The sequence below is a fragment of the Martes martes genome, assembly GCF_963455335.1.
Source record: "Martes martes genome assembly, chromosome: 10".
Classification (NCBI taxonomy): Eukaryota; Metazoa; Chordata; class Mammalia; order Carnivora; family Mustelidae; genus Martes; species Martes martes.
Genome location: NC_137898.1, coordinates 8,562,613 through 8,634,701, shown reverse-complemented (window position 1 = coordinate 8,634,701; position 72,089 = coordinate 8,562,613). Strand labels below are relative to the sequence as shown.

Below are 72,089 nucleotides of genomic sequence, written 5' to 3'. Positions count from 1 at the left end.
AAGGGCCCCCAGCTCTAGGAACACCTCCTCTAACAGGCTCCATGTGTCACTGCCCGGAACTGCGTACTTGCTTGCGTCGACCTCTCCTGCCCCCCCAACCAGGAGGCCGTGAGGGCAGGGCCTGGCTCTGACCTGTTCGCTGCCAGAGTGGGCTTATGGTAGGAGCTCGCTCAGTTCAAGCACAGCAGGTCCCGGTCTGTCCACAAGCACCTCCTCTCGCCATCTCTTTTCAGGAAGCAGTGTCCGCGGGGGCAGTTCTTAGCCCTGGACCCCGTCCGCCTGGCCCTACTGCCTTCACTTGCAAAATGGGCAGAAGGAGACTAGTTCTAATGTTATGGGGCTGGGAGGAGGGCAGGTGTGCGTGGTCCAGTGAGGTTGTAGGTCTGAACCCTGTGTGTGTGGGGGGGTGTGTGTGTGTCCCCGGGTCCTGGCTGGGAGCTTAGAGCCCATCTCACAACTCCCCCTCCCCCAGCAGCGCATTTTTCCACTTGCCTTGTTTCCTGCCACAGGCCTGCTCTGCCGTTGACCTCCCTGCACTTGGCAGAGACGCTGAGGGAAAAAGATGGGCTGAGGCTCCCGGAGCAGACAGTGCGGAGAGAAGAAGCCACAGATGCAAGGGTGGGGGGGATGTTCGGAGCCTGAGAAATCCCAAAGCCACTGCCTACTCTTGGTCCCTGGGCTTCCAGTCTCCCCCTGGGGAGATGAATCTTCACCGTGGTGTGGGCGAGGGCTCCTGCCCGTAGAGGGAGTGGTCTTGGGGACTGGTTTGTCGGTCAGAGATGCCAACAAGCAGACATGTAGCCGCCTGGACAGGGGAGGCAGCCTGGAGCTGGAGGCTGCACAGGGGTGCGGGGAGAATGGTCCTGTGGTTTCCAGTCAGGAGCCTTGTATCTGCTGAATGTACAGGGCGTGGGACCATAGACGGCTGTCTGTCTGGGGTACGGGGACAGTGGTGGCCTACCCCGGGGTTGGTAGGGTGGTGTCACCAGTGCTGTTGACGAAATGCAGCTGGTTAAGTTTCTCAGACTCGTAGAGAACTCAAAGCTGAGATTTAAGGTATCTAAGTAGGAGAACGGAATCAGAATCCAAAGGGATTGGAGGGGTGAGTGCTGGGCCTGCCGCTTTCTAGGTATGCCCCTTCAGTCACGTCGCATCAACTTTTGGAACACTGGCTTCCCCATCTGCAAAATGGGGGCAACGTCACCTCTCCGCCGGTGCCGTGAGGGTCGGTGAGACGACCTGTACGCGGCAGCCAGCTCGCGCTGGGGTACGGGATGGCTGCGGCTTTGTCTAATGACAGTGGGAGCTCCTTGGGGCCAGGGGACTCGTCTTTCAGTGCTGTGTCCCCAGTGCCTGGTACGGCGTGGGCACCGAACAAATGTTTGTCAGATGAACGAACAAGATGAAATTTGACAGGGATAAATGTCAGTTCCTGGACTCGGATCCAAAGACCCAGCTGCACAGAGATGCGGTGGGGGGCGGGGGGCGGGGAGCATTGGCTCAGCCATCAACAGCACATGCGAGAAAAGTCAAAGGATTTAAGCGGGCAGAGATATTGGTCAGCATGAGGTGGGCTGCCAAAAAACCAGGCAGGGCAAACTCGGGCGGCATCACAAGAGGCCCAGGGCTCAGAAGGAGGGAGGCCGTCGTGGTCGGACCAGCTTCCAGAGCCCCAGACCGTTCTGCGTTCCCCCTGTGTGTGCTTGCAGGAATCAGGGCACCGAGCTTGGACAAGGGAAGTGCCCAGGGTCACAGGGTGACGCTCAGAGCTTGCCTGTTCCACCCGTGGGCGATCAGCAGGTGGCTCCAAGCCTCAGTTTCCTTGTTGGGAACGTGTGCCCGCCACAGGCTGGAGCTCACTCGGCTGCTGGGGAAGAGCAGGAATGGGGGTCCGAGTCTCGCTGGACTCACAACCCCACGCCTGCCTTGCTGATCTCCTCAACACCAGGGTTGTTCACAGAGGACAACGCGCGGGCAAGCTGTGGGCGCCGGCACCTGTCTCTTGTGCCCTTGGAGAGGATTACAGGGCGGCCCCTCCCACCCTGACCTCCTCACTTTCCTCCTTTTGAGGCTGATCCTGGAGTCCAGCCACTTCACCCGCAGCCAGCTTCCTTCTCGTCAGCCTGTTTTGGGTGTAGGACGGTGTGTGCAAAAAGCCTGGGCTCCGCGTTCCTCTTCCGCCCACCAACCGCGCTGTGCGCCTGCCGTCAGCCTGCCTGGGGGCCCGGTGCGCCCTCTGGTGGCCGCAGGGGGCACTGCGCGGGGCTCTGCGGGAGGTCTTGGAGCGGAGCCCACCAGAACCACGCTGCAACTCAGACAACCTGGTAAAAATCCTGGACGCCATCAACAGATGAATGGATAAATACAATGTGGTATATACACACAACGGAACATTATTCAGCTTAAAAAGGAATGGAATTCTGATACATTATGGAACATGAGTGAGCCCTGAAAACATGCTTAGTGAAAATCAGACACAAAACGACAAATATTGTATGAGTCCACGTATAGGAGATATCTAGAACAGGCAGATTCATACGTATAAAAAGCAGAGTAGAGGTAACCAGGGACTGGGTGGGGGGAATGGGGAGCTATTGTTAATGGGTCCAGAGCTTCTGTGTGCAATTACGAGAAAATTTTGGAAATGAATGGTGGTGATGGTCACACAACATTGGGAAGGTACTTAATGCCACTGAATTGTATACCTAAAAATGGTTAGAATGGTAAATTTATGTTATATCTATTTTTTTAAAAGATATTCTTTATTTATTTGACAGAGAGAGAGAGAGAGGTCACAAGTAGGCAGAGAGGGAGGGGGAAGCAGGCTCCCCGCCGAGCAGAGAGCCCGATGCGGGGCTCGATCCCAGGACTCTGGGATCACGACCCGAGCCGAAGGCAGAGGCTTTAACCCACTGAGCCACCCAGGTGCCCCTGTTATATCTATTTTATCACAATTTAAAAAGTACTGAGAAAAACCCTGGACCTGCCACTTAAAAGCTGCATGACCTTGGTTAAGTCACTTCACTTCTCTGAGCCTCCGTGTCCCCATCAATACTACCTACGTCATGGCCACCACCCTGGTGCAAGCCAGCCCTTCCCTTGCCTGGAGGATTGCGAACAGCCTTCGTGATGGTTTCCAGGTTTCCCTCTTGGGCTTCTTACCCAAGTCTTTTTCTTTTTCTCTTTTTAAAAAGATTTTATTTATTTATTTGACACAGAGAGAGACACAGCGAGAGAGGGATCACAAGCAGGAGGAGTGGGAGAGGGAGAAGCAGGCTTCCTGCTGAGCAGGGAGCCCGATGCAGGGCTCCATCCCAGGATCCTGGGATCATGACCCAGCTGAAGGCAGATGCTTAATGACTGTGTCACCCAGGTGCTCGTACCCAAGTCTTTTCCAACTAAGCTGCAGAATATCTAAAACTATAAACCAGATCAAATCACTTGCCTGCTTAAAATTCTCCCCAGACTCCTCCCGTTAGCTGACAGATCTGGGTGGCGACCCTTCTCCTCTCTCAGCACTTCCTGTCCCCCCTTGTTCCAGAGCTGTCACTCCATGCTCCTTCCTGCCCCCAGGCCTCTGGCCTTGCTGGTTACTCTGCCTTGAACACGGATCTCCAGATTGTCTTGTTTTGCTGACTGCTTGTCACTGGGGTCTCAGCTCATATGTAGCATCGCTCTGTACCACCCACTCCAGTGTTGCCTCGCCTCCCAGTCTTATCGCGTGTATCCTGCTTTATTTCCTTTCTCTGTAACAGCAGCCATTATCTGAAATTGTCTTATCTTCTTTATGGAGCTTGTTTATTCAACTGGCTGGATTTCGTAGGGTGCAAGCGGGAAATAGTTCAATTTTTCTCACCCCACTGCCCTAGCACATGGTTTGTCTCTTTGCTCTTCCCCCTCCTTGAAAATATTTCAGGGGCGCCTGGCTGGCTTGGTCTACCAAAGAGCGTAGGACTCCTGATCTTGGGGTTGTGAGTTCGAGCCCTACGTTGGGTAGAGAGATTACTTAAAACTAAAATCTGTAAAAAAAAAAAAAAAAAATAGAGAAAAAACATTTCAGCTAAGTGTGGCTTTATCCATTTCCTTCTGATATTAGAACAACTTCAATTTCTGGCATCAAAAATTCTGATTCTTTCAGGAGATGTACATTGAAGGATTTAGGAGTGTGCTGTGATGGCTGAAGCTTGCTTTCAAATGGTTCAGCCAAACCATGAACGTGTGCGTGCGCGCGCGCGCACACACACACACACACACCCGTCAACAATTTTTGGGTGAGCATATGGGTGTTTATTGCACTATTCTTTCAACTTTTCTGTGTGTTTGAAAATTCTTGTAAAAAGTTGGGCAAAAAAGAAACTATTTTTGCCAAGTTAAAAAATAAGGCTCGTCCTATCTCAATAGATATATTTATCCTCCATTCAATATCAGCTTCTCCAATGCAAGCCGACCGTGTTCTCAGCAGCTGGGAAGGTGGGCGGTGGGTGTGTGGTCACAGAGGGTCGGCTCTCTGAGATTCACCTCCTTCCTCCAGGGAAGGCAGCTGCATTCTGGCTCCTGCAGAGGGGTCCGGAAGGGAGGAAGGACTCCAGGAAAAGGGTAGTGCTCCTTGATGACACTGTTGTCACACAAGGAATGTGGATTGGTGGGCTTACCCCTTGGAGGGCCCGGCCTGCGCTGATCCCCATGCAGGGAACGTCTGATCCTGCGGAGTGCTCAGACCCTGCCCAGTGCTCCTGACAAAGCCTCTTTCTGTGCCCACAGGCAGCCCTCTTGGGTGAGGTCCCTTTCAGAACACTCCAGTCCAGCTCTCTTCTGGATGTCCACTCTGGCCATGGTGGGGAGCAGATCTCCCCACTGCAGCCCTCTCTTCCCTCTCTTCTGCCAGGCTGGAGACTGTTCCAGATTTCTGGTCTCCATTTCCTCCCACCTTCTCTCCCTGAACTCTGCACTGGAGACTGCAAGGCTCATAGGGTCAGCGGCTCAGCCAGCGACCTGGATGACAGTGTGGGGATGACATACCATGGTCCTCTCTGGCAGCCTCCGCCCCGCCACGGTGGCGCTCCTGAGTCCCCCTCACCTGACTTGAGGGTTGGCGTGTTTTGGGGGGGATGTATGTCAACACTCTCTCCCTCCTCCTGGGCTGACCACGTCCTTTGGAGAAAGTTCCAGCTCAGAACTGTCTTTCTTGAACTTCTCAACGTCGTGGGCGTAGATTGGGGGTGGGGGGCGGATAGGCTTTGCTTTTGTTACCTCTCAGTGAGCCAGCCGAGGTGGCCCTCTGGGCTCTGGGGTCTCAGCAGAGAGCCCTGAGGGCAGGAAAGTCCCAACTGGAGGTGCTGTCCCCTCTCGTTACTTCTTGTAGTCTCTGCAGAAGACCAGCACAGACCAGAGAGCTTCATCATTACCCACTACCGGCTGACGGTGAAAGCAGACAGAGACCAGGCTGCGGTAGGTTGGGAGGCAGGATGCACAGACCAGGAGTTCACAGCAGAGAAGCCAGGTGGACCCGGATCCCTGGCCCCACCCCAGGCTCAGCCTCATCCCCACCCCTGCTGAATCAGCCAGACCCAGGCTTTATTACGATTATTATTTAAAGTACTTGGTAGAGGGGAATGCCATGCAATCCTAGTTCATTCCAAGCCCACATCTGAGATGCTAGTGTTGGTTAGTTCCCTGCGACATTAAACTTCACGGGCCAGCCCCTCCTCTCAGCTCCTGCTTTGGAGGACATCCCCGCTGAGATGCCACATTGCTTTCTGCATTGGTTTCCTTGCCCTCTTCGCTGGTACAGGGGTGTCCTCTGGCTGGGGGCATGCTCGGCCACTCATTGGCCTTCCTTCTTGCGCACTCACAGTCCCCCCCTCCCAGTTTGGTGCCAGTCTGTGTGATGGAGATGTCCATGTTGCTGTTTGCCCTGACCCCACGGGACCCATTTATCTGGCAGCCTCCTGGGGGTGCTGAGACGTCCCAGATGGGGGCTGCGTCTGGCATTGATTTACTGGCGGCCGCCCAGCCTCAGTACCCAGACATTTGGCTTTACACACACACACACACACACACACACACACACACTTTAAAGATTTATTTATTTTTATTTTATTTTGAAGATTTTATTTATTTATTTGACAGAAAGAGAGACAATGAGAGAGGGAACGCAAGCAGGGGGATTGGGAGAGGGAGAAGCAGGCTTCCCGCTGAGCAGGGAGCCCAACATGGGGCTCGATCCCAGGACCCTGGTATCATGACCTGAACTGAAGGCAGACGCTGAATGACTGAGCCACCCAGGTGCCCAAGATTTATTTATTTTTAGAGGGAAAGAGGAGGGGCAGAGGCAGAGGGGGAAGGAGAGAATCTCAAGCAGACTCACCGCCGAGCACAGACCCTGACAGGGGGCTCGATCTCACAACACTGAGATCATGACCTGAGCGGAAATCCAGAGTTAGACTCTGAACCCATTGAGCCACCCAGGTGCCCCTGGCTTCTGACTTATAGATGATAGAAGGCCTTTGGTTACATTATAGTTCTAGACACCTCCTCTACTCCTCACCTTGTCCTGGCCGAGTGCCTACAGCCCCTGGGCTCATGGCCAATGACGTGAGCCAGAGAGGTGCCAGGGGGGTTGAGGGCAGAAGCTGGGTTTGCAAAGCCAACCATGGAGTGGTGTCGGGCATGTCATTAGCCGCACCAGCTCTACACGGAGTAGGGACCGAATGGTCAAGCAATTTCTCCTGGCTGTGCTGTGTCTATGTGTGTGTGTGCACACGCACGTACACACGCAGGTGCACAAATATGTGTGTGCACACACGCACATCGGGAGGGGTGGATTTCCATGTTGCTGGATCCTGAACTACAAATCAGGTGCTAAAAAAGAACTAAAGGTTTATGATACTGATCAGTTATCTCCTAAAACTCAGCGGCTGACAACAGCAATGATTTATTTTGGCTTCCGCCTCTGTAGTTTGCCTGGGGGTCAACTAGACCCCGTCTTAACTCTTGCTGGGTTTAGTCAGCTCAACCTGGAAAAGAAAATGGTCCCGATAACAAAGGACGAACAGAGAGCAGAGAGAGGACATGCGCACACACTGTTGTGCGCTTGTGCGTGTGTGCGCGTGTGTGTGCGCACGGTGTTGGTGTGCGCATGCGTCTATGTGTGATGGGCATGCGTGCTTGCGCGTGTCCGGTGGCTAGGTTGCAGGGTCTGGGGAGGGATCAGGCAGAAGCGGTGGTGGCTTTGAGGGGGAACGTGTGTTTGCACGGGGGTGGGGGTGGGGTGGGGTCAGAGCAAATACAAATTAAAAGTAACAAAACAAGGAGCACCTGGGTGGCTTGGTGGAGCATCTGTTTGCCTTTAGCTCAGGTCATGATCTCAGGGTCCTGGGGTCAAGGCCTGGGGAGGGCTTGAGCCTGCTTCTCCCTCTTCCTTTGCCTGCTACTCCCCCTGCTTGTGTTCTCTCTCGCTGTCAAACAAAGAAACAAACAAGAAATAAATAATATCTTTTAAAAAATCCTCTCAAAAATAACAAAACAAGTTTAATTCTCCCTATTGGGAAATAAAAAGGGAAGACACTTTCTCCCTCTCTTAGAGCATTCAGCTTAGAAACCTTGCAATTTTAAGTTCTGCCTCTTTGAAATATATGTTTTCATAAGCGAAGACTCTTGCCAGCTCTACATCCCAGGAATGTTTCCTGAAGGACCTGGAATCCATCTCCTTGAAATGGAATCATGGAGGAAGAAAGCGCCGGTCTCCCCCTTTCCGTGGGGGAGTATCGGCCTGACTTCACCGGTGCCTGGTTCCAAGTTGCAAACCTACCTCCTGTCATAGAGATGGGAGGAAGGTATTTTTCTTCTGCGTGAAGGCAATTAGCAAACACAGGTGACTACCGTAATTGCTAGGTATGTTTAGCATGAACTGTGTGTGACTTGCTGTCAAGTCCTCTTGGTGGGGGATAGGTTGTGTCTGGAGCACATGCCATGTGTGTACCGGGCCATCTACCTGGCCTTAGAAAAGGAGCGAAGTCTTCCTTTGCCGTCTCTTTGCCGGTCGCCGGTGATGTGCAGCGCATTCCGGCTGAACCCTTACTTAATAATAAACCTGCGTTCCTTCCCTTCTACTTTTGCAGAGAGGTGTTCTGGGTTGGCAGGAGATTTTTTCTAATTTGTATTTTCCCAGTCAATGTCTAGGCGCCCTCCAGCGATTTTTTGGTGCACGAACGTGCATCTTTTCCAGAGAGAGAGAGAGAGAGAGAGAGAGAGAGAGAGAGAGAGAGGAAGCGGCGAGCAAGTCTCCCAGCCTCCCGGACCTCCTGGACCACCGGGGCCTCCTCCGCCAGCCTCCCTCTGGAGGCAGCCTCTCCCAGGGAAGGGGGGCGCCTCCTGAATGAACGGTCACAGCGGCGGCTGCGCACCTCGGCGTGCCTCGGCCCACCAAGCGGCAGAAGCCAGCCGGGCCCAGGCCCAGGACAAGAGCCCGGGGTGGGATCGCGGCTGCCGAGCGGTGGGAGGCGCCCACGCCTCGCCCGCGGAGACCCACCGCCCCGCGGCCCCGTAGCCCCGCCCGCCTCCGCATCGGCCCGGGACGGCTCGACAGCGACGCCGTGTGGCCGCGAGGGGCGCCAGCGGCGGGACTGCCGCTTCTCTCCGTGTCCAGACTGACCACCACCCTGTGGACAGCTTCAGCTGGGGTCAAAGGTCAATAATAAGGCAGCTGGGGCCCTGATCAACCGACTGGGAAAAACGGTCGCTATCATCTAACATTTCCTGACCACCAAAGAGTTATAACGCGACAGGCATCCCTCATCCCCACCTGGGTCGGGGGATGGGACAGGGAGGGGCTTGGGTTTGGCATCAAGGTGTCTGTTTCCCACATTGCTTGATAGAACGCATGGGCTGTTCAGTGCTGTGTGTCGTAGGCCGTGTCAGGATGTCCCTGAAACAAAACGGCAGCACCAAAGCAGCCTCAGCAAGGCGTCTCGCACGCCAGCTGCTACATCCCTTAGGTCAGGCACGGGAGAGGTCCCAGGGCCACTGGACTGCGTTCCTGGAGCTTTCCGTGTTGTGCTCCAGGGAACGTCTTTCACACATAGAGTCAGTGAAGTGGTGCCTCCCATCGGCAATGTGGCTGCGAACACAGGCCAGTGAGGGCTGCGCCCTCACTGGGTGTGAGAAGGGAATGGATGGCTCTGATGTGTCCCAAGGATCTGGATCTAGAGGGCAGGTGCTCCTGGCACAGGAGTGGTACATGGATAATTCCTTGTGTTCTAATTCCTGCCCATGGGCATATGTTGGGAAACATTCTGTGCTTGGGTTGGGTGGGAAAGAGTGGTTGGTTGGTTACTGTATGAGTTTGCTATGGCCGCTGTAATGAATTTCCATAAATGTAGTGACTTAAAGCAACACAAATGTACTGTTACAGTTCTAGAGGTTAGAAGTCCGAGGGAGTCTCACTGGGCTTAAATCAAGGTGTCAGCAGGGCTGTGTTCCTTCTAGAGGCTCTAGAAGAGACTGTTTCCTTGCCTTTTCCAGCTTCTAGAAGCTGCCCACATTCCGTGGCTTGTGCCCCTTCCAGCAACCACATCGCTCCAACTTCTGCTCCCATGATCACATCTTCTCTGACTCAACCATTGATCCCATCCAGATAATCCAGAATGCCTTTGGTCCTGCAATTTTCTTGCAATCTCAACACTGGCAAAATCCCTTTTGCCCTGTAAAGTAACATATTCAGAGATTTGGGGGATTAAGATGTGGATACTACTGGGGGCCCATTATTCTGTCTACCACAATTTCTGATGTCTGTTTCTTACTTTGGGCTCTCTTATAAGCATACTGAGCCTGATACATGAGCAAGTGGTTTATTTAGGAGGTGGTCCCAGGACACACAAAAGGGCAGTGGGGAAGTGGGATGGGGAAGGGAGGGGGACCAATAGAAGGTGTATCATCAAGCCAGATATCCCTGTGGGCCCCTGGAACTGAATCCCACTGGGGAACTGCAGGAGACAGCATGGAGCTGGTGTCTCTGAGTTATTCCTGCATCCAGGCTAAGGGAGCTGGGGTATTTTGCCATGAACTCTGGGCAGCCACAGGTCATGGAATGTTGTGCAAATAATTAATTCCTCTGCACTTGGAGGCTGCCCTGTTTGCAGAGAGCAGGCTCCAGGGGCCAGAGAAAGCCTGTTGGTAAGGCAATAGGGAGTCAGGCCATCAATGACTAAAATGGCCAAGACCAATGGGCTGTGGTCAGGGTGTCGACAGTCTCTGCCGGTCAGCTGTGGGTAACGGAGGAGGGTGTGGTGGCAGCATAGCAAGGCTCTGTGCACCTCTATATTCACAGGACTCATAGGAAGGGCGCGTGGCCAGGCCCAGGAGTCAGTCCACATGGTTTGCTCCACGGGTGGGAAGGGAAGCAGGTATAGTCACCATCCCCTCTCACAGCCTGTTCACAGACACCATCTCATCTGACCTTCCATGAAATAAAGACCCCTGATAGGACCTTTGCTTACTTGGAAGGCAGGGTGTGAAGTTTCTGGCACCCAGTGGAGAAGGAAGGAGTGGGGGGATATTGCAGGAAAGGTGTGAAGTGGGGGGGGGCAGAGGGGTACTCACCCAGTGCCTCCTACCGCAACTAAGCCCTGTCTGCACTCACCGACTTTTCCCAGCGACCGTTCTTCCTCGTCTTCTCCTTCTCCTCCCCCTCCTTTTCCTCCTTCTCTAGTGTGCATTTTTAGAATTATCATTTTTTGTCATGTTATAATTAGACTACATACCAAACACATGTCCAAACACCAGCTCTGACTTGTACCATCATTTACTATAACCCTTCCTTATGGAATTATTCAAACATATATTAAGATCACTCAGCTTCAACATTTATCAACATTTGGTAAATTTTGTTTCACCTATATCCTCCCCTGCTCCATTTTATTTTCATTATTTAAAAGGACAATTTAGGGATGCCTGGGTGGCTCAGTCAGTGAAGTGTCTGCCTTCGGCTCAGGTTATGATCCCAGGGGTCCTGGGATCGAGTCCTGCATTGGGAATCTCTGCTCAGCAGGGAGTCTGCTTCTCCCTCTCCTACTCCCCCTGCTTGTGCTCATACTCCTTCTCTCTGACAAATAAATAAAAAAAATAGAAGGACAATTTAACATTACATCATAGGGAGGAGATGATCTGAAACTAAACAAGGGTTCTTTAAATGGAAGAATTTTAGATGAAGTAGGAATATTTACTATCTTATTTTTTTCTCATTTTACTGCACACAGATGCAAACTTTGTCATAGGTCGGTGTTTGAGAACCACTTATCAAATCCTTTGTCCTAAGCGTATAGATAAAAGGACCAAGACCCAGAGAAAGAGAGAGCGATATGGCCAAGGTCACTCAGAGAGGATTGGCAGAGCAGACCAGAAGTCTTCTTGGAGCCAAGGCCCACCTGAAGCAAGATTGTGCAAATTATTTTTTTCCCCCAGGAAATAAGAACGATCAGGAAGTGGCCCATGATATTATCCCCTCCCTAAATGCAGAGTTTGACCCTCTCTGGACATGAACATTTATTACCGGATTGAGGTGGCCTTGAGGAGTTATACCAACTGTCTACTGCTGGGTAACAAACCAGTCCAAAATGTAGTTGTTTAGGGGCGCCTGGGTGGCTCAGTCAGTATAAGCATCTGCCTTTGGCTCAGGTCATGATCCAAGAGTCCTGGGATGGAGCCCAGAGTCAGGCTCCCTGCTCCGCAGAGAGGCTGCTTCTCCTTCTGCCTGTTTCTCCTCATGCTTGTGCTCTCTCTCTCTCACTCTCGTTCTATCTCAAATAAATAAATAAAATCTTTTAAAAAAAAAAGATGGAATCCATAGCCTTTTAATTATTTATTTATTTATAAATATTTTACTTATCTATTTGAGAGAGAGAGCATGAGTGGGGGCAGAGGGAGAGAGAGAGAGAGAAACAGACTCCCCATTGAACCTGACACAGGGCTCGATCCAGGACCCTGAGAACATGACCTGAGCCAAAGTCAGACGCTTAACTGACTAAACCACCCGGGTGCCCTCCGTAGCCTTTTTATAACTTAATCTCAGAAATGACAGCTTATCACTTTTTTTTAAAGATTTTATATATTTATTTGACAGACAGAGATCACAAGTAGGCAAAGAGGCAGGCAGAGACAGAGAGAGAGGAGGAAGCAGGCTCCCCGCTGAGCAGAGAGCCCGATGCAGGACTCGATCCCAGGACCCTGGGATCATGACCTGAGCCGAAAGCAGAGGCTTTAACCCACTGAGCCACCCAGGTTCCCCACAGCTTATCACTTTTGCTGCTTTCTGTTTCACCCAAACATTTAAAAACGAACGTTTATGCTCCTGAATCACCAGTTACACTGACATCAAAGGCCTCAGCAGGCTCTTGGGTCGGATTGACTTGCCCTCTCCTCCCTTCGTATTTGTCCATGAGGAAGGGCTTCGAGAAGTTAAAACCGTTTCTCAAGTAAATGTAGCCTGTAAGGCAGAGTTCAAACCGGATCTGCTCAGTTCCGTACCCGAGTCGTGCCCTTTCTGTTGGGCCACGACGCTTCTTGAGGGGCGAGTGGATTCTCTGAGGGACCCTCAACAGCCTGTTGGTGGTCGGCTTCTTTTCCACTCAGTTGACTGGCATCAGTCTCCTGGGGCTGTTGTAACAAAATACCACAAGTCGTATGGCTTGAAGCAACAGAAATTGTCTCGCCGTGCTGGAAGCCACGAGTCCAAAATGGAGGTGTCAGCAGGGTGGGCTCCTTCTGGTCTCTTAGAAGAGTCTGCTCGATGGGCCTCTCTTAGCTGGTGGCGGCCCCAGGCATTCCTTGGTCTTCAGACGCGTCACCCCAATCCTTTATCCTCATGTGACATCTGCCGTGTGTGTGTGTGTGTGTGTGTGTGTGTCTTCTTGTGAGCACGTCTCTGGGGCGGGGTGAGGCGCCCTCCCCTCATTCCAGTATGACCTCATCTTCACTAAATACATCCGCAATAATCTCTTTCCAAATAAAGTCACATTCTGAGGTAATGGAGGCTGGGACTTCCACATATCGTTTTTGGGGAGACACGATTCAACCCGTAAGAGACTCTGAATGGAACCGAAAAGAGTAGAATTTTAGGACATTTGAACGAGTTGGGGGAAATTACAGGCTGGAGGGGTAGTTCCCTCAGCAAGTGCTCCTGTCACAGAATCCCGAGCTGTTGACCAGAGAAGATGTCCTTAGGACACCTGGGAAGGGCTTATTCCAAGACATATCTTTGTGTGTGTGTGTGTGTGTGTGTGTGATTTTAAAAAATTTTATTTTATTTAAATTCAATTAATTGACATACAGTGTATTATTAGTTTCAGAGGTAGAGTTCAGGGACTCATCAGTTGCCTATAACACCCAGTGCTCATTCCATCGAGTGCCCTCCTTAATGCCCATCACCCAGTAACCCCATCACCCCACTCACTTGTGATTTTTTTTAAATTTATTTTTTATTATTAACATATACAGTATTATTTGTTTCAAGGGTACAGGTCTGTGAATCATCAGTCTTACACAATTCACAGCACTCACCACAGCACATACCGTCCCAATGTCCATCCCCCAGCCACCCTCTCCCTCCCACTTCCTTCCATTACAGCAACCCTTTGTTTGTTTCCTGAAATTAAGAGTCTCTTATGGTTTGTCTCCCCCTCCGGTTTCATCTTGTTTCATTTTTTCCTCTCTCCCCCTATGATCATCTTCTGCCTTGTTTCTCAAATTCCACGTATCAGTGAGATCATATGATAATTGTCTTTCTCTGACTGACTTATTTCACTTAGCATAATACCCTCTACTTCCATCCATGTCATTGCAAACGGCAAGATTTCATTTTTTTATGGCTGCATAATATTCCCATACATACATACAGACGGACATACCACATCTTTATCCATTCATCTGTCAATAGACATCTTTCCATAGTTTGGCTATTGTGGACATTGCTGCCATAATGTCCAGGTGCCTGTAATGTGCAGGTGCCTGTTGAGATCACTACATTTATATCTTTGGGGTAAATACCCAGTAGTGCAATTGCTGGGTCATAGGGTAGCTCTATTTTCAACTTTTTGAGGAATCTCCATATTGTTTTCCAGAGTGGCTGCACCCACTTGCATTCCCACCAACAGTGTAGGAGGGTCCCTCCCAGCCATCTCTAAAGCCTCTCGGGCAGTGGCCTTTTTAGATGAGGGACAGCCAGCCCCCATAGGAGTGGAGGGTGCCGGAACACTGTAGAAGCCGGCTCATCTCACTCTGCTGCAGGCCAGGAGCTTGTACAGCAGAGATGAGCATGTTCTGGAAGAAGGCTTCTTACTTGGCTATACGCACTCTTGGATCAACGATCATCTCAATGTTAGGTGGGATCCTTGCATCTAGTCGCGTGGTGAGTTCTTTAAATCTGGAGTTTATTAAGAAAACAAGAGGCTATATTGAGAGGGATGGAGACTCTGGTCTGAAATGAGAAGTAGGTAAAAATCCTGGATTTCCCTCCCTTTCCCTCAACTCCTCCCCCTCCCATCTAATCCAGCAATGCTGTTGGCTTTACCTCCCCAGGGAAGCCCAGTCCTTCCTCTTCTCTTGTCCTTTCCTGCTTCTTTCCCAAGTCAAGCCACCTTCCTCCCTCCTTGGGACCGCGGCAGGAGTCTTCCGACTGGTCCTCCTCCTTCCATCCTTGCTCCCTACAGTCCGTTTTCCACCCAGCCTCCAGAGTGGTGGTGTAGAAACCGGAGTCCAAGCACGTGGTCACTGCATTAAAACCTCTCCTCGCGCCCCTTGACTTTCAAAGTCCCACACAGTCTCGTCCCTGTTCACCTTCATTTGACGCCACTTGTATGCATTTATTCCTTCCTCGTGTCGATGCACAACGACCCCAACTTTTAGAATTTCTTTTAAAAAGGAAGCGAGTTTTCTTCGAGCCCCAGTGAAGACAGTTTCCCGGAATACACAATCTTCGCAAGGAAGAGAAGCTCTGGAGAAGGAATGTGGGATACAGCACCACGTAGTTTTTGTTGTTGTTTTTCCCTCAAGAGTTACAAATCATCACGATGAAGGGCATTTCAGACAGTGACGAACTTTATCTTAGGCTCTTAGCATATGCGCAGCTGTAGACCTCAGAGATGTGGAATGGGACTTGGGGGAGATTTTTACCCTTACCTTTAGTTTGAAATGTTTCTTTTAGGTCATTTGCTAATGAAACAGATGTACAGTGTGTGCTCAGGGCAGAAAGAGCCCACGTTTTGAAGTTTGGTGAAGTCATTCTGACCTGGGTAAAAATATAGCTTCATTGGGAGTCCAGGAGCAGGGCCCGCAAACATTAGAAGTTGAAAATTACCTTTGTCACTTGATAGGATCTGTTCCTTCCTCTGTCCCTGTCTCCTCCTCCTCCCACTAGAATGTAAATCTTCAAAAGTGAGCATCTTATCTGTGTGCTGATCGTGAGACACAGAACCTTGCCCGGAGCCCTGTGAGTGCTCAGTCAACCTGTTTACCGTGCAGGTGACATAAATGAATTTAAGCAAGGAACCATGGTAATTCTGTACTTAGTTCTGACATCGACTTTTGGTTCTTTCCACTGACAAAGTGGTGAGAGTCCTGAGCCAGGTGGTAGAAGGCATGATCAGGATTCTTCTAGGTTCTGCTGATACTCTTTTAGGCATCCAGACAATGCTCATGTTTCCCACTGACCTCTGGTGCCCCAGGACCTTTTCCCACGTTGCCTTCCTGCTGGCCAGAGCCTGGCCTCAACGCTTACGTCAAGTACCAGATCTTTCCACGAGAGGGCATGCGAGCACAGTGTTAAGAGTTGGGGATCTGAAGGTGGTTCTTGTTTGCATCTCTTCCCTTCCGGGTGTGGTTCTGGAATGCAGAGTGGAATGAATCCTTTGGGAAGATGATGATGAAGGAAGGCAACAGCCTAGCGATGGCAGACGTGCAAGATGGAGCCAGCGACAACATAACAATACAACACACACAACGGGATGGTTCCGAATTAGGGGTTTCCCTGTTTTTTCCTTTGTTTTGTTTTGTTTTGTTTTAGAAATGGGTTGCCTAGGTTCCAAAGTGACAAGGAGAGGAGGGAGCATATCTCTTCTCTTTGAAGACAGTCTAGAGGTTAGGCACATTATTTATGCTCACATCCCATTGTCCAGCAAACACCGCTGCTAAGGGTACATGTGGTCACCCTTTTCTGCAAGACAGGCTGTGAGATGTAGCCTTTTTTTCTGAGTGGCCAAAATTCTGTAGTATGGAAGGAAGGGAAAATCGATATTGGAGGCTTCCTGGCAGTTTTGACCACAGATCCTCAAACCAGCTGAGGTTAAAGAAGCAATCGGGGTTGCAAATGGACTGATACGTAGTTAAGAGGAGGGGATTCCTGAGGTGATTCAGATCCAAGCCACTAGGGGCGCCTGGTTGGCTCAGGGGGTTAAGCAACCAACTTTGGCTCAGGTGGTGATCCCAGGGTCCTGGAATTGAGTCCCGCTTGGGGCTCCTTGCTCAGCGGGGAGCCAGCTTCTGCCTCTCTTGCTCCCCCCTGCTTTTGCTCACTCTCTCACACTGATGAATAAATAAAATAAAAATCTAAAAAAAAAAAAAAAAGATCCAAGCCACTAGTTTTTAGGCTTAGCTTTCTTCTTTGTTTGTAGTTTACTTTGTTACATTAAGTAGATTTTTTGGATTTCACAAACTGGGTCCTCCCCCCCACCCCCCTCGATGTTCTTTTAGAATCTTTAGGATTATGCAGAACTGGTCAGTTAGCATTATTTAAATCTTCTGTTTGCCGTCTGAGCATCTTACTGTATGTTAATGGAGACAGGTGGAATTTTTATCTCCTAGGGCAAGAGGGATGAAGCCTGACGGGTCAGCTCTCTCCTTTTTACATTTGGCTGATTCATCACTTTGGAACACATCCTTGACCCCTGCCCCTTGTAGTTGGCTGTTTTAAGGGACTGCTAGCTGTTGGAGCTCCAATCTACTTGATTTATCATTGATGCCGTCCTGTTCTTCATACACTCCATACTCTTTCCAGATTATTTGATTTATTTCCTTCTCTACTTATACAAGTGAAAAAAATGCATATTAATTATGGAAAGGAATACACCTACACTGGAAGAAACAAAAGGCTCAAATATGTAAATTCTCCTTGTTAACAACAATCAAGTCCTTTTTTTCTGGTATTTTATTCCATGCACCTCTCCCCCTCTTCGTATTAACCTTTCCTTTTTGAATGTTATTTATTTATTTATTTGAATGTTATTTTAATTCTTGGAATTTTACACACATACATTCAAAAGTTGAACTTTTTTCAATTAACCATCCTTTCCCTTTATTCTTTTCATCCTATCCCTCCTTCTTCTCTTCCTCCTTGTAGTTTTTAGCCAAAATTATTTCAACATTGCAAAATGGAGACCCTATAAACTGGTTTCTTGATTCTTTAAACATTGCCCTAGGAATGCCTGAGAGCTCAGTCAGTTAAGCGTCCGAATCTTGGTTTTGTCTCAGGTCATGATCTCATGGTTGTGAGATCTAGCCGGTGTCAGGCTCTGTGCTGTATGTGGAGCCTGACTGGAATTCTCTCTCCCACTCCCTCTGCCCCTCACCCCTCCCCTTCTCTAAACAAAAGAAAAGAAGAGAAAAGAAAAAACAAAATGTTGCCCTAGTATTTTCACAGCATCATTGCTTTCTGGAAACTGGCGTGTTCATCCTGTATTTTTCCAGTTTCCAAACTTAATGTGAACTTTTTTCAATAAGCCCTGGTTCCTTTCAGTGGAGGATAGCATTCATGATTAAAACCTGGGGTTTTGGGGCACCTGGGTGGCTCAGTGGGTTAAAGCCTCTGCCTTCGGCTCAGGTCATGATTCCAGGGTCCTGGGATGGAGCCCCACAGAGGGCTTTCTGTTCAGCAGGGAGCCTGTTTCCCTTCCTCTCTCTCTGCCTGCCTCTCTGCCTACTTGTGATCTCTGTCTGTCAAATAAATAAATTAGAAAAAAATCTTTAAAAAAAAAATCTGGGGTTTTGCATGAGTGTTGGTGGTAGGTAAAAGCACCATTACTGTGGGGCTAATTTTAGTGATAAAGCTGGAAAAGATACTACTTTTTTAAGTTTAGGAACTCATGCAGTGTTTATGTTTTGTGATATGCCCATAAAAGAGGTCAGTTGTTCAAAAATATTCGACTGGACTCTTAGGGTTGCTTCCATGTCTTGCTATTCTAAATAACACTACAATGAATTTGAGAGTCTGTAAATCTCTTCAACATCTGAGAGTGATTTCGTTTCCTTTGTGATTGCTGGATCGTATGGCAGTTTCCTTTACTCTGCCTTCTATAGTGGCTGTGCCAAGTTACATTCTTACCAAGAGCGCACAAGGGTTACCTTTGCTCCACATCCTTGCCAACAATTACTTCTTGCTTTCTGATTAGGGCCCTTCTAACAGGGGTGAAGTGTTATCTCATTGTGGTTTTGAATTGCATTTCCATGCTGATGAATGATGTTGAGCTCCCTTTCATGTCACCCTTAGCCATCTGGATGTCTTCTTTGGCAAAATGTCTATTTATTCTTCTGCCTATTTTTTAATTGGATTTTTTTCTTTTTGCTATCGAGTTGTATGAGTTCCTTATAAATTTTGGAAATCAACCCCATATCAGATATATAACTTGCAAATATTTTCTCTTAGTCTGTAGGTTGCCTTTTCATTTTGTTGATTGTTTCTTTTGCTTCACAGAAGCATTTTAAGTTGATATAGTCTCACTACATAGTGATGATGGTCACACAACTTGTAAATGTACTTCGTGCCACTGAAGGTACCCTTTTAAATGATTAACATAGTTAATTTTATGTTATACATATTTCACTACAATTAAAAATAATTACTACACACACAAATACGTATTAATAAATCACATTATAGGAGCCTCGTAACAGTGAGTTTGGCTTAAGAAATTTGGCTTAAGAAATTTATCTTCTTTCAACAAAATGAGATCTGCAAAAATATTGAAATGTTGGAGTTTATCAGACACATGAGAACAATTATCCTTACTATAGCTAACAAAGTAAAACCAAGATTGAAAATATTTGCTGGGATAAGAAAATTTATAAAATGACATGACTGTGAAAAAAGTAGGGCTTTAAGAAATGAAAAATACAAATGATGTATTTGGCAGCAGATTGGATTCAGTTTTCCCTGAGATCCTAGAGAAAAATGAGCCAACTGAAGGATACAAGAAGAAAACTGTTATTAGTTTAGTTGACTCCAGCGGTTCTAGCAAAAAACTTTCAAGTTCAAGAGATTTAATATTACAAAAAAATTTCTTGCTCACTCAAAAAGTAAGTACTGTAAGTTAGGCAGATTTCCTTGGCCGTTCTCCTCAAGTAAAGATCTGGGTGTCTTTCTACGAATGACTTTGACATCTTTGAGTCTTTTTCTTTCTTCCAGACCGGGGTGTGTGTGTGTGTGTGTGTGTGCACGCGTGCACGTGTGCGCAAATGCAGTTTTTCAATAAGTAAAAACTAAAAAATAGTCTGGGGTTGTAATAAATATTATTAATGTAATTTATAATTAATTTCATTTACTACATTTATTTAAATAGGTTTTGGGGCATCCAAATTAGACATAAAGCTTTCAGAGATGATGTCAGGCATTTTGCTTCATAACACTAGAAAAACCACTGAGCTGATATTAATAGTAAAAAAAAAAATCATCTCTAGATGATGAAAATAGGCAAAGTTTCAAGATGCCATTTTCTCTTCATTGCAGGTGTGGGTAGAATTAATTCTCAGCCAATGAAAAGATAAATTGGATGTAATCATTTTAGATTTTTCTTTCTTAGCATTGGTTTTCAAAATACTTGGGACATCTGGCTATGTGCTATGTAAGAATTTTGTTTAGAGAATTTCCATGAAGATCTAGTTAAAATCTTGAAATGAATTTGCAGAATTACTATCATTATCATGCTACTTATTAACTTGTGTTTCAACATCAGTTTCTCCAACGCTTTCTGTACTTGACCCTTGGTCAATTGTGTGTATAAATGAGACAACAAACAAATTAAAATTCCAAACAGTCCAAACCATCACCAAGAATGGCAGTTCGGCTGAGTGGGAAATCCTCTAAGTCGTGAGCACATTCATCCTCTCTTGACCAACTGTTCCACTTTGTCACACAGAATTCTCTTGGTTCCATTTAAAAAAGACTAATACTTTAAAGCTAGTGTGTTAATGGAGACAGAGGAAAAATTAGGACAGGCTTCCAGTTTTAGATAAGATTTGAAACTGGCATGACCTGTTGGTATCGTTCCTCAAGCCTAGCCCTAGAGGTGCCAGAGAAGTAAGAGAGAGAAGTTCGTGGATAAACTCCAGTAAAACCTGGGAGAAAACCACGAGGAGGGAGAGGGGGTTGGATTACAGAGTGTGGGTGTATACACTAGCAGGCAGGTGCATAAATAGGCTCTCTGCGAGAAGAAGACATTTCAGATACATTATTCCTCACCCCATATACCTTAGGGTGGATCATTTCCCTATCTCTGCTATCTTACCCTCCCCACCAGCTTTATTCAGATATAATTGACATACGACATTGTGTAAGTTTAAGGTGTACAATGTGATGATTGGCTATATGTACACGTTGTTGAATGTTTTCCACAATAAGGTTAATTAACATATTCTTCTTATAATTACTGTTGTGCAATTACTATTGTTCTGATGGAACATTAAAGCTGTTCTCTCACAGCAATTTCCAAGTATAAAACGCAGAACTGTTAACTATAGTCATCGTGGTGTACCTTAGATTCCTGGAATTTGTTTTGTAACTGGCAGCTTGTACCCTTTGACCATTGCATCCACCGCCCCCGACTCTGTTACTGGCAATCACCTCTGCTCTCTATTTCTATGAGTTCAATGTTTTTAGATTCCACACACAAGTTATGCAGAATTTGTCTTTCTCTGTGACTTATTTCACTGGGCATAATGCTCTCAAGGTCCACCCAGTTGTCATAAATGGCAGGATTTCTCTATTTTTGATTGGCTAAATAATACATAATATATCATAATAACAGTACATAAATACTATATATATTTTTTTATCCATTCGCCCATCAGGGGACACTTAGGTTGTTCCATGTGTTGGCACTTGTGAGTAAGGCTGCAATAAACATGAGAATACAGGGGCACCTGGGTGGCTCAGATTTAATCATCTGCCTTTGGCTCAGGTCATGATCCCAGGGTCCTGGGATCAAGCCCTGTGTTGGGCTCTCTGCTCAGCGGGAAGACTGCTTCTCCCTCTGCCTGTCTCTCCTACTTGTGATCTCTCTCTCTGTCAAATAAATAAATAAAATCTTTAAAAAAAATGAGAATACATATATCTCTTAAAGATAGTAATTCGATCTCCTTTGGTTATATACCCAGAAGTGGGATTGCTGGATCATATAGTACTTCTGTTTTACATTTCTTGAGGAATGTTCATACTGTTTTCTACAGTGGCTGCACCAATTTACCTTCCCACCAATAGTGCATAAATGTTTCCTTTTCTCCACATCCTGACCAGCATTTATTATGTCCTGTTTTTTGGAAAATAGCCATCCCAGCAGGTGTGAGTGATATCTCATTGTGGCTTTGATTTGAGCTTCCTTGAGGATGGGTGATGTTGAGCATTTTTTTCAATACTTGTTGGCCACATTTATGTTTTCTTTGGAAAAATGTCTATTCGGGTCCTCTGCCCATTTTTTAATTGTTTAATTGTTGTGGTTGTTTGCTGCATGAATTGTATGAGTTCCTTATGTATTTTGGATACCCACCCCTTGGATGTATGGTTTTCAAATATCTTCTTCCAGCCTATCGGTTGCCTTTTCATTTTGTTAATTGTTTCTTTTGTGGTTCAGAAGCTTTATAGTTTGATAGAATCCCACTTGTTGATTTTTTTCTTTTGTTGCTTGTGCTTTTGGTATCATATCCAAAGGCCATTGTCAAGGAGCTTTTCTCCTGTTTTCTTCTGGCTAGTGTAATCAAATAGAGATAGGTCATACTGGAACAGGATAGACCCTAATCCAATGACTGGTGTCCTTAAGAGAAGAGAGAAATCTGGAACACAGAAGCACATAGGAAAATGCCATGTGATGATGGTGGTAGAAATTGATGGGTCTACAAGCCAAAGAAATCCAAGAATTGGCAGCAACAATCAGAGGCAACGGACGATTCTCCCTTAGAGCCCTCAGAGGGAGTACGGCCCTGCTGATACCTTGATTTGGACTTCCATCCTCTAAAATTATAAGAGAATAAATATCTACGGTTTTTAAGGCACCAACTTTGTAGTACTTTATTATGGCAGCTGTAGGCAGTCATTCTCTTGGAATCCCACACTCTAAGCATACTGACCTCTGCCAAATTTTCAAATATCCAGGCTGTCTCCCACCTATGGACCTTCAAACAACCTGCTTCTCTTAGCTGAGTAACATTTTCGTCAATTATTACCCTACCAACTCTCACTACTTCAGTAACTGACAAATATCTTTCAAGGGTCAGCTTAAGCACATGTCTTTGCAGGAAGCCATCCCAGTCTCTGGAGATTTTATTAGGAAACCTGCTACATTATCATTTTACATTCTATTTGTCTTGTAGCACAATGATTCTTAACTTTGGCATATTTCAATTTCCTAGGTAGATTTTGGAAGTTCAAATCCTCGCGGCCATGCCCAGTTTCTTATTTAACTGATCTCACTTGTTGATGTTTGTGACGATCCCATTCAGTTGAGGGAGCTACCACTGGAGGTGGAGGAAATGGTGACACTCTTTCGAGGCAAGGGAAACAAAAGCAAACATGAACTATTGGAACTTCATCAAGATTTAAAAAAAAAAAACCCTTCTACACAGCAAAGGAAGCAGTCAACAAAACTGAAAGGTGGCTTACCAAATAGGAGAAAATATTTGCAAATGACATATCTGGTAAAGGGTTGGATCCAAGATATATAAATAACTTATCAAACATAACACCCCCCAAAACAAATAATCCAATTAAGAAATGGGTAGAAGAGGGGCACCTGGGTGGCTCAGTTGGTTAAGCATCTACCTTTGGCTCAGGTCATGATCCCAGGGTCCTGGGATTGAGCCCTACATTAGGCTCCTTGCTCAATGGGTGGCCTGTTTCTCCCTCTCCTTCTGCCTGATGCTCCCACTGCTTGTGCTCTCTCTGTCTCTGTCTGTCAAGTAAATAAATAAAATCTTTTAAAAAAGACAAGGGTTTAAAAAATCAGTGAAAGAATTGAGCTTTATCACGCTGATCAGAGGCTGTCATTCCTGAGTTTCATAATAGTCACTTGTCGGAGAAGGTGTAATAAAGATTCTGTTCAGTAAATTATTCTGAAGTAGGAGTTTCAAAGCCCAAAGTTGAAGTGTCACTTGAAGATATTTTATAGGTACTTATATACCAACAGATAAAACAAATTTCCAAATTTTTTGATTGAAAGAGTTCAATCTTGCAAACAAGTCTACCAATGAGAAGAATAGGAGTCTCTCTTTTTTTGAGATAACATTTTATTTAATTAGAGTTCAAAGTTAGTTTAGCTATCATCAAAATCAATTGTGAATATTATTTATTACTCATGAAATGTAAGGAGATTTTGTATATCTCATCTTGAAATACACTGCTAAATACTGACATTAATCCATGAGCATATGATTTTGGTTTAATGTAAATTGCTTGAAAGACATTTGCAGAATTCTATCAAGTGTTCTTTTCTTAAAATTAAATTATTTTTATTAACATATAATGTATTATATGCCCCAGGGGTACAGGTCTGTGAATCATCAGGTCTACACATTTCACCCTCCCCAATGTCTGTAACCCAACCACCCTATCCCTACCCCTCTATCCCCAGCAACCCTCACTTTGTTTCCTGAGATTAAGAGTCTCTTATGGTTTGTCTCCCTTCCCATCCCATCTTGTTTCATTTTTTCCTTCCCTACCGCCACAATCCCCTGCCCTGCCCCTCAAATTCCTCATATCAGAGAGATCATATGATAATCATCTTTCTCTGATTGACTTATTTTGCTCAACATAATACCCTCTAGTTCCATCCACTTTGCTGCAAGTGGCAAGATTTCATTTCTTTTTGCATAGTATTCCATTGTATGTATGTGTGTGTGTGTGTGTGTGTGTATATATATATATATATATATATATATATATATATATCACATCTTCTTTATCCATTCATCTATGGATGGACATCTAGGCTCTTTCCATAGTTTGGCTATTGTGGACATTGCTGCTATAAACTTTCAGGTGCACATGCCCTTTCAGATCACTACATTTGTATCTTTAGGGTAAATACCCAGCAGTGAGATTGCTGTGTTGTAGGGTAGCTCTATTTTCAACTTTTTGAGGAACCTCCATGCTGTTTTCTAGAGTGGCTGCACCAGCTTGCATTCCCACCGACAATGTAGGAGGGTTCCCCTTTCTCTGCATCCTTGCCAACATCTGTCGTTTCCTGACTTGTTAATTTTAGCCATTCTGACTGGTGTGAGGTGGTATCTCATTGTGGTTTTGATTTGTATTTCCCTATGCCAAGAGATGTTGAGCACTTTTTCATGTGTCTGTTGGCCATCTGGATATCTTCTTTGCTGAAATGTCTGTTCATGTCCTCTGCCCATTCTCAATTGGATTATTTGTTCTTTGAGTGTTTGATAGGTTCTTCATAGATTTTGGATACTAGCACTTTACCTGATATGTCATTTGTGAATATCTTCTCCCATTCTGTCAGTTGTCTTTTAGTTTTGTTGACTATTTCCTTAGCTGTGCAAAAACTTTTTATCTTGATGAAATCCCAATAGTTCATTTTTGCCCTTGTTTCCCCTTGCTTTTGGTGATGTTCCTAGGAAGAAGTTGCTGCGACTGAGGTCAAAGAGGTTGCTGCCTGTGTTCTCCTCAAGGATTTTGATTGATTCCTGTCTCACATTGAGTTCTTTCATCCATTTTGAGTCTATTTTTGTGTGTAGTGTAAGGAAATGGTCCAGTTTCATTCTTCTGTGTGTGGCTGTCCAATTTTCCCAACACCATTTGTTGAAGAGAATGTCTTTTTTTCCATTGGATGTTCTTTCCTGCTTTGACAAAGATTAGTTGACCATAGAGTTGAGGGTCTATTTCTGGGCTCTTTATTCTTTTCCTTCAATCTACTTGTCTGTTTTTTTTTTTAAGATTTATTTATTTATTTGACAGACAAAGTTCACAAGTAGGCAGAGAGGCAGGCAGAGAGAGGAGGAAGCAGGCACCCCGCTGAGCAGAAAGCCCAATGCGGGGCTCGATCCCAGGACCCTGGGATCATGACCGGAGCTGAAGGCAGAGGCTTTAACCCACTGAGCCACCCAGGTGCCCCTACATGTCTGTTTTTGTGCCAGTACCATACTGTCTTGATGATTACAGCTTTGTAGTAGAGCTAGAAGTCTGGAATTGTGATGCCACCAACTTTGGCTTTCTTTTTCAACATTCCTCTGGCTTTGGGGTCCTTTCTGATTCTATATAAATTTTAGGATTATTTGTTCCATTTCTTTGAAAAAAATGGATGGTATTTTGATAGGGCTTGCATTAAGTGTGTAGATCGCTTTAGGTAGTATAGAAATTTTCACAATATTTATTCTTCCAATCTATGAGCATGGAATGTTTTTCCATTTCTTTGTGTCTTCCTCAATTTCTTTCATGAGTACTTTATAGTTTTCTGAGTACAGATTCTTTGCCTCTTTGGTTAGGTTTATTCCTGGGTATCTTATGGTTTTGGGTGCAATTGTAAATGGGATCGACTCCTTAATCTCTCTTTCTGCTGTTGGTGTATAGAAATGCAACTGATTTCTGTGCATTGATTTTATATCCTGACACATTACTGAATTCCTCTGTGAGTTATAGCAGTTGTGGAGTGGAGTCTTTTGGGTTTTCCACATAGAGTATCATATCATCTGCAAAGAGTGAGAGTTTTACTTTTTCTTTGCTGACTCAGATGCCTTTTATTTTATTTTGGTTTTCTGATGCTGAGACTAGGACTTCCAGTGCTATGCTGAAAAGCAGTGGTGATAGTGGCTATCCCTGCCGTGTTCCTGACCTTAGGGGAAAAGCTCTCAGTTTTCCCCATTGAGAATAATATTCACTGTGGGTTTTTCATAGTTGGCTTTGATGATATTGAGGTACATACCCTCTATCCCTACATTTGGAAGAGTTTTGATCAATAAAGGATGCTGTACTTTGTCAAATGCTTTTTCAGCATCTTCTGAGAGTATCATATGGTTGTTGTTTTTTCTTTTATTAATATATTATATCACAATGATTGATTTGTGGATATTGAGCCAACCTTGCAGCCCAGGAAAAATCCCACCTGGTTGTGATGAATAATCCTTTTAATGTATTGTTGGATCCTACTGGCTAGTATTTTGGTGAGAATTTTCACATTCATGTTCATCAAGGATATTGGTCTGTAATTCTCCTTTTTGAAGGGGTCTTTGTATGGTTTGGGGATCAAGGTAATGCTGGCCTCATGAAATGAGTTTGGAAGTTTTCCTTCCATTTCTATTTTTTGGAACAGTTTCAGAAGAATAGGTATTAATTCTTCTTTAAATGTTTGGTAGAATTCCCCTGGGAAGCCATCTGGCCCTGGGCTCTTGTATTTTGGGAGATTTTTTTAAAAAGATTTTGTTTATTTACTTAACAGACAGAGATAACAAGTAGGCAGAGAGGCAGGCAGAGAGAGAGAGAGAGGGGAAGCAGGTTCCCTACTGAGCAGAGAGCCCAATGTGGGGCTCCATCCCAGGACCCTGGGATCTTGACCTGAGCTGAAGGCAGAGGCTTTAACCCACTGAGCCACCAGGCACCCCTGTTGGGAGATTTTTGATGACTGCTTCAATCTCCTTACTCGTTGTGGGTCTGTTCAGATTTTCTATTTCTTCCTCGTTCAGTTTTGGTAGTTTATCTGTCTCTAGGAATGCATGCATTTCTTCCAGATTGTCAAATTTGCTGGTGTATAGTTGCTCATAATATGTTCTTATAATTGTCTATATTTCCCTGGTGTTGGTTGTGATCTCTCCTTTTTCACTCATTATTTTATTTATTTGGGTCCTTTCTCTTTTCTTTTTGATAAGTCTGGCCAGGGGTTTATCAATCTTATTAATTATTTCAAAGAACCAACTCCTAGTTTCGTTGACTTGTTCTACTGATCTTTTGGTTTCTATTTTATTGATCTCTGCTCTGATCTTTATTATTTCTCTTCTCCTGCTGGGTTTAGACTTTCTTTGCTGTTCTGTTAAAGAGGTAAAAGTTAAAAAAATTAAAAAAGTAAAGTAAAGTGACTGTTATTGTATACTGTCTCTGTTCCTTTCTGGTCTATATTACTTTTGGGCTCTCTCTTCACTTCAAGTATCCCTTTTAATATTTCTTGTAGGGCTGATTTGATGATCACAAATTCTTTGAATTTCTGTTTGTCCTGGAAGGTTTTTATCTCTCCTTTTATTTTGAATGACATCCTAGCTGGATATAGTATTCTTGGCTGTGTATTTTTCTCCTTTAGCCAGTCCTTTCCAGCCTGCCAGGTCTCTGTGGATAGGTCTGCTACCATCTAATATTTCTACCCTTGTAGGTTACAGAACTCTTGTTCCTAGCTGCTTTCAGGATTTTCTCTTGTAAGTTTGTAAGTTTCACTATTATATGTTGGGGTATTGACCCATTTTTATTGATTTTGAGGGGTGTTTTCTATGCCTCCTGGATTTTGATGCCTGTTTCCTTCCCCAGATTAAGGAGGCTCCCAGTATAATTTGCTGCAATATACCTTCTGCCCTCCTCTCTCTTTCCTCTTCTACTGAGATCCCAGTTATTCTAATATTGTTCTGCTTTATGTTATCACATTTCTTTAATTCTTCCCTTGTGATCCAATAGTTGTTTATCTCTCTTTTTCTCAGCTTCTTTATTATCCATCATTTGGTCTTCTATATCATTAATTCTCTCTTTCACCTCATTTATTTCAGCAGTTAGAACCTCCATTTTTTTTTTTTTTATTGCATGGCATTACTAGTATTTTTGATTTTGACTTGGTTAGATTTTAGTTCTTTTATTTCTCCAAAAAGGAATTCTCAAGTGTCTTCTATGCTTTTTCTTTTTAAAGCCCAGCTAGTATCTTTATAGTCATTCTGAACTCTAGTTCCAACATTTTACTTATGTCCATACTGAGTAGGTATCTGGCAGTCAGTACTGCCTCTTGTTCTCTTTTTTGAGGTGAGTTTTTCTGTTTTGTCATTCTTTCCAGAGAAGAATAGATGAATGAGAGAACAAAATACTAAAATGGCAACATCAACTCCAGAGAAATATACACTAAACAAACTAGAAGAGATCCAAAACTTGGAAGGGGGGGGTGGAGAGGGAAAAAAAAGGAAAAAAATAAGAAAGAGAAAAAAGAGAAAAAAGAAATAGAAAAGAAAGAGAATATAATCAGATAGGTAAGCAGAATAGAGCAATACACTGGATTCTGTGTGTATTTTGGTCAGTTTTTTAGAAAACTAGATCCCAAAATTTTAAAGAAAGAAAAACTTATATATGTACAAAAATAAAATTAAATACAGTAAAAGGATAGAATGTAACTGTAAAAATGAAAATTAAAAGACAAAAAAAAAAAAGAGAAAGAGAAAGAAACAACAACAGCCGAAAGGAAGGGATATAAACAGACAGGTGAATAGAACAGAGGAATATACTATCTCCTGAGTGTATTTTGGTCAGTTTTTTAGAGGAAGCTACATCTCAAGATTGTAAAGAAAAAAATATATACAAAAATAAAATTAAATACATTGAAAGGATAGAATGTAACTGTAAAGATGAAAACTTTTAAAAAAGGACTTCAACAAAATAAAACAAAAAAAACCAGAAGAAGAAAAAAGAGAGAGAATATGATGAGGTGGGTGAATAGAACAGAACCATACACTAGATTTTGGATGTATTTTGGTCTGTTAGAAGAAACTGCACCCCAAATTATTAAAGAAAGAAAACCACATATAAAAATAAGATTAAATACAATGAACAGATAGAATGTAATGTAAAAATGAAAATTTAAAAAGATTTTTAAAAAGGAGTTGATAAAATGAGAAGTTGGTTGAAAAAGAAGGAAAATAACAAAAAAAGAAAGAAAATTAAAAAAAAAATAAAGTTGAAAGACTAAAGAATCATGGGGAAAAAAGCCGTGAGTTCTATGTGCTGTATTCCCCTAGTGCTGGAGTTCTGCAGTTCTCATTGATCGGTAACTTGGTAGTGGCTGGATGTTCTTGCTGATCTTTTGGGGGAGTGGTCTGCTGTGTTGATTCTCAAGTGTGTTTGGCCCAGGTGGAGTTACACTGCTCTTGCCAGTGGCCAGGATACGTAATCTGCTCAGGTTTGCTCTCTGTGGCTTTTGTTCCCTGAAGGCTTTCTGTGTGGCTTTAGAGGATGAAAATGAAAATGGCTGCCTCCCAATCTCTGGTCCCAGAGGAGCCAAAAGTTCAGGGCCCCACTCTTCAATGAGTCCTCAGAGAAAAGCTCACCTGGCCTGTGACTGAGCGTTTCTACCTCAGACACATGACTCCATTTGGAGTCTCCAAACCCAGCAGACTCCTGGGGTGTGCTTCCCAGCCACTCCTCCCAGAGGAAGAAGGGAGGTGTTCCCGATTCTGCTGCTGATGGGCCCCTGCTCAGACAGCCGTCCCTGACTGTGCTGCAAATCATCATTTATGGCAACCCCGACCCAACTCCTGGGCTCACTCTTTGCAGCCGGCTTCCCTGCTCCAATACCTGGGAGCTCTGTTGCACTCAGGCACCCCTGTCTTCCTGTGACCCCAAGGATCCTGAGAGCACACTGCCCCAGCTAGGGTTCCATCCCTACCTGGCAGCCCGAGTGCTGTCACTCACTGGAAAAGACTTCTAAAAGTTCCATTTTTGTGCTCTGCTGCTACATCACTTGGTGGTAGCTGGCTGATAGAGGCTCCCTCCCCCCACAGTCTATTTTCCCATATATTTCCTTGGATTCACTTCTCTGTACCTCTTATCTAGCAGAAAGTGGTCTCTTCTATTTGTAGAGTTGCAGCTATTCTTTTCTTAGACCTCTGATTGAGTTCGTAGATGTTCAGAATGATTAGATAGCTAGCTAGCTGAATTCCTAGGACCAGATGAAATTAAGGTCTCCTATTCTTCTGCCATCTTGGAGTCTCTCTCTGCCCTCAAATCTTTTGAGGCAGGTGGATAGTTTCAGTAAAGTCACAGATATAATTATTTAGCAAAATACTTAGTAGCTGACAACTGAACTTGCTTAAAAGATTACTCAGTGAATGATACTGACCTTACAGGCTCCTTAGATACTGAGATGCTGACCTTACAAGCTCCACCTAAAGTAGAATTTAGGTGGAAATATACCTGTTCAATGATCTGCTATTATTTTCAGAAAAGGGATGTGTGAAAATTCAAAGGTAAACTGCTTTGTGATGTTTCTGTGCAAAGAGCACATAGAAGGGATTTTTCTTCATTAAGACTGAATTTTGGTTAAAGGTTGATGAAAGCCATCCTTAGTTAAAGCAAACTGGAATACTTTTGTAACTGAAGTTCTGCTTCAGTTTAGATCATACCATAACAGTGATTTTAAAGATTTTCAAAATGAGGAAATTTCAAAATGAAGGAAGGAAATATAATTCTGTGATAGTTTATTTTACCAGATTTATTGAGTCATCCAAATACCATTTGGGACTCACTTTCCGTGCTATTGCTATAAACAAAACAATGTTGTGTGTTCATATGTATTTGTATGTTATATATTTATTTATGTGTGTAAGTGAAACATGAGGTCAGTGTTTCAAGGTCTCATAATCTAGTTAATAAGAGACAGGTACATAAATAATTACACTGTGATGTCATAAGATAATTGTAAGGAAGATGAACAATGTGGTCTAGAAAAATTTTAAAGGCAATGTTTAATGAGTCCAGGGGAGGGACTGGACGGTGGACCAGGGTAATGATCTTTATAGAAGTGAACTTTTAACTACTCTTAAAGGAAGATACTTGAGACAATAAAGCAGTGGGTGAATGTTTGGGGGGAAAAAGTTTCTAACCAAGAGAATAATAAACACACAATTACAGTAAAAGTTAAGTAATATTTATGCACTTACAAGACATTCAAAAACTAGAAGCTAAAGAATATACAGGGCAATAATGGGAGAAGATAGTTTTATTTACTTATTTATTTATTTCAGTAGGCTCCACACTGGGTGTGGAGCTTGAACTCATGACCCTGAGATCAAGTTCAAAATTCAATGTATTTGTTTTTTTTTTTTTTTAAAGATTTTATTTATTTATTCGACAGACAAAGATCACAAGTAGGCAGAGAGGCAGGCAGAGAGAGAGAGGAGGAAGCAGGCTCCCTGCAGAGCAGAGACCCGATGCGGGGCTCGATCCCAGGACCCTGGGGTCATGACCTGAGCTGAAAGCAGAGGCTTTAACCCACTGAGCCACCCAGGTGCCCCCCAATTCAATGTATTTGTATAAATTCACATAGTAGTGTAAATCCACAGTCCTATCAACAGACAGGTAAATTGTATCATCCCAGAATTTTTTTGTGCTCACCCCTCAGTCAAAGTATCCCTTAACCCTCACCTCTCCAGTACAAATTTTATTAGGAACTAATTTTGCTTTTTGTTTTGTTTTGTTTTTGCTCAGTGTAGTGTATATGAGATTCATGCATATTTTTGTTTGTATCAGTATTTTATTTCTTTTTATTGCTGAATAGTTTTATATAGTATGGATGGAAAAATATTTGCAAAACATATATCTGATAAGGGGTTAATATCCAAAATATATAAGTAACTCATACAACTCAATAGCAAACCCCTCAAATAACCCAATTTAAAAATAAACAAAAGACCTGAATAAACATTTCTCCAAAGATGACTTAGAAATGGTAACAGTTATATGAAAAGTTGCTCGGCGTCACTAATTGTCAGGGAAATACAAATCAAAACCACAATGAGATATCATTTCACACGGTTAGAATGGCTAAAAAAACCAACAACACAAGAAATAACAAGTGTTGATGAGGATGTGGAAAAAAGGGAGCCCTCATGCACTGTTGGTAGGAAGGCAAACTGGGGCAGACAGTCTGGAAAACACAACGGAGGATCTTTAAAAAAATTAAAATAGAACTACCATGTGATCCAGTAATTCCACTGCTAGGTATTTGCTCAAATTACTCAGCCATCAGAAAGGATGAATACTTATCATTTACAACGACATGGATGGAACTGGAGGGTATTATGCTAAGTAAAATAAGTCAGTCAAAGAAAGACAATTATCATATGGTTTCACTCATCTGTCCAGTGTAAGAAACAGCACAGAGGGACATTCAGAAGGGGAGGGAAAACGGAATGGAAAGAAATCAGAGAGCGAGACAAACCATGAGAGACCCTTACCTACAGGAAACAAACTGCTGGAGGGGAGATGAATGGAGGGCTAGGGTAATTGGGTGGTGGGCATTAATGGAAGGCATGTGATGAGCACTAGGTGTTATACGCAACTGATGAATTATTGAACTCTATATCTACATCTACATCAACATCTACAAATAATGATGTACTATATGCTGGCTGATTGAATTTAAGTTAAAAAAAAAAAAGAAAACAAAAACACCCATTCAAAAAGTTGTATGCATTCCTACACTTACTGCAGCATTTACAGTAGCTAAGATACAAACTATACATACAAACTATAGGTACAAACTATAGGTACAAAAAAACTTGGAATGGCTATATTAGTATGAGAAAACACGTGCCTGCAGACCAGGAATACTATCAGAGATAAAGAGGCCGCATTCATAAGGACAAAATCATCATGGGGCGCCTGGGTGGCTCAGTTGGTTAAGCGTCTGCCTTCGGCTCAGGTCATGATCCCAGGGTCTTGGGATTGACCCCTGCATTGGGCTCCCTGTTCAGCAAGAAGCATGCTTCTCTCTCTCCCCTTCCTCCTGCTTGTGTTCCCTCTCTCTCTGTGTCTCTCTCTGTCAAATAAATAAATAAAATCTTTTAAAAAAGAAAAAAGGATGAAATCACCAATTAAGGATTCTAAACACAAGCACAGAACAGATCCTCAAATATATTACATAAGCAAATAAATAAACCCTTGCACGGACTTACCACGTCCTTTCTCCTATATTTACATTGTAAGGAATCTAGGAACATGAGTTCCTGGTGTAATTTAAACAGAAGTTCAATATCAGTCACCGAAAGGTAATTGCACCACATTCCACTTTGTTCTAATTAAGAACAAAGGATTGGGGCACCTGGGGCTCAGTGGGTTAAGCCTCTGCCTTCGGCTCAGGTCATGATCCCAGGGTGCTGGGATCGAGCCCCGCATCGGACTCTCTGCTCAGCGGGGAGCCTGCTTTTTCCCTCTCTCTCTCTGCCTGCTTCTCTACCTACCTGTGATCTCTGTCTGTCAAATAAATAAATAAAATCTATAAAAACAAAGGATTGTAGGGCACCTGGGTGGCTCAGTCATTAAGCGTCTGCCTTTGGCTTGGGTCATGATCCCAGGGTCCTAGGATCGAGCCCCAGATTGGGCTTCCTGCTTGGCAGGAGGCCTGCTTTTCTCACTCCCACTCCCTCTGCTTCTGTTTCCTCTCTCACTGTCTCTCTCTCTCTGTGTCAAATAAATAAAGAAAATCTTAAAAAAAAAAACCCAAAACCCCACAAAAAACCAAAGGATTGTATATCTTAACGATTTTAATCTAAATTCAGTACCAAGCAAGAAAAACACTTGCTTTTTGCTCTTTCCACAGAAAAATTACACAACCATTCACTTTTTGTCTCTCAAACTCTGTATTTTGGAAATGGCTGAGGACTGCATTGTCAAGCTTATTTTAGCTTATTTAGAGAGTTGTGTACATGCCAAAGTCCAATGCTCACTCAGAAGATCATTGAGGACAAGCACATTTAGAGATTAAAATTTTAAACAGATATCTTTGTCAACGGAAATGCCTCTGGTAAATAATTTTCTCTGTGACTTTACTAAAAAATTAACATGATTCCAGAAAGACTGGGGATACTCTTTCCACGGCTCTGTTGTAGGAATGATTGATAAGAAACTGGCACTGGCTTAGTGTGAATTAATAAAAGGAAACAGTTTTCTCCCTTTGAATTTATCTCTTTAAAGTCTTCTCTTGAGGATCACCTGTTCACACTCAATGGCCTTTCAGGAGCTCCTGGATCAAGTTGGTGGCCTGGGGAAATTCCAGATCCTTCAGATGGTTTTAACTGTTTCCCCTTTGGTGATGATAACGTGTCAAACATTTTTGGAGAACTTCACTGCAGCCATTCCTGGTCATCGCTGCTGGGTGCACATCCTTGACAATGACACAGTTTCTGATAACGATACTGGGATCCTTAGCCCTGATACCCTCCTGAGAATCTCCATCCCACTGGACTCAGACTTGAGGCCAGAGAAATGTCACCGCTTTATCCATCCCCAGTGGCAGCTTCTTCATCTGAATGGAAATGTCACCAACATGACTGAGCCAGACAAAGAGACCTGTCTAGATGGCTGGGTGTATGACCAAAGCTCCTTCTCCTCCACCATTGTGACTGAGGTAAGAGGCCCCATTTATCTCTTTTGAGTATACAGTCTGGGTTTTTATTTATTTGTTTGTTTGCTTATTTATTAATTCATCGAATGTCTTTTTAAAGATTGTATTTATTGGGGTGCCTGGATGGCTCAGTGGGTTAAGCCTCTGCCTTCAGCTCAGGTCATGATCTCAGGGTCCTGGGATCGAGTCCTGCATCAGGCTCTCTGCTAGGCAGGGAGCCTCCTTCCCCCTCTCTCTCTGCCTGCCTCTCTGCCTACTTGTGATCTCTCTCTGTCAAATAAATAAAATCTTAAAAAAAAAAGATTGTATTTATTTATTTGACAGAGAGAGAGAGAGAATAAGCAGGGGGAGCAGCAGAGAGAGAGGATGAAGGAGGCTCCCTGCTGAGCATGGAACTTGAAGCAGGGCTCGATCCCAGGACTCCGGAATCATGACCTGAGCCAAGGGCAGACGCTTAACCACCTGAGCCACCCAGGTGCCCTGGGTGTTTAGAATAACAGGATGAACATTGTTCAAGTCTTGAGTTATTGCGTAGGTACTGTAGCCAGCTCTCTTTCATTCTTCTAGCAAATTTTACTTAATATAGAGTGCAATATTGGTTTCTGGGGTAGAATTCATTGATTCCTCACTTACATACAACACAGTGTTCATCATAAGTGCCCTCCTTAATACCCATCATCCATCAAGCCCACCTCCCTCCCACCTCCCTCCGTCAGCCCTCAGTTTGTTCTTTATAGTTAACTAACACTTATGCCTTGATTCCTTCTCCCATTTTTTTCTTTTCTCCTTTCCCATATGGTCACCTGTTTTGTTTCTTAAATTCCACATATTACTGAGATCATACGATATTTGCTTTCTTAACTGCCAAACACTTACGTTGAATTTGAGGTCAGTGAAATCAACCAACTAGACATGGATTCCACTAAATACAGTCTGAATACTAATGATTAGACAAGTAAGTACTTGATATAGTGTGTGAAAAGTTATTTTTTGGTCACTTGTTCTCAGCCTAGCTGCAAATTGGAAGTAAATGTATTAATTAAAAAAAAAAAAGTCTCCATGCCCTGGCTACTTCTCAGAGAAGAAAATCAGAGTGTTTCACTTAAGGTTAGGAAATGCAGGCAACAGTATTTTAGAAAATCTCCTCAGTATTTTCAGTGTGTGGCAACGATTGAGAACCACTGAGGTATGGAATGCTAAGCACATATGAAGATGGGCCCCAATATAACCCAGAAGATTTAGTTGAGGATTTCTGGAGAAAGTCATGCTTCAATTGAGACTTGGGTGATACATGTAAGTAAATGTAGGAAAGGAAGGCTGGAGAGCATGTCCACTGATGGCTGTTGCAGCAAGTGAACACTGGGGGATTGTAAGCTGCTGTGAAACTACTCTGTGCTGACTTCCTTCTCTTCCAGTGGGACCTAGTATGTAATTATCAGTCACAGAAATCAGTTGTTCAATCCCTATTCATGGCTGGAATGCTGGTGGGAGGCCTCATAGGTGGTCATCTCTCAGACAGGTGAGTGTCTCCAGATCACACTGCCCTTATTCTATGGTGTTTTCACCAGCTTATGATTAACTCTTTCATAAAGAAGTCTTTATTGGGTTCCAAAATGCAATTTATACTGTTGTGGGTTGCCTTGGTTCCTTAGGAGCTAGAGATGGAAGTGGAGAATTAAGAGTCTGTATGATAAATGCCATTTTGTTGTCACACATATCTTTGTACAGGACACAACAATGACATCTCCATAAAACCTATGGGCATTTCAGAACAGTATTTATCAGAAGATACCATAATACTTCATTTACAAAGATGAGAAGGAGTTACCTATGGGCAGGGAGAGAAAGGTACTCTAAGACAGGGGGTTCAGCTTGTCTAAAGACATGGATATGGAGGACAGCATTGGAAGCCTTCAGCAGGGCTTCTCTGTTAAGTCCCTACTGGACCCAGTGAGTTAAGTGCTTATAAGTTTTCAGACTGATCATCATGGCATGGTTGTCCCACTGTAATTAATAGACATTGATATAAAACATAACGAGGTAGTATTGAAGTTACATTAAGAAATAATTGTGGCTAAATCTGGCTGTTTGATTTTGTAAAAAAAAAGGGGGTGGGATTGAGGGTTTTTAGAGATAAATTTTTGCAACCATATGAAGTAATTAGTCTAAAGACTTTGCATGTCATGATTTGTGTTGTGAGAAGTTTGGGGTGTCCTGCACCTGGCAGTGCCCATCGTGAAATGGCAGCCAACCATGGAAGGCACAGACTCAGGTCTTCCTTGGAGGAAATGGAGATTTAGAGTATCCCTTATTGTCTATTAGGAAAACTTCATTTAATCTTTCAGGTGAAAATTGAGAACTCTGAGTATATCACCCTAAATGTAATTCATAAAAGATATCAGGGTCAAAGTGTTGATATTGACCAATCTTTGGACTGAGTCCTTTTTGATGATTCATCATGAAATGCTGATTGATGAGTTTATATGAGCTAATATAGGGTAGTTTATATTAATTTATATAGGATAGTAGATGTGTATGTGTCTATGGGGGTGGAGGAGGAGGAAGTGGATATGACAGGATAGGAGAGTAGAAAATTTGGTGAAGAAGACTGAGCCTTATAGCTAAGCTACAGGTTTTGAATTAAACATAAGTAAAAAGCTTCTGAACCATGGTCTTGGCACCAAAAGCACAGGCAATAAAAGCAAAAATAGACAAGTGAGATTACATCAGACTAAGAAGCTTCTGAACGACAATGGAAACAACAACATGAAAAGAAAATCTACAGAATGGGAAAAATATTTGCAATCAATATATTTGATAAAAGATTAATATTCAGAATATAAAGGAAACCACTATATTCAAGAGCAAAAACAAAAACAAAATGAATAACTAGATTAAAAAATATGGAGAGAAGAAGGGAGTTAGGGGAAATTGGAGGGGGAGATGAACCATGAGAGACTGTGGACTCTGAGGAACTAACTGAGGGTTTTGGAGGGGAGGTTGGGTGAGCCTGGTGGTAGGTATTATGGAGGGCATGTATTGCATGGAGCACTGGGTGTGGTGCATAAACAATGAATTCTGGAACACTGAGAAGAAATTAAAAAAATAAATAAAAATTTAAGAAAATAGGCAAAGGAACTAAACAGATATTTCTCCAAAGAAGACATAGAAATAGGCAACAGGCATATGAAATGGTGTTTAATATTTCTGACCATCAGGGAAATGGAAATCAAAACTGCAAAGAAATATAACCTTACAACAGTTTGAATGGTTATTATATCCAAAAACTTGTGCGAAGACCAATGTCAGGGAGATTTCTCTCTCTCTCTCTTTTTCCCCTTTTAACTAGGAGTTTAATGGTTTCAGGTCTAATTCTTTTTTTTTTTTTTAACCGAGAGGACAATTCACAGCATTTATTCAAATTAATTCATTTCACTCAATTATCTGCCATAGTGTTGCTGTCACCATTCATATTACTGTCATTACTGTTTCTTTTTCAAGAGGACCATGCTTTTAAAAACTCTGTTGGATTTCCATGATGTTTAACTCAATGGTTAAAAATTTTTTTCTTGGGGCACCTGGGTGTCTCAGTTGGTTAAACTCAGGTCTAATTCTTAAGTCTTTAATCCATTTTGAGTTAATTTTTGTAAGTGCTATAGATAGGGGTCAAATTACATTTCTGCGTGTAATTTTCCATTTTAGCCAGTACCATTATTGAAGAGAACATCTTGTTCCCATTTTGTATTATTGGATCCTTTATCAAATATTAGTTGACTATATTACTGAATTTTTAGATTAGCTTTAACAATTTTTTGGTTGAGTATTTAGGATTTTCACTTTATAAGGTCATATCACCTGCAAACAGAGGCAATTTAATTCTTTGTTTCCAATCTGATGTCTTTTATTTATTTTTTCTTGCCTAATTGCTCTGGCTAGGACTGCTGGTGCTATGCTGAATAGGAGTGCTTTAAGTGGGCACCCTTATCTTTTCCTGAACCTAGAGGAGAATCTTTCAGCCCTTTACCATCGAGTAGAATGTTAGCTATAGGCTGTCATATATAGCTTTAATTTATTTCACATAATGTTGTGTTACCATTTTTATTTGTTTCAAGATTTTATTTATTTCTCTTTTGATTTCTTCTTTGACTCATTGGTTTTCCAGTTGTTTAATTTCCACATATTTGCAAATTTTCCAACTTCTTTTCCTGTATTTCTAGTTTTATCCCACTGTGGTTGCAAAAGATGCTTGATATAATTTTAATTTTCTTAAATTTGCAAAGACATTTTCTTGACCTAACATATAATCTGTCTTGGAGAATGTTTCATGTGCACTTGATGAAAATGTGTATTTTGCTGTTGTTGGGTGAATGTTCTATGTGTGTTTATAATGATCATTTTTTCTAAAATACAGCTGAAGTCCAATGTTCCCTTATTGATTTGCAGTCTGGATGATTTATTTATTGTTGAAAATGGAGCTACTATTTTTGTGTTTTTTTCTGTTTCTACCTTCAGATGTGTTAGAATTTGCTTAATATATTTAAGTGCTCTTATGTTAGGTGCATATTTACTTATGATTGATATATCTTGTTGATGAATTGACCCCATTATAATTCTATAATAACCCTCTTTGTCTCTTTTTTTTAAATTGGGGAATTCAATCCATTTGTATTTTGAGTAATTATTGATAGATAAGTCTCATTAATTCCATCTTATTCATTATTTCCTGGCTGTTTTGTATGTCCCTTATTCCTTTCTTCCTCTTTTGCTGTCTTCCTTTGTGAAAGATCATTTTCTTTAGTGGCATACTTTGCTTCTCTTCCCTTTATCCTTTGTGAATCTAATGTAGTTTTTCATTTGTGGCTCCTATGAGGCTTACAAAAAATATAGATATAACAGTTATTTTATAAGTATAAAATAAATGAATGAAATAAAAACAAACCTTAAGTTCATTCACATACAAAAACTCTACCCTTTTACTTCCTCTTATTTATGTTTTTGTTAAGTGTTCTTATACAAAATAAAATATAAGATGGTGAAAGAAACCTTTTGCAGTTAATATGTATGGCATAGGTTTTAATGATGATTTCACAGTCTATACTTAATTCCAAACTCAAGTTATAAACATTATTATGTACAGGTTTTGTATGTCAAAACAGAAAAGCAAAAAAATTAAATAATAAATGGGCACTAGGTCTGGTTTTTGATCTGGAGTTCCCTTGTTTCTAAGTCCTCTTAGGTGAAAGAACAAGGACCTGCAAATGTGGATTCTAACCCATGAATATAAATGTGCATAAATATTTCTATGTGTAATCATCTGTATGTATATTAAGATACACATGAGTTCATACTAACGTTTCCAACTCTAATCTATCGCTATAATGACCATTCTAGTCTCCTTCCCTTGCTTATCTGTGAATTCCCTCTCCAAAAGTGAAAAATCTGTGTTCTATCAACCACCGTCCACGTAGTCATTTGTTCAATTCCACATGTGCATGAGCATCAGAATTGTTAACCTGTATCTTTCTTGGGAAACAACTTTATCAATTAGATTATAGGGCTTATGTGTAGTTTCTTTAGTTTTATATATTTTAGGCATGTCAAAAATCATTTAGAATTTTGCATGCTATTGAAGTTGGCATCAATTCAAACTATATTTTTAAAATTTGGGATGTTAAATGTCATCACCATGGTAACCACAAAGAACATATCTCATAATAGACACAAAAGGAAACAAAAGAGACTTGAGGGGACACCTGGGTGGCTCAGTCGGTTAAGCCACTGCCTTTGGCTCAGGTCATGGTCCCGGGGTCTTGGGATAGAGTCCCGCATCAGGCTTCTTGCTCAGGGGGGAGCCTGCCTCTCTCTCTGCCTCTGCCTCCATTTGCTCTCGCGCTCTCTCTCTCTCTCTGACAAATAAATAAATAAATAAAATCTTTAAAAAAGAAAGAGACTTGAAATGGTACATAGAAAAAATCAAGTAAACATAAATGAAGGCAGTAATGGAAGAAATGAATAATGAAAAAGGTGTAAGACATACAGAAAACAGCAAAATGGCAGAAGTAGTTCCTTGTCACAAACTAATTTAAATATGAATAGATACAATCCTTCTAACAAAAGGCAGAGATTAGTACAATGCATAAACAAAACATGATCCAGCCATAATAAAACATGGTGCAACCATATGCTGTGTACAAAAGACTTGTTTTAGATCTGTAGACACAAATAGATTCAAAGTGTAAGAATGCAAAGAGATATTCCTTGGAGGGCACGTATTGCATGGAGCACTGGGTGTGGTGCATAAACAGTGAATTCTGGAACAAAGGAAAAAAAACAGTAATCAAAAGAGAGCTGGGTTGGCTATAATAAAAGACAAAATAGACTAAAAAATTGTTACAAGAGACAAGGACGTTATATATATATGTATATATACATATATATATATTTTAAGATTTCATTTATTTATCTGACAGACAGAGATCACAAGTGGGTAGAGAGGCAGGCAGAGAGAAAGGAAGGGAAGCAGGCTCCCTGCTGAGCAGAGAGCCTGATGCGGGGCTCCATCCCAGGACCCCGGGACCATGACCCGAGCCGAAGGCAGAGGCTTTAACCCACTGAGCCACCCAGGTGCCCAAGGACGTTATATATTGATACAAGAGTCAGTTCATCAAGAAGCTGTAACAATCATAACCATATATGCATGAAAAAAAAAGTTCCCTAACATATGTTTCAATCATTGGCATAATTGAAGAGCAAACTAATTCTCTAGTAGTAGTTGAAATCTTCAATGCCTCACATTGGTTGTTGTTGTTTTTTTTACTTTATTTTTTATTTGTTTGTCCACTATTTATTTATTTATTTATTACAAATTATGCAGAATTTAAAATGAATGCAATTTTTATGAATGCTGCTTGATGAGTTTTGACAAAGGCATAAACAAGTGTAACCACCAGTTCAACCAGCCATGATGGAAATATGGAAATTTCTATCAACCCAGATGGAACAGTTGAACATTTTTCAGGCAATTTGTATCCCTAAACACTATGCTAATTTATATCAGCATAGAATTTTATCTGTTCTAAGACCTCATATAACAGTATTTTTTGTGTGTTTGGCTTTCTTAGCTGAACTCAAAAACTGAGATTCCTACATTTGGTTGGATTTCATTTCAGTTCTTTCTTTTCTTTTCTTTTTAACTTCTGAACTTCAGCTAAAAGCATTCTCTTTCAGGACATAAGTTTTCATTTTTCTTGGATAAATGTCTAAGAGCAGAATTGTTGCTTAATAGTCTATTTTTAACTTTATAAAAATACCTGATTTCCAAAGTGGTTGCTTCATTTGTAACTTACACTGAAAAATTATGAGAGTTTAGTTATTCTGTTTCTTTAAGAATATTTGATAGTGAGATTTCAGTATTCATCAATACTAGTGGCTGCAAAGTGGTATTTCATTGTTTGAATTTGCTACTTTCCAATATCTAGCAATGGCAATCTCTTTTAAATGTGCTTGTTGGTTATTATTTTGTCTTACTTTGTGGAGTCATAAGTGTTTTGCTTTTTTGGTTTGTTATCTTTTTATTGATCTGTAGAAGCTATCAATATATTCTGATAAAGTCTGTTAGATGTATTTACGGAAATATTTTTTCTCAATCTGGCTTACGGATTTTTCTTTTTTAAAAAAATGATTTATTTGGAAGAGCAGTTGTATTTAGTTATAATATAGTCTAGTCTATTATTTTTTCTTTTATTCTTAGTCATTTTTTGTCTTATTTAAAAAATTTGTTTATCACAGGGTTACATAATATTTTCCTATACTTTATTTCTTATACTTTAACTTTTACTTGTGTATGATATCAGGTAGAAGGTTGAGGGTTTTGTTGTTGTTGTTTGTTTGTTGTTCTTTCACTCAGTGACTCGGTTTTTCCAGCATCTTGTGTTGAAACCTTTTTTTCCTTTCCAGGTACTTGCCTTGATACCTTTGTCAAAAATTAAGAAAGTTTGGGCAAATAAAATATGGATTAGTTTGCAAATTATTCGTTCAGATTAATTGTATTTATTTGGTTTATTGGTATTGAATATAATTTTCTTTTACTTTAAAGATTTTTAGTAATATTTCCACTTTCATTTCTAATCTTGGAAATCTTTATTTTTTCTCTTCTATTCTTTATCATTCTTCCTGTTTTTTTTTTCAAATTAACAAAATTATTAACATATAATGTATTATTTGTTTGAGGGTTACAGGTCTGTGATTCATCAGTCTTACAAAACACACAGAGCTCACCACAAGACATACCTTCCCCAGTGTCCATCACCTAATTATCACATACCCTTCACCCCCTTCCCACCAACAACACTCAATTTGTTTCCTATGATTAAGAGTCTTTTACCATTTGTCTCCCTCTCTGGCTTCATCTTGTTTCATTTTTTCCTCTCTTCCCTTCTGATCCTCTGCCTTGTTTCTCAAATTCCACATATCAGTGAGATTATATGATAATTGTCTTTCTGTGATTGAGTTATTTCACTTAGCATAAACCCTCCAGTTCCACCCATGTTGTTGCAAATGGCAAGATTTCATTTTTTGATGGCTGTGTAATATTCCATTGTACATATATACCACATCTTCTTTATCCATACATCTGGTCTCTTCCCGTAGTTTGGCTATTGTGGACATTGCTGCTATAAACCTTGGGGTGCAGGTACCCCTTCGGACCACTACATTTGTATCTTTGGAATAAATGTCCAGTAGTGCAGTTGCTAGGTCATAAGGTAGCTCTATTTTCAATGTTTTGAGGAAACTCCATACTGTTTTCCATAGTCAATGCCTCAGTTTTAATAATGGAGTAACATCTAGATAGAAGAACAGTAAGGAGTTAGAGGACTTGAGCAGAAACTAGTATGGCTGACAGACATGCAGAACTCTCTACCTGACAATAGCAGAATATACACACTTTTCCAGGGTACGTGGAACATTATTTGGACTAGACTGCATTATAAGGAGCAAAACCAGGAATCAATAGACTTTAAAAGATCAAAATTATATAAAATATTTTCTCTGATTATAAGGGAGTGAAACTAGAAGTCAATAGCAGAAGCAAAACTGGAAAATTCAAATTCATAGAAATTAAACAGCAACACTTACAGACAACTAATGTGTCAAAGAAGAAATCACAAAGGGGTTTAGAAAATACTCAGATCAATTTAATAAAAATTTCAACATACCAAAATTTATGGGATGTAGTGACATTCAGTGGGATGCTCAGTGGGACATTCATAGCTATAAATACCTACATTAAAAGAGGGAAAAGAAGTGTAATGATGTCAGCAAGAGGACAGAATAGGAGGTCCCCAGCTTTATCCCCATATTGAAACAATGATTTAGCCATCATCCACAGACAAAAACCCCTTTGTTGGAACCTTGGGATTCAGGTCAGATTTTCAAAAGCTCAGTAGAGGTTAAGATTGAGAAGAGCAGCCTTGAGAAGCACTCTAGTAACAGGCCCACTGATTGTGGTCTTAGCTGTGGACCGAAAAGGAACCTGACCCCTGCAGATCCAGTTCCAACCCAATTTTTCTGTGACTTTGCCACTGGCCACATCCACTAAGTGACCCAGGAAGTGCCATGCTCATTGGTGACCTTGATTACAGACTTACTGGACTCAGACCTTACCGCAGATCTTGAAGTGGCCCTGTGACACTGCACACCAAGGATCAGGGCAGTCTTGCCAGTCCAGGGGCCTGGCAGGAGCCACACCAACCTATACCACCAGTAAAAGGCCCACTAACTGGGTATCATCATGGACCCCACAGCAGCCACACCACCCAGCTCCAGCCTCACCCAACCGTGATGTCAGAGGCAGTCCCAACAGTCTGGGGACTCAGGAGGAGAAGGTCTTTACCTACCAAAACCAATCTATAAAGTCAAGAAGTGTCTGCTCCTTCAATGAAGAGACACCAATGCAAGGCTATACAATCATGAAGAATCAGGGATACATGATACCACCAAAAGAAACTAATAAAGCCCCAATAACTGTCCCTAAAGAAATGGAAATCCTTCAACTTCTTGAGAAAGAATTCAAAATAATTATCTTAAAGAAGCTCAGAGAAATACAAGAAAGCACTGATGGACAACTAAATGAAATTAGGAAAACAGTACATGGACAAAATGAGAAGTGTAATAAAGAAACAAAAGAAAAAAAAACATAAAAAAAAAGAACAAAATAGAAATCCTGGAACTGAAGAATCCAGTGACTGAAATGAAAAATTCAACAGAGAGCTTCAACATCAGACTTGATCATGCAGAAGAAAAAATAAGTGAACTCCAGGAGAGGTCTTTTGAAATTATCCAGTTAGAGGAACAGAAAGAAAAAAAAGTTGAAAAAGAGTTCAGAAAGCATATGAGACTTATGGGACAAAATCCAGCGAGACAATGTATGCCTTATGGTTGTCCTAGAAAGAGAAGAGAGAGAGAGAGCAAAGGACAGAAGAAAGCTTATTTAAAGAAATAATGGCTAAGAACTCCTCAAATCTAGAGGAAGAAATGGACTTCTTGATTTATGAAGCCCCAAAGTTCCCAAATAGGTAGAACCCAAAAAGGGTCAATGCCAAGTCCAGTAGAACTAAATAATCAAAAGTTAAAGAGAGAATTTGTAAAGCAGCAAGAAGAAAGTGATTTGTCAAAGACAAGGGAATTGCCAGAGGACAATCAGATTTCTCAGAAACCCTGCAGTCCAAAAGAGAGTGGAATGATATATTCAAAATATTGAAAGAAAAACCTGCCAACCAGGGCACCTGAGTGGCTCAGTGGGTTAAAGCCTCTATCTTCGGCCCGGGTCATGATCCCGGGGTCCTGGGATCAAGCCCCGCATCGGGCTCTCTGCTCAGCATGGAGCCTGCTTCCCTCTCTCTCTGCCTGCCCATCTGCCTACTTGTGATTTCTGTCTGTCAAATAAATAAATAAAAGCTTAAAAAAAAGAACCTGCCAACCAAGAACCCTTTATCTGGCAAAACTGTCTCTTTGTACCGTATGATTTCATTCACATGTGGAAATTAGGACACAAAACAAAGGAAAAAAAGAGATATACCAAGAAAACAGACTCTTATCTACAGAGAACAAACTGATGGTTACCAGAATGGAGGTGGGTGGGGGCTTGGGAGAAATCGGTTATGGGGATTAAGGAGTACACTGGTCATGATGAGCCCTGACTAATGTATAGAATTGATGAATCACTATATTGTATACCTGAAACTCACGTAACAGGTATAAGTAACACAAGTTAAGTATACTGGAATTTAAGAGGCTAAAAATGAATGAATGAATGAATGAATGATATGAAAAACAAAACCTGAAAAAAAAAAAAGAATGAAAGAGAAATAAAGACTTTCGTAGATAAACAATCACTGAGGGAATGCGTCACCACTAGAACTGCCTGACAAGAAGTGCTGAAGGGGGGCGCCTGGGTGGCTCAATGGGTTAAAGCCTCTGCCTTCGGCTCAGGTCATGATCCCAGAGTCCTGGGATCGAGCCCCACATCGGGCTCTCTGGTCAGCAGGGAGCCTGCTTCCTCCACTCTCTCTGCCTGCCTCTCTGCCTACTTGTGATCTCCGTCTGTCAAATAAAAAAATAAAATATTAAAAAAAAAAAAGAAGTGCTGAAGGGATTTCTTCAAGTTGAAACAAAGTGGCACTAAAGAACAACATGAAAGTTTATAAAAGTATGTGTGTATGTGGAGTGGGGAGGTTCTGGTGCATGACGGTGACATAGGAAGACCCTGGAGTCAACCCCCATGGAACACACCAAAGAGCACCTATATGTAGAACAGTCCTCCTGAGGATGAACTGAACTGAAGGCCACTGAACACCTTCTGCACAACAGAAGACAGAACAGCGAAGAGAACAGCCAGAGAGATAGCAACATGATGACCAAGGGAACCTCCACCCCCACGCTATGAGGGATAGTGCTGAAGGACTGGGAACAGCTTCCTCTGTCCTTGGGCACAGAAAAAAAAAAAAAAGCAACTAATATCACACTGTATGGTAACATACTGGAATTTAAAGAAAAAAATTAAAAAAAAAAAAAGAGCAGCTAGTATAAAAAAAAGACAGCACTAGAATTTCACCAGTCAGATGGAGGAGGAGCTGCAGGAACACTCTCCAGGTCAGAGGGACTGGTTGATGCTCCCTGACTATTTTAAAAGCCCAGACCAGTGCAGGGCCTGAATGCCATAACTGGCTCGCTGCCTCAGAGAGCCCTGGGTCCACAACCTCACACCAGCCCTGGTCGAGCTGGGACACAGAAAAAAAGCTGTGAGATTTTGGTTTTTGGTTTTTTCCCTTTTTTTTTCTTTTATTCCACCCCCTGCCCCCTTCTCCTTCTTCTTTAAAGCCATGGTTTAAAAAAGCAAATATGCTGAGTGAAATAAGTCAAGCAGAGAAAGTCAATTGTCATATGGTTTCACTTATTTGTGGCGCATAAGGAATAACACAGAGGACATTAGGAGAAAGAAAGGAAAAGTGAATTGGGGGAAATCGGAGGGGGAGATGAAGCATGAGAGACTGTGGACTCTGAGAAACAAACTGAGGATTTTGGAGGGGAGGGAGATGGGGGATGGGTGAGCCTGGTTGTGGGTATTAAGGAGGGCACGGTTGTATGGAGCACTGGGAGTGGTGCATAAAAAATGAATCTTTGAACATTGAAAAAATAAAATAAAATTTAAAAATTTAATAAAATCACATTTTTCTCTAATTAAAAAAAAGCAACTAGCATATCAAAGACCCAGCCTAGAATTTTGCCAAACAGAGTGGAGTGGAGCTGCTGGAATGCTCTCCAGGTGTGTGGAGCTAATGGACTCTGTCCACACTTCCCCTCTAACATGAAAGTCCAGATCAGAGCACAGCTGGGTGCCCTAACTGGCATGCCACCTCAGTGAAACCTGGGTCCCTAGCCCACATCAGCCCCAGGCATCCCACCAAGGTGGCCAAAGGGCAGTGTACACTGGGACACTCCTGGTTAATGTTCACTACAACCCTAGTCTTTATGCTGAGGGGACACAGGGGAAAAGGGCCCCAGAACATTCCAGAACCACACTAATTTGTTTTAGTTGGCTTGCATCTTCTTTAGCTTTAGCTCTTTTGACAGGGTGCCTGCTACATGGAAAGCCCCAGGACACCCAGTCCACACCAGCCACAGGTCCAGAGAGCCAGCAAAAGTCACCAGGCACACACAGTCTACACTGCGGACAATCATACACAAGGTTGTTCCTTCAAGTTTAGGAGAAGTCACTCTTCTGCCAGATTCATAAAAACAAACACAGAAAGTCAAGCAAAATAGGGAGACAGAAAAATATGCTCTAAAAGAAAAAAAATAAAGAAAAAAAAGTCAGAAAACGAACAAAATTAAATGGAGATAAGCAATATGCCTGATAAAGAATTTAAAGTAATGATAGTAAACAGACTGGAGAGAAGAGTGGAAGAACTCAGTGATACTTTCAATAAAGAGATAGAAAATACAAAAAAGGACCAGTGTGGAGGGTATTATGCTGAGCAAAATAAGTCAACCAGAGAAAGACAATAATCATACAGTTTCATGTATATGTGGAATATAAGAAATAGGTAGAGGACAATAGGGGAAGGGAGGGAAAACAGAATGGGAAGCCATCAGGGAGGGAGAAAAACCATGAGAGACTCTTAACTATTGGAAACAAACTGAGGGTTGCTGGAGGGGAGGTGGGGGGGGACGGGGTAATTGGGTGATGGGCATTAAGGGGGGCGCCTGATGTGATGAGCACTAGGTGTTACACAAAACTGATAAATTATTGAACACTACATCTAAAAATAATGGTGTACTGTTAGCTGGTTAACTGAACTTAAATTTAAAAAATAATCAGAGTTGAAGAATACAACAACTGAAATAAAAAACACATGAGAGGAAATCAACAGTAGATTAGTGGATGCAGAAGAACATATCAGTGATCTGGAAGACAGGGTAATGGAAAGCCCCCAAGCTGAACAGCAAAAGGGGAAAATAATTTTTTAAAAATGAGCATAGGTCAGGTCATCTGGGTGGCTCAGTCAGTTAAGCATCTGACTTGATTTTGGCTCAGGTCATGATCTCAGGGTTGTGAGGTTGAGCCCTGCATCGGAGTCTGTGCTTAAGCAGGGTGGAGCCTGCTTAAGATTCTCTCTCTAAAAAGAAAAGAAAAAGAAAAAAGAAGAAATTAGGGAAGAACTAAATAAACGGAAACTATCCCATGTTAGTGAGGTAGGAAGATGTAATATTAGCAATAAGTCAGTAATACTTAATGCAATCTATTGTTTTTATGAAATCCCTATCAAAATCCAGCATTGTTTTTTGCAGAAATGAAAAAGCTGAACTTCAGATTCAGATGAGATTGTATGGGGATCCAAATAGTCAAACAGTGTTGAAAAAGAAGAATAAATTCAGAGGACTTATGTTTCCTGGCTTCAGAATTACTACCGAGTTACAGTAAATGATTACTATGGTTTTGGCATATGGATACACATACAAACCAGTGTAATAGAACTGAGAGTCCAGAAGTAAATTCATACATTTATAGCCAACTGACTTTTGAACAAGGGTGCCAAGGCCATTCAATGTGGGAAAGAACGTGTTCTTCAGCAAATGGCATTGAACTGAATTTTCACATAAAATAGAATGAAGTTTACAGAGGGATACCAGCTCACACCAGTCAAAATGGCTAAAATTAAAAAGTCGGGAAACAATAGGTGTGGGTGAGGATGTGGAGAAAGGGGAGCCCTCCTACACTGTTGGTGGGAATGCAAGTTGGTTCGACCACTCTGGAAAACAGTATGGAGTTCCTTAAAAAGTTGAAAATGGAGCTACCCTATGACCCAGCTATTGCACTAGTAGGTATTTACCACAAAGATATAAATGTAGTGATCCAAAGGGACACATGCATGTCAATGTTTATAGCAGGAATGTTCACGATAGCCAAACTATGGAAAGAGCTCAGATGTCCACCAACAGATGAATGGATGAAGAAGATGTGATATATATATATATATATATATATATATATATATATATATATAATGGAATATTATGTAGCCATCAAAACCCATGAAATCTTGCCATTTGCAATGCCATGGATGGAACTAGAGGGTATTATGCTAAGCAAAATAAGTCAATCAGAGAAAGACAAATCATATGAACTCTCTGATTTGAGGAATTTGAGGAACAAGACAGAGGCTATTAGGGGAAGGGAGGGAAAAATGAAACAAGATGAAACCAGAGAGGGAGACAAAACATAAAAGACTCTTAATCTCAGGAAACAAACTGACAGTTGCTGGAGTGGAGAAGGGAGGGATGGGGTAGCTGGGTGATGGACACTGGAGACGGTATGTGCTATGGTGAGCGCTGTGAGTTGTGTAAGACTGATGAATCACAGACCTCTACCTCCAAAACAAACAATATGTTATATGTTAATAAAAAAATAGAATGAGGTTTATCCCTACCTGATATTCTATGCAAAAATTAGCTCTAAATGAATCAATGATCTATAAAATTCTTAAAATAAAGCATAGAAATAAATGTTTACAACCTTGTATTTGGCAATGACTCTTAGACCCCCAAGAGCACAAACAACAGAAGAAAAATAGGTAGATTGGATTTCATAAAAATTAACACTGTCATTATCAAGAGAGTTAGAAGACAACCTACAAATCAGTGAAAATATTTGCAAATCATATATCTAAAAAGGGCTTAATATCCAGAACACATAAAGAACACCTACAACTCAACAACAAGATGATAAGTCATAAAAAAATCAGCAAAGATCTTGAATAGATATGTGGAGAAATTGAAACCCTTGTGCATTGTTCTTGAGAATAGAAAGTGGTGAAGCCACTGTGGAAGACAGTTCAAAAATCTAAACAGAATTGCCATATGAACCAGCAATTCCCTTCTAGGTGTATACTATAAAAAATTGAAAACAGGGACTTCAACAGGTAGTTGTACACTGATGTTCATGACAGCATTACTTATATAGTCAAAGGTGAAACAATTCAAGTATCCATCAACAGATTAATGGATAAACAAATATTATATATATATTTATATATTATATATTATATGTGAATATATGAATATATATGAATATATATGAATAATACTGCATTTTATATGTATATATATATAAAATGCAGTATTATTCATCCATAAAAAAGAATGGCATATGGTACAACACAAACAAACCTCAAAACAGTCGTGCTAACTAAACTAAGACAAGCACAGAAGGACAAATGTAAGCATTGCCTTCTATGAAATATCTAGACTAGGCAAATTAGTGGAGACAGAAGGAAGGTATCTTAGAGATTACTAGAAGGAGGAGAGGGAAGGGGAGAATGAGGAGTTGTTGCTTAATGTTTATAAAGTTTTTAGTCTAGGGTGATGAAAATGGAAATAGTCATGATCGTGAAATATGATAAATGTGATTAACCACTGAATTGCACATCTGCAAAAGATTAAAATGGCAACTTTTGTATTATATTATATATCTTACCACAATACATATATTGAAAACTGTCTCCAACTATCATTGTGACTTATATTTCTGATTTTGTCGATTTTGATTCATGTGCTTTGTAATTTTTTGAGTGTATATACATTTGACATTTTCAGTATTATTTCTGCAAATGTATTCTGTTTTGAAATTTATTTTATTTGATAGTAATATAAAGACTGCAGTGTTCTTCTTTTTGCTATATGAATTGTGTATCTTTTTCTATCACTGTACTTTCACCCTACAGTATTTTAAGTACGATTATTGACAGTATATGTATATATATATGTATATATATATTTTTTTAACCTATTCTGGTAATCTCTATTATTTGATAGACTGGGCTATTAGTAATACATTTGGTTGTGATTGTTGTTATGGTTTTGTTTCAGTCTACCATTTTATTTATTTATTTTTTGTTTTCTGTCTTATTTCTTAGGTGATGATGATGATCATGATGTGGGATCATTTGTTGCTTTCATTCCTATGTTTCACACCTTTTGCCTTTTGGGGGGAATTATTTGAATATTTTTGGAATTCTTTTTCAGATATTGCAGAGGAATTCCCAATCCTAAGCTTTGTCCATGTATTTTTCTTTCTTTTTTTTTTTTAAAGATTTTATTTATTCATTTGTCAGAGAGAGTGAGCACAGGCAGACAGAGAGGCAGGCAGAGGCAGAGGGAGAAGCAGGCTCCCCGCTGAGCAAGGAGCCCGATGTGGGACTCGATCCCAAGACCCCGGGATCATGACCCGAGCCGAAGGCAGTTGCTCAACCAACTGAGCCACCCAGGCGTCCCGTCCATGTATTTTTCTTACTGAGCATGAAGACTAGCATATTTTATTTAGTCCCACTTGTTCCCACTAAGACTCCATTTTCCTGATGCCTAATGATCCACAGAGTTTCCTTTTCTTTATTTGTCTTTCACGTTTCTCCCTTCAATCTACATCTCATGTAATTCTTTCCTCTGAGAAATTTCTATAATTTTCTTTCTTTGAGCTGTGGCACTCTTACATTCTGTTCTAGATAAAGCATGTTACTTGAGGCCTATATAGCCAGATTTAACAGAGAGTCACTCTTACACAACTGTTAAGCAACTTTGATTGTTCCACTGATGTAACAACCAGTTCCGTATCAGGTTAACGTTAACCTGTACGGTCCTAGAGAACCAAGTACACAGTTAGCTCTCCTGTGTTCTAGACAATTTACAGACTCTCTACTATGCTAAGTACATATGATAGTACAATGGATGCTCATAGTATACTACAATTTCCAATATTTTATTCTTTTTTATATGGTATCACTTGGTATGAAAGGCCTCCTGGTGATTGGATAATAAAGTTTTGTTACTGTTTGTCTACATTATGAACACGGATATTATTTTTAAGATTTCTGTTGTTTTAGCTCTTCATTTGTCTAACTCTCAGGTACAAAGAATCACTTGTTAAAATATTCTCTAAATTTCAGAGTATGCTTTTGTTTTTCTTAAGTTTTGTTTTTGTTTTTTTTTCTGCACAAATTCTCATTGCTCCCGTAATCTAATCTGACTCTCTGTTTCTTAGGTTTGGGAGAAAGTTGATTCTCAGGTGGTGTCTCCTACAGCTTACCATCATTGGGACCAGTGCAGCTTTTGTTTCCAACTTCCACATTTACTGCTTACTACGCTTCTTGTCTGGCTGTTCTTCCATCATCATCCTGGCAAATAATTGTATGCTCAGTAAGTCAACAATTTTGTTCTTCTCCATTATCCAAGCCTTAAATTTGACCTTGAACTTTCACCTTTATCTGACATTAATATCCCGATTGGGTTTTCTTTCAGTCATAGAGTGGGTAAGGCCTCCATCTAAAGTCATGGCAATAACAGTGATATCCTGTACCCTCAGTGTGGGACAGATACTCTTGGGAGGACTGGCATTTGTCTTTCGAGAGTGGCGCACTCTGCAGCTGGTGGTGTCTGTACCTTTCCTTGTCTTCTTTTTCTCCTCCAGGTATGAGTGTTCTTTCTCATTTTGCCTTATGGGAACCTGGGACAAAAATGAGGACTGAATTGCAGTATATTGATTTTCTTATTTCCTGGACCCTTTCTTATTGTCTGGACCTAAAACCCACGCCTTTCATATGTTCAGTCTGTGCAGTTTCACACGCAGAACAGGAAATAGTAATGACCTTTCTGTCTGGGAGTCCTAGGTATTTTTTGCTTTGTTTTGCTTTCAGTCCTACCCAGTATAGTCGTCATAGAGTTATTCTAATATTATGTTCCTTAATATAAAATATAGACTCAAATATTTCAAAAATAAATTCTTTTAATTTTTTTGGCTTTGGAGTGAATCAAGTTATGGTAGTTTTCAGATTTTCATTTTTGTAGGTGAAGTTGGATAAAAGGAAGAGGCAGCTAATTTATTCATAAAAGAACGGCCTGGTTTCTTCAGTACTAAAGTTAGGCATGCATGGTCACCTGGGTGGCTCAGTGGGTTAAGCCGCTGCCTTTGGCTCAGGTCATGATCTCAGGGTGCTGGGATCGAGTCCCGCATCGGGCTCTCTGCTCAGCGGGGAGCCTGCTTCCCTCTCTCTCTCTCTCTGCCTGCCTCTCTGCCTACTTGTGATCTCTGTCTGTCAAATAAATAAATAAAATTTAAAAAAAATAAATAAAGTTAGGCATGTAGATTGGAGGATTGACATCATGTGTTCAGCACTCCCTTCTCCCTTAAATAGTTTTTTTTAAAAAGATTTTATTTATTTATTTGAGAGGGAAAGAGAGAGAATGAGAGAGAGAACATGAGAGGAGAGAGGTCAACGAGAGAAGTAGACTCCCTCAGGGAGTCCGATGTGGGACTCGATCCCAGGACTCCAGGATCATGACCTGAGCTGAAGGCAGTCGCTTAAACCAACTGAACCACCCAGGCGCCCCTCCCTTAAATAATTTTAACAAACATTTATTTATGGGTAACTTCATTCCTGTACTTAAAACCATCTAAAGGAGAGTCAGGTTTAGTTCATCATGGAGACACACTATAGATTTCATACAATGAGAGGAGTTCAGAGACAGAGGAGAGTGTAATCCATGCCAGACTCATCCATTATACCATTATATCCTCATGATAATCCTACAAGGAAGATGGTACTATTGTCCCCATTTTATTGATGAGAAAACTGAGGCAGATGTAAATAAGTGACTGGCTTACATAGTAAGTTATCAACATAGCTGGTAGTGGCAGGAGTACTTCTTTGTTGGGTTTTACATTTACATTATTTGGGGACTTATTTTTTTTAAAGACTATATTATGAGCACAAATTTGGTAGAACCCAAATTATGCATGAGGAACTCTCAAGCTTAAGCTTCGTACGCTTCTTTGAAAATCTGCTGAGTAAGTAGAGAGGCGAGTTGCCTCCAGAGTCTATGTTCCTGACCATAAAGATGTACTGCAACGACCTGGTCTTTCTTATATTTTCCTAGTATTTGTGAAATAAAACTTGAGTTTCTATTCCTAACCCAAGAAGTGGTGGATATTAGATCGAAGGCAAAAAGCATCCATAGTCAATAATCATATGACAAGTAAGCAAGAGAGACTTGACTGCACTTGTGTGCTCTTCCTCCTTCAGGTGGCTGGTGGAATCTGCTCGGTGGCTGATTGTCAACAATAAACCAGAGGAGGGCTTAGAGGCACTAAGAAAAGTTGCATACACAAATGGAATGCAGAATGCTGGAGATGCCCTGACCACGGAGGTGAGTAGGAAATGGAAAGTAGTTACCGGGTTAGGGGGAAGACATAAGCTGACTCTGCCTTCTTCTTACTGAGACAGACAAACTGTTTTCCTTAAAGGGGCAGCCAAGAAGGCGCTCTCAGTTCCCTAGTCTTTCATGGCCACCTTACACAGAAGCTGCTTTGAGCACTGTGCAACCCATCTCTTCCTTTAGTTCACTTCTTTTTTTTTTTTTTTTTAAAGATTTATTTATTTATTTATTTGACAGACAGAGATCACAAGTAGGCAGAGAGGCAGGAAGAGAGAGAGGGAGGAGGAAGCAGGCTCCCCGCTGAGCAGAGAACCCGATGCGGGGCTCGATCCCAGGACCCTGGGATCATGACCTGAGCCGAAGGCAGAGGCTTTAACCCACTGAGCCACCCAGGCGCCCCAACTTTAGTTCACTTCTTGATCTAAATCTATACCCTATAACTCTTGTGGACGATTTCACCTCTCCGTGGCCTCATTTTCTTTCTTTTTTTTCAAATTATTGTTTAAATTCTGGCTAGTTAAAATATAATGTAATATTGGTTTCAGGAGTACAATTTACTGATTCATATGACACCCAGTGCTCAACACAACAAAAGCCCTCCTTTGATATCATTTTTGCTGCCAAGTCAAAGAGGTTGCTGCCTGTGTTCTCCTCTAGGATTTTGATGGATCCCTGTCTCACTTTTAGGTCTTTCATCCATTTTGAGTTTATTTTTGTGTATGATGTAAAAGAATGGTCCAGTTTCATTCTTCTGCATGTGGCTGTTTAATGTTCCCAGCACCATTTATTGAAGAGACTGAACTTTTTCCATTGGATATTCTTTCTTGTTTTGTTAAAGATTAGTTGACCACAGAGTTGAGGTTTCATTTCTGGGCTCTTTCTTCTGTTCCATTGATCTATGTATTTGTTTTTATTGAAATTTGCTATTTACAAGGATGTGGATGGACCTAGAAGGTATTATGCTAAACGAAATAAGTCCATCAGAGAAAGACAAAGACCATATGATTTCACTCATATGTGGAATTTAAGAAACAAAACAGATGAACATAGGGGAAGGGAAGGAAAACTAAAATGAGATGAAGATTGAGAGGGAGGCAAACCATAAGAGACTCTGAACCCTAGGAAACAAACTGAGGGCTGCTGGAGGGAGGTGGGTGGGGGGAAGGGATAACTGGATGAAAGGCATTAAGGAGGGCACTTGATGTAATGAGCACTGGGTGTTTATGCAACTGATGAATCACTAAATTCTACCTATGAAATTAATAAAAAAAATATCATTTTGGTGTTTAATATCCTTGAGTCTTCTTTAACTTTCTACATCTTCTTTCATAGCCCATTCACACCTGTGATTGCATGTACAATAAGTTATGCTGGAAAGAAAGGGTGTGTATCTCTCCCGTCCTGTTGGGTGCCGGTGTTCACCACAATGCCTGACACCGTGTTGGCAAATGAAACATGTTTGTTGCTATTAAAGGGTTTGAGATCCAGCATGCAGGACGAGCTGGAGGCAGCACAGACCAAAGTTACCATTTGGGATTTGTTCCACACCTCCAGCCTGCGTAAGAGAACCTGTATCCTGCTATTTGTGAGGTGGGTTTCACATAGTGCATGACAACATTAAAAAGAGGGAGACATGAATCTATTTATTTCAAAGGTTATAACAGTTCTGTGGGTGCAGGATGTGGTGATTTGAAGATAAAGGGTGAGGAAAACAGACTGGATATTGCTGCACTGGGAGATGGGCAAAGGGTTACCAAAAGACTCACCATATGATGAGGAATTAATTGCATCATATTGCTCCATTCTCATCCCTGGAGACTGATGCTGGGGCTTTCACCGCAATACAGATTTAGACATTTAGTTTCCTTCACTTTTTCTTACAATTTTTCCCAAATTTTTATTTAAATTCTAGTTAGTTGACATACAGTGTAATAAAATCTTACTAGCAGTAATCTGAAGAGATTGTGAATATATACAGCTTGATAAACATATCAACGGGGAAAAATATAAGCAGCACCTAGATCAAGATAGAAATTCTAATTCCCCAGAGAGTCCCCTCATAGATCCCCTGCATAGAGAACCACCATGACCCTGGGTCAGCTCTCATTCCCTTCTCACTGTCTGCTTGCATGCTACATAAAACTTAGCAACTGTCCTGCTCCCCATTACCACAGAGGCGTGTTGCCTAGTCTTGACTTTCACATGATAATTTGTAGATCCCCGGTGGGAACCTGTGATTGTATTTCCTGTGGTACAGCTGGTGCATGTTTTCTTGAATTCTGACATTTTCCCTTAGCCCTAGAAAATCATGTACGAGCCTTAAATTCCCTAAAACTGTGGCAGACCTCAGGACAAGGTGCCTCCCAGATAAAGGAGGACACAGGTAATCTCTTTGCAGCTTCTGTCACTAGTTGACCAATTTGAGCAAGAACTAGTTGAGTTCTTCACAGTATTGGGGTTGAAGGAGAAGGAGGACTCACAGCATCCTGACAACACTCAAAAAAGAAATTCTTCTCCCCAGATTTTAATCTTTGTATCATCCAGTTTGGTGATTGGGACAGGTTAAGTTTCCCAGTCATTGCCAACGCTTCGCTTAGGGACTCACACGAAATAACAACAGAAGGAGTATGTCTATATATATTGCCAGACAATTATTTATGGTAACTTTAAAATTATCCTTAAAATAATGTATTATACAAATCGGACTAGGTCTTTATTCTTTAACACCAATCACTAGCTGTCTGGGTTAATGTAGACATCAACTGCAACACATAGGCTTTAAATCTAATGGCATGTGTCTTTCCTCTTTTGTTCATTACAGATTTGCAATCACAATACCCTTTTATGGCATCATGGTCAATCTACAGCACTTTGGGAGCAATATTTTCCTGTTCCAGGCGGTCTTTGGGGTCCTCACTGCCATTGTCCGATGTCTTCCTCTTTTAGTACAGAATCATATGGGCCATCGAACAACCGAGACACTTTTCATGTTCCTGGTGGGACTTTCTGTTTTGGTCAACATGTTTGTGCCCCAAGGTGAGAGAAGGCTGGACTGTAGGGGAAAGCGGTATCTTTTCCCCCACCCTCTAGGGATTGTACTGGTCACACTTGTCTGAAGCAAGGAGTAAAGAGAAGTGCCAATTAAGAGCTAAGTATTCCCTCAAACTGATCTGAGGGTTTAAGGCAAATCCTGCTAAGAATTTGTTGGGAAAAGAGTCAAAGGTCCATAAGGGGCAGCTCAGACATATATTTCTCTTCTTCACATCCTGGAAGTATCTAGAAACTGGGTCTTTATTCCTGACAGTTTCTTCAGGATAGCAATTGATCACTTGCCTTTTGGCCTTTCACATTTTTAGTGACAAGCATGAAGGGCCTAGGTTTTGCAATTATATCTCAGGCGAGGACACAATGTGGTCACTTGTTCTGGTTGGGCTCTTGTCACCAGCTTTGAAGACTAGTCAATTTCCTGATTGCTCTGTATCCACAGGTGTGTGTATGGTCTTAGGTCACCACGACATTAGCCCTTGCTTATGGGAGTCTTCTTGACTTCCAGGAAATGAAAAATTTCCCCTTTTTTTCAAGTAGTGAAGGAGTGTACAATAGGAACAGGGAATTAAGCAGATTAGAAGTCTAGTCCTTTCCAGTTAGATAACTTTGTATGTTAATAGAATGATGGTATGCAATGACCAGGAGATCCTTACTGGGCATTATGGTTCAGCTATATCCCAGGAACGTACCCTACAGCATTACAGATTGTGGACTCGACTCCTCAGAATATCATTAATGATACAGGCTTACTCCCTTACAATAGAGTCTTTTCTAATAGTATAAAGCTATAATTAGATTTCTTTTCATATTATTTGAAACTTTTCTTTATTGGTTCCCAAATTCTGACATTTTTTCCCAAATAGAAGTTTCCATTCTTGGTTTCATAAGAACCTGGGATCTTCCTGGTTTTATCAATGAAAATCCCTATCGCTAAAACCCCCTAATTCCCAGGAAAACCAGGATGACTTGTCACTTTAAATTCTGCACTTTTATTTTAAAGTTTAGACAACTGTAAAGTTGTCGAGTTTAGAGCCAAATCTTAGACCCAGTAATTGTCCACAGGACTGTCCCACCTTCTGCAATAGGGCTGTAATACTGGGCAGAATTAGTAAAAGCAAATTTCTGCCAGATTCAACTCTTCATCTCCTTCTTTAGAAAATCTAAAGATTTTCAGATGTGATTTGAGAGATTGAGAGATTTGCTGCAATTAACCCAGGTAATTTTATGTGCTTTTTAGCACCCGCATTGACAACTCTACATTTCTCAGTTTATCAACCACCCCTCTCTCTCCGGCACTATAAAATTTTCTATAGTATAGCTTAAACAAACCCACACCATACAAGGTTTTTGTTTTTGTTTTTGTTTTCTGGCTGAATTTGGTGGATGCTGATTCCTTCAGCCCAGATTTCTTAGTCTCACTGGCCTTTCTGTCTCCAGAAATGCAGACCCTGCGTGTGGCTTTGGCAAGCGTGGGAATCAGCTGTGCTGCTGCTTCTGTCACTACTTTTTCTGTCCACCTTGTTGAGCTCATCCCCACAGTCCTCAGGTATGAGTTTATGGACATTCTGCCAGGGCATGAAAGAGGACATTCTCAGTTAATAGGCATTTATTGCAAGAATAAACACAATAAGGCCTATTTATTATAGGGGCACCTGGGTGGCTCAGTTGGTTGAGTGTCCAACTCTTGATTTTGGCTCAAGTCATGACCTCAATGTCGTGAGATAGAGCCCTGCATAGGGCTCCATGCTAAGCGTGGAGACTGCTTGAGATTCTCTCCCCCCTCCCTCTGCTCATCCCCTTCCACACTCTCTCTCTCTCTCTCAAAAAAGACCTGAATTATGAAAGCAATCATTTGTAATTTTAACAGTAATATGATAACAACATGTTAGCCAAAGTTTATTGAGAACTGACTTTGTGTCATGCATTGTGCTGTGCAGTGCTTTATTATTTATTTAGTTATTTATTTTTATTATGTTAGTCACCATACAGTAGTTTTTGATGTCGTGTTCCTTGATTCATTGTTTGCGTGTAACACCCAGTGCTGGTGATGAGCAGTACTTTAATGTATCATCTCATTAATCTTCCAGACAACTCATCGGGGTAGCTGCAATGTAAAACGTTTGTGTAAAATTATGAAATCAAATTATGAATTTGAGCCTAACAAAGACAGCTAGGAAATCATAGAGCAAATCTAAAAAAAAAGTGTTTGTCACCAAACCCCATATATTTAACAATTGTGTTCTAGCACCTTCCATCTTTTATGAAGTCAGAATAATGTATCTCAAGTTGCATGTGCAGATTTTTATCAGATTATTCTGTATTGTTGTTTAACCCGCAGGGCACGAGCTTTAGGATTAGATACAGTGGCTAGTAGGTGTGGGGCAATGATGGCTCCCCTCTTGATGACGCTAATGGCGTATATTTCCATTTTGCCCTGGATCATCTACGGAGTCTCGCCCATTATTGCTGGTCTTGCTGTCCTCTTCCTACCTGAAACAAGGAATCTGCCTCTGCTTGACACCATCCACGATATGAAAAATAAGTGAGTAAATCTTCTAGCCACCTCCTGGGAGGAACTGTATGCCTTAGGTCTTTGGGTGAGGAAGGCAAAACACCACATGAGTCCTTCAGATCACTGAGAAGGTTCAGCTTTGCCTGGGATACTTCCGTCTCAGGCCACTGCCTTTCATTAGTGGCAGGGTCGCTTCTAAGCCCTGTGAGTTCCAATCTAGATTGCAGAATTCCCCTCTGCCCAGATCTCATCAGTAGTTTCAGTGGTGAAGAGATGAAAATTAGCTCTGTTGTGATGGCACATATTACCTACCTTCATAAGAGACACACATTCATGATGGTATTTCATGATTTTGAGATCCACAGGACACTTGGATATGAAGGGGAAAGAAATACCATGGCCAATAAAGGAATGTTAGGAAGATCACATAGAGTTAAAATTTTTTTTGAAAAGATAATAAAGGAAAGAAATCTTGTTTAGGCATCTTGGTATTCAGACAATTTTGCTGCCATGAGTAATGGAAGGATTGAGGATAGAGAAAATAAAAACTAGCAAAATATTTTATTTTTTTTCTTTTCGTTTTCTTTTTTTAAAAAATTTATTTATTTGTTAGAGATAGAGAGAGAGCGAGCACAGGCAGACAGAGAGGCAGGCAGAGGCAGAGGGAGAAGCAGGCTCCCTGCCGAGCAAGGAGCCCGATGTGGGACTCGATCCCAGGACGCTGGGATCATGACCTGAGCCGAAGGCAGCCGCTTAACCAACTGAGCCACCCAGGCGTCCCACTAGCAAAATATTTTAAATGAAAAAAAGGGTATATTCGTTTCCTGGGGTCTCCATACTCAAGTTCCACAAACTGAGTGACTTAACAGTAGAAATTTATTTCCTCAAAGTTCTGGAGGCTGGGAGTCTGAGCCCAAGTGTCAGCAGGGCCGCATTCCCTCTGAAGTCCTTAGGGAAGGGTCTGTTCCAAGCCTCTCTTCCAGCTTCTGGTATCTTTGGCTCGTGGCAACATAACTCCAATATTCACATGGCATTCTTCCAGGCAGGTCTCTGTGTGGACATTTTCCCTTTTGTGATACCAGTCATAGTGATCAGGGGCCCAACCTACTCCAGTATGACCTCCTCTTAACTAATTATATCTTCAACAACTATATCTGAATGTGATAATTTCACATTCTGAGATACTGAGAGTTAAAACTTCAATGTATGAATTTGGGGATGGGGGAACACAATTTAATCCAAACAAATGAGGGAGTTCTCTTAAGATTGTCAATCTACTTCTTGACTTTCCAAAGATGTCACTGGTTGGAAATCTGAAAAGACCAAGTGAGAGTAGCAACTTTTAAAACTGTTTTCTTGGGTCTTACTGCAGGAATTTCTTGGATCTGCACAGGCAGCAGAGACTTTTCCAACATTAATATCAATATGCCATGAATTTTGTTGGGTTATAAAAAGCCGATAGTTGGAGGATTAGTTTGCACTTGTGCATGGAAAGCACACAAACTTATTTTTATCTTTGTTTTTTTAATATTTGTTTTTGCTTGTTGAATGGTTGATTGGTTGACTGATTGTTTCTGTTTTGTTTTTCTAGCAAAGAATTCTCAAGAAAGGTAAATGAAATAAATTCCTTCATAAAAGTGACAAAATTTTAAGGTGTTTCCATGAGCTGACTGGTGAGGAAAAGAAATACTATGAAATAAAAATAAAACACAAGAATGTTCTTTTATATCTACAAACTACCAAGAAAAATATACTGGAAAACAAATCTCACTTACACTTATTACATTAATTTTCAGCTAAATAATTTTTGGGAACATGTAATTCTATGAATAATCTAATATTTTTGGAAAGTGGTTGAAAGTTTCAAATTTATTGGTAAATTATTAATACACATCCAGAAACAAAGGAAAACCATGGAATTAAGATGTAACTGGCTGAGAGAAAAGGGATTACAGGGGTGATGGGGATTAAGGAGAGCACTTGCTGTGATGAGCACTGTGTGTTGTATGTAAGTGTTGAATCACTGTATTGTACACCCGAAATCAGACATTAATATCACACTGTATGTTAGCTAACTGGAATTTAAATAAAAACATGGGGGAAAAAAGAAAAGGGGACAGAAAACTTATTGGAAAAAATAATAGCTAAAAACATCTCAAATCTGAAGGAGACAGATATCCAGATCCAGGAGGCACAGAAAGTCCTACCCCCCCACCAATCCCAAATTCAACCCAGGAGGTCCACACCAACACACATAGTAATTGAAATGGCAAAAAGTAGTGATAAAGAAAAAAAATTAAAGCAGCTAAACAAAAAGATAGTTATCTACAAGGGAAACCCCATCAGACTATCAGCAGATTTTTCATCAGAACCTTTGTGGATCAGAAGAGAGTGGCATGATATATTCAAAGCACTGAAAGGGAAAAATATGCAACCAAGACTACTATATCCAGCAAGGCTATCAATCAGAATAGAGGGAGTGATAAAAAGTGTCCCAGACAAACAAAAACTAAAGGAGCTCATGACCACTAAACCAGCCTGGCAAGAAATATTAAAGGGGATTCTTTGAGTGGAAAGGAAAGACCATAAGTGAGATTATGAAAAGTAAAAAACACAAAAGCAGTAAAAGCATTTTCAAAAATGCTTTTACTTCCTGACTTTACTTCTTTTACTTTTCTTGACTGCAAAAATCAGTCAAGAGATTTATAAAATAAAAGGTTGTAAAATAGGACATGACATATTTAAAACGTGGGTTGGGGGAGGGGAGTAAAGAATAGGTTCAAGTTTAAGTAAAGAATGCATTCAAACCAGCAACTTAATATAGATTGCTAAATGCGGAAGATGTTATATACAAACCTAATGAGAACCACTATTTGAAAACCAGTAATAGATATGCAAAGAATAAAGAGAAAGGAATTCCAGTATATCACTATAGAAAGCGAACAAACCATGAAAGAGAGCAAGAGAAGAAAGCATCAGAGAAAATCTATAGAAACAACCACAAAACAAGTAACAAAATGGCAATAAATACACACCTATCAATAATTACTTGGAATATAAATGGAGTAAATGCTCCTGTCAAAAGACATAGGGTGACAGAATGGATAAAAAAAAAGTGACCCATCTATATGCTGTCTACAAGAGACTCATTTCAGACTGAAAGACACCTGCAGATTGAAAGTGATGCCAATGGACATCAAAAGAAAACCAGGGTAGCAATACTTATATCGGACAAAATAGACTTCAAAACAGAGACTCTAACAAGAGACAAAGAAAGGGTACTATATAATAATAATGGGGACAAGCCACAGAGGATATAAAAATTGTAAATATGCACCCAATATGGGAGCATCCAAATACATAAAACAGCTAATGACAAACATAAAGGAAATAATTGATAATGGTACAATAACAGTAGGGGACTTTAATACCCCACTTATGTTGATGGATAGATCATCTAAGTGGAAAATCAAGGGAGCAGGGGTTTTGAATGATCCACTGGACCAGGGGGCTTTAACAGACGTATTCAGAACATTCCATCCTAAAACAGCAGAATACACATTCTTTTTCAAGTGCACATGGAACAAGTTTTAACAAATTAAAAAAAAATTGAAGTCACACCATGCATCTTTTCCAATCACCACTAGAAATCAACCACAAGAAAAAACCTGGAAAAAGCACAAGTACATGGAGGTTAAATAACATACTACTAAAAAATGAGTGGGTTAACCAAGAAGTTGAAGAAGAAATAAAAAATTACATGAAAAAGAAAATGAAAACACAGTGGTCCAAAATCTTCGAGATGCAACAAAAGTGGTTCTAAGAAAGAGGTTTATAGCAATACAAGCCTACCTCAAGAAGCAAGAAAAATCTCAAATAGAAAACCTAACCTTGCACCTAAAAGAACTAGAAAAAGAACAAAAAAAAGCCAAACCCAGCAAAAAAGGAAAAAAATAATAAAGATCAGAGCAGAGATGGATGACATAGAAACTAAACAAACAAACAAAACAAAACAAAACAAAAACAAAAAACAAAAACAACCCAGTAGAATAGATCAAGGGAACCAGGAGCTGGTTGTTTGAAAAGATCAACAAAATTGATAAGCCTCTAGCCAGAGAAAAAAAAGAGAGAGGGCCCAAATAAACAAAGCCACTAATGAAAGAGGACAGATAATCAACACCACAGAAATACAAATAATTGGAACAAAATACTATGAAAACCTACATGCCAACAAATTCAACCTAGAAGAAATGGATAAATTCCTAGAAACATATTATCTACCAACTAAAGCAGGAAGAAATAGAGAATTTGAACAGATAGGATTACCAGCAATGAAATTGAATCAGTAACCAAAAAACTCCTCAAAAAACCCGAGTCCAGGACCAGATTGCTTCACAGGTAAATTGTACCAAACATTTAAAGAAGACTTAATACCATTCTCGAACTGTTTCAAAAAATAGAAGAGGGAAGAAAACTTCCAAATTCGTTCTATGAACCCAGTATCACCTTGGTACCAAAATCAGATAAAGACACCACAAAAGAGAGAGAAAGAAATACAAACAAGCCAATATCTCTGATGAATATAGGTTTGGGTTTCAAGTTCAGATGGCAGAGTAGTATGGAGATCCTATGCTTGCCTCATCCCTCAAACACATTCTGAACACCCCGAGAAATTGATGTGAATACTGAGAGTACAAACTGCCCAGCCACATCAGAAGGTAGGAACTGCTGAGAGTTGATTTGGGGGAAAAAAGAAGTGTGCTTTTCTGCATAGGGGAGGGAGCCCTCATCATGGAGAGGAGTGTGAGAGGAGAGAGAGAGAGACAGAGACAGAGAGAGAGAGAGAGCGCATGCGAGCACGCAGGGGACTGCACAAGAAAAACTCTTCCCCAAAACCACTGACTGGGAAAAGGAGAGGGGCTGACTACCACAAGTCTTTGGAAGCAGAGGAACTCAAAATCCGAAGTTCAAGAAGTTGCTGGGGTCCTGCCTGGCCGCGCAGCTGTGCTCCAGTGAGGGAGGACCGTAGAGACCAGGAGTGGACAGCGCGCTCTGAGGATCCCCCGGGGCCCCAGGGTAGGAACAGTTTCCCTCCTAGGAGTGCATTTGGGAGAGGTAGCACTGCCTCTGGGTGGGGGGTGGGGTGGGGAGAGGAGCCCTGGATTGGCCCGGTTAATTAGAATAGCAGCAGAGGTACCTGCTGAAGGTAGCTAACCTAGAAACCAGCTTTTGGCTGCCCTTTACCATAAACCCCTAGCCCCACGTTGTTGTGCGACCACTTTTCTGGGACAAGCTGGCACCGGCCACAGTGTGGGGAGACCCTCTCCCAGAGGATCAGTGCCAGTCTGCACCACACCGGGGCCCCCAGCTCTGGCGTTTTGAAACCCAGAGTGACACCTGACATAAACCACAGGAGAACTGTGCCACCTGGTGGGCCGACAGCTCGGACACAGACGCGATGAAGGCAGGGATCTGATGGAAGCTGGGGACACAAGAGGGGAGGCTGTTGGTTTTTCTGGGAGGACTTCCTGAACAGCAGCAAATGGGAATTCCCTGCTCCTAGGATGAGAGAGCAGGGCGAGGCCAATCTCCCCCCACCCCACCATCAATACAGACAGACTTCAGTGAGTCAGTGAGCGGCACAGTGCCCCTAATGGAGGCCATAGCTTCTTACACCAAGCCCTGAGCCCCGCAGGTCCATCTTTAGTAGGGCAAGTCAGGCTGAGAACCATCACAGGAGCCCCCTCCCCTAGAAGACCAGCACGTGCACACACCAAGTCTACTCATCATAGAGTGGTGCTGCCAAGCTTCAGCTTTAGGGGAGATGGGATCTAGCTCCCTTTAACAAGCAGACCAAAACACACCTAGTTAGAATTTGCCACGCAGAGGACAAGTTTTAAACACTCCCCACCACAGGCAAAGAGAAACTCTGCAGGTGACTGACTCAAGGGAAGGAGCAGGCAAAATGCAACAGCAGAGTGCATACTCTGAAACACTTCCTGAAGCACGAGGCCCAAGATAGTATGGGACGTCTTCTCAATGCACCCATCACTCTCAGGAGCGGGAATATAATAGGCTTTCCTAACACACACAGTGGCCCAGACAAAATGGAATTCATCCCCAAAAGAAAGAAGAGGAAGAAACGACTGCCAGGGATTTAATCTGATGAATATAGAGCTAAAATAGTAGCAAAACAAATTCAACAATGCATTAAAAAAATCATACATCACAATCAAGTGGGGTTTATTCCCGGGATTCAAGAGTGGCTCAATATTTGCACATCAGTAAGAGAAAGAATAAAAACCATATGAACATTTCAATAGATGCAGAAAAAGTGTTTGACAAAGTACAACATCCATTCATATTAAAACCCTCGGCAAAGCAGGTCTAGAGGGAACATATCTCAACGTAATAAAAGCCTTATATGAAAAACATACAGCCAACATCACACTCAATGGTGAAAAATGAGAGCTTTTCTCCAAAGGTCACGAACAAGACAAGGATGTCCACTCTCACCACTTCTATGCAACATCGTCCTAGAAGTTCTAGCCACATCAATTAGACAACAAAAAGAAATAAAAGGCATTCGAATTAACCAGGAAGAAGTCAAAATGTCACTATTTGTGGATGGTATGATATGATATATAAAGAACCCCAAAGACTGCCAAAAAACCCTGCTAGAACTGATAAGTGAATTCAATAGAGTCACAGGATACAAAATCGATGTACAGGAATCTGTTCAATTCCTATACACTAATAATGAAACAGAGAGTAAAATTAAGAAAGCCATCACATTTACAAATGCACCAAAAACAATAAAATATTGAGGAATAAACTTTAACTAAAGACGTGACAGATCTGTACTCTGAAAACTATAAAACACTGATGAAAGAAATTCAAAATGACACAATGAGATGGAAAGACATTTCATGTTCATGGATTGGAAAAATGTAGATTAAAATGTCCATACTAGGGGCGCCTGGGTGGCTCAGTGGGTTAGGGCCTCTGCCTCCGGCTCGGGTCATGATCCCAGAGTCCTGGGATCGAGTCCCGCATCGGGCTCTCTGCTTAGCTGGGAGCCTGCTTCCTCCTCTCTCTCTCTTTGCCTGCCTCTCTGCCTACTTGTGATCTCTGTCTGTCAAATAAATAAATAAAACCTTTAAAAAAAATGTCCATACTACTCAGGGGTGCCTGGGTGGCTCAGTGGGTTAAAGCCTCTGCCTTCAGCTCAGGTCGTGATCCCAGAGTCTTGGGATTGAGCCCCGCATCGGGCTCTGCTCAGCAGGGAGCCTGCTTCCTCCTCTCTCTCTGCCACCCTCTCTGCCTACTTGTGATGTCTGTCTGTCAAATAAATAAATAAAATCTTTTAAAAAATGTCCATACTACTCAAAGCAATCTACAGACATACTACAATCCCTAGCAAAATACCAATAGTATTCCTCACCGAATTAGGACAATCGTAAAATTTGTATGGCACCACAAAAAGCTGGGACTAGCCAAAACATTCTTGAAAAAGAAAAACAAAACTGGAGGCATCATAATTCCAGACATCAAGTTATATTACAAAGTGATAGTAATTAAAACAGTACAGTATTGGCACTAAAATGAGACACATACATCAAAAACTAATAATGTACTGTATGTTGGCTAATCGAACTTAATAAAAAAAATACAAGTGTGTGTAATTTTAACATGGAGGCTCTTTCTCTCTAAGTTGGCAGGATTCCAGGATGATTTGGGGGACATATTTTCACAACCTCTCCATCTGAGTTATCAAGATTCTAGCAGCTCTGTACAACTCCAAAATTATAGGCTGGACGACAAAGAGGGGGTGCCAGTAATTTTCACTTTCTTGTTCAGAAAGATTCCTGGGTCTCCAGAAAAGCACCCCTTGTCCAGCTTCACTTTGCGCGTCTATAAATCTTCACCTTTCCCAGTAGATTTTGAGATTTTGAGATGAACATATGGTTTTTCTTGCTTAGTCTCATGAAGTGGTGAATCACACAGATACATTTTTAAATGCTAAGCTAACCACTGAAATAAACCTACTTGGGGAGGATGTAGGAAACTTGAAAAAAAATACTATTTTACTTGATTTGCTAAGATGTTAGTGAGAAGTTTTGCATTTATGTTAAAGAGAATTATTGGTCCGTACCTTACTCTTGTATTTTCACCTACTTTGGGTATCAGAGTAGTGCTGGCTACACAGAATGTTGGGGAACATTCTCTCCTTTCCTACTTCCAAAGGAGTTTGTGTACAAGTGGAATTATGTCTTCTTTAAATATTTGCTAAAAGTTTTCAGTGAAGATACCTGTAGTTTTCTTTGTAGGAGCATGTTAAACTGTAAACTTATTTTATGTACTATATATAGAGGACTATTCAATTTATCTACTTCTTGAGTGATGTTTTCCTTACCATGGATCCTATTTTCTTTTCTTTCTTTCATTGGTTCATTCGCGGTTGGTTATTTTTTTTTTTTAAGATTTTATTTATTTATTTATTTGACAGAGAGAGAGAGAGAGACAGCGAGAGCAGGAACACAAGCAGGGGCAGTGGGAGAGGGAGAAGCAGGCTCCCCACTGAGCAGAGAGCCCGATGCGGAACTCGATCCCAGGACCCTGGGATCATGACCTGAGCCTAAGGCAGACACTTATTGCCTGAGCCACCCAGTCACCCCAGATCCTAGTTTCTTATTTCTTTGTAGGCACTCCTCACTTCACTCCTCAAGGTCTCCTCACTTCAACTTGTGGAAGCCCAACAGCATCCCCAACCCTGACCCCTTGTCCCTCCGGCCCTCCTCTCCTTAGACCCTTCCTTCAAGCAAGCTGTCATGCCTGCTGAGGTATGACACCAGAGCTAAGGACAGGGATCACCCAAAGGCTCCCCAAATTTCACCCCCCAACGTGAAAAAAATTCTGACTAGACTGGCCTCACCCACACGAGGCTCGGCTCTGTACTGGAAACTCCCGGAGTCAGGGGCAGGAAGGGTAGGATACCGAGCAGGATGCCCATTCCATCTGTGCCTTTTGAAACTGCCACGTGCCCCCAGTATAACCCTGTGGACTTGGCCATGTTGTGTGAAGTAACTTTTCTCCATGTTGCGCTTGGGACTCAGGTCAATGAATGTGGCCGCTCGCTTTCTCAGGAAATGTGAAAGTGGAAATGCCAAGGGAACCCTTGTGACTCACTGGCCATCTTGCTATCTTTCCAGGTAAATGTACACTCTGACTTTAGAGGAGGCCCGGGTCCCATACCCAGTCCTCTCTCCTCCAACTTAGAACACTGCCTCTCATGTGTATGTACTCGCTGCTGAGAACCCAGCTACTTACGTCAGTGAGGGGAAAGCGGCAGAGGAGACCCTCACTCCTTACTCTGATCTTTACCCCCAAACCCTGCCTTTCTCCTACTGCTCAGCATGACCTTCTCCTGCCCAAAGCCAACACCTTCAGGTCTCACTTCCTCATATCTACTCAACGACTTGACTCTCATCATCTTTCTTTTGTTACAAAACTCTCCTGAGTCACTCTGCTTCCTGTTCTCCCTCTTGACCCATTCTTTATATTTAAAAATCCTTAACTATGGAACTTATTTATGGACAGAAGACAGTTTTAAAGAGGCATTCATATGTACACCACCAAAATGAAACAGATATTGCCTGTTTGCTGGGCGGTGTTGGTACAGAGCTTTCCTTAAGGAAGGAGGAGGGTTCTGATACTGGGGAAGATGGACTGCATCCGGTCTCTTTAACTGAATGCATCTTAAAACAAGAAAGAAGGCACAGAGTAACTATTTTAGACTGTGAAAAGTATATTCTATTAACATATTAGTATGGGTGGCTCACTCAGGTGTCCAACTCTTGATTTCGGTGCAGGTTGTAATCTCATGGTTGTGAGGTCAAGCCCTGCTCTGGGCTCTGTGCTGGGTGTGGAGCCTGCTTGAGATTCTCTCTCTCCCTCCACTGCCTCTCCCCCCATAAACACATAAATAAAATCTTACAAGAACACATTAGTGTGGGGCACCTGGGTGGCTCAGTGGGTTAAGCCTCTGCCTTCGGCTCAGGTAATGATCTCAGGGTCCTGGGATTGAGCCCCACATCGGGCTCTCTGCTTGGCGGGGAGCCTGCTTCCCCCTATCCCTCTCTGCCTGCCTCTCTGCCTACTTGTGATCTCTCTTTCTGTCAAATAAATAAATAAAATCTTTAAAAAAAACACACTGGTGTGTCTAATAATAGCACAAAAATGGTTAAGGGAAAAAATAGAGCTACAAGAGAGTGAAGTTTCTATGTCATATTGGAATCCAGTGAGTAGAAACATAAAATTGTTTCTTTTTTTTTTAAGATTTTATTTATTTATTTGACAGAGAGAGATCACAAGTAGGCAGAGAGGCAGGCAGAGAGAGAGAGAGAAGGAAGCAGGCTCCCTGCTGAGCAGAGAGCCCGACGCGGGACTCAATCCCAGGACCCCAAGATCATGACCCGAGCCGAAGGCAGAGGCTCAACACACTGAGCCACCCAGGCGCCCCCATAAAATTGTTTCTGATAGGTTATGACATGCACTCTCATCTCTAGAGCAACTGCTGACAAAAAAAAAAAAAAAGTTAAAAATCTTTAAGTGAACTTAATGATACCCTAGAAATAGTCACTTGAAACAAAAGGTGATTTTGAAAGAGGACCAGAGGAACAAAATAGTCAGGAGGCATAAAGAAAAAAAAAAAAGCAAAATAATCGATGTGATTCCAACCATATCAATAGCATTTACAATCCAATTAAAGTGGATAAAAGCAATACCCAGCTGCATGCTGTCTTCAGAAAATACACTTTTGATTCAACAATACAGATTAATGGGAAGTAACAGGATATAAAAAAGACATAGCATTCACACAGCAGCCACAAGACAGCTAGTGTGGTTGTACAAATATCACAAAAATAGACTTTAAGATAACAACTAATGCAGGACGCTTCTGTGGCTCAGTCATTAAATGTCTGCCTTTGGCTCAGGTCATGATCCCAGGGTTCCAGGATCGAGCCCCGTATCAGGCTCCTTGCTCAGCAGGGAGTCTACTCCTCCCTCTCCTGCTCCCCCTTCTTGTGTTCCCTTGCTCGCTGTGTCTCTTCCTGTCAAATAAATAAAATCTTAAAAAAAAAGACAACAACAAAGGCAAAAGAGGGACATTTTAGGATGACAAACAGGTCAACTCCTTAGGAAGATATAATAAGCATGAATATTAATCAGCCTGAACCCTATAACACATGAAGCAAAAATCGACAGAATCAAAGGTAGATGTGGAAAATGTAACAATAATAATTGGAACTTTCCGTAACCCACTTTATGAAACCAAGAGAGCACTAAGGCTGACTATCAACACGGGCATAGAAGACTTAATACCATAAACCCACCGGACCTAACAAATACAGAACACCTTCCCCGACGACACATCACAATATCCTTCTCATCAAAATGCTTCTCACACGAAGCATTCTCCAGAATGGATTATAGATTGGCCCATTAAAGAAGCCCTTAGACATTGTCAAGGATTGAAATAACACAAGGTAATGCTGTGGAGAGAGAGTTGGGCCAGTTTCCTTCCAGTTTGATGCGGAGCAGTAGAATTATCCTGAAGACTCCCCCGCCATGTTTTCCCATGATGC

The 72,089-nt window shown here is 41.6% G+C and overlaps 1 protein-coding gene across 2 annotated transcripts; it reads left to right on the top strand.

Moving 5' to 3' along the window:
- The first annotated feature begins 26,732 nt into the window (after positions 1 to 26,732).
- Positions 26,733 to 62,542, top strand: LOC308351513 (solute carrier family 22 member 10-like). Of its 2 annotated transcripts, none has more exons than XM_080817239.1 (11): positions 26,733 to 26,906; positions 34,230 to 34,619; positions 36,032 to 36,135; positions 52,711 to 52,865; positions 52,968 to 53,136; positions 54,749 to 54,872; positions 56,356 to 56,471; positions 57,703 to 57,917; positions 59,367 to 59,475; positions 60,268 to 60,471; positions 62,033 to 62,542. In XM_080817239.1, the coding sequence occupies exons 2-11, from the start codon at positions 34,278 to 34,280 to the stop codon at positions 62,091 to 62,093; spliced, it is 1,599 nt and encodes a 532-aa protein (XP_080673365.1). In that variant the 5' UTR covers positions 26,733 to 26,906; positions 34,230 to 34,277; the 3' UTR covers positions 62,094 to 62,542. The 2 variants fall into 2 exon arrangements, with proteins under 2 accessions (XP_080673365.1, XP_080673364.1); XM_080817238.1 differs by having other exon boundaries at positions 26,764 to 26,902.
- Positions 62,543 to 72,089: the final 9,547 nt, after the last annotated feature.

Excerpts from the sequence above, each read along its gene's own strand:
- LOC308351513 (XM_080817238.1), top strand. The coding sequence starts at position 26,876 with ATGACTGCTTCAATCTCCTTACTCGTT. Across the intron at positions 26,903-34,229 it reads CTTCAATCTCCTTACTCGTT|GAGCTCCTGGATCAAGTTGG; the intron begins GTGGGTCTGTTC and ends ATGGCCTTTCAG. Across the intron at positions 57,918-59,366 it reads CAACATGTTTGTGCCCCAAG|AAATGCAGACCCTGCGTGTG; the intron begins GTGAGAGAAGGC and ends TTCTGTCTCCAG.